This window comes from Lygodium microphyllum, chromosome 18 (assembly GCF_053477565.2).
Source record: "Lygodium microphyllum isolate KBCC chromosome 18, Lygodium_microphyllum_v1.1.10, whole genome shotgun sequence".
Classification (NCBI taxonomy): domain Eukaryota; kingdom Viridiplantae; phylum Streptophyta; class Polypodiopsida; order Schizaeales; family Lygodiaceae; genus Lygodium; species Lygodium microphyllum.
In genome coordinates this window covers 12,162,363-12,234,451 of record NC_141152.1, presented here as the reverse complement: position 1 = coordinate 12,234,451, position 72,089 = coordinate 12,162,363, and the positions used below count along the sequence as shown (strand labels likewise).

The 72,089-nt window shown below is 42.6% G+C and overlaps 1 protein-coding gene across 2 annotated transcripts; it reads left to right on the top strand.

Moving 5' to 3' along the window:
* The first annotated feature begins 14,313 nt into the window (after positions 1-14,313).
* LOC148020592 (pre-mRNA-splicing factor ISY1-like protein) lies at positions 14,314-68,812 on the top strand. Of its 2 annotated transcripts, none has more exons than XM_087698375.1 (2): positions 14,314-15,415; positions 47,494-47,780. In XM_087698375.1, the coding sequence occupies exon 1, from the start codon at positions 14,532-14,534 to the stop codon at positions 15,408-15,410; it is 879 nt and encodes a 292-aa protein (XP_087554501.1). In that variant the 5' UTR covers positions 14,314-14,531; the 3' UTR covers positions 15,411-15,415; positions 47,494-47,780. The 2 variants fall into 2 exon arrangements, with proteins under 2 accessions (XP_087554501.1, XP_087554500.1); XM_087698374.1 differs by lacking the exon at positions 47,494-47,780 and adding an exon at positions 67,937-68,812 and having other exon boundaries at positions 14,324-15,415.
* The last annotated feature ends 3,277 nt before the right edge of the window (positions 68,813-72,089 follow it).

The following is a 72,089-nucleotide window of genomic DNA, read 5'->3' as shown; positions in this document are numbered from 1 at the left end:
ACGAACTATGCCTTCAATGTCTTTATTGAGTCTAAAGTCCTCGACCTTATCACAACATTGAGTCATGGTAAGTATAAGGCTTAGTCCTAAACTCAATCAAAGCACATTGAGTCTAGGTCTTAGTCCTAGACTCAATGCCCTATATTGAGGCTATGAGTCAAGAATCAATACAAGTCTAATTAAGTCTAGGAGTTAATGTTTGAATGTTCAATATTCAGGGTGGGACTTAAATCTAAACACAATGTAGGACATTGAATCTAGGTGTTGTGGGGTTAAAGGCACATGTGCCTATGTTGCCCATGTATTGACTTATAGTACCCACACACGTGTACACTGTAGATGTAAAGATCCACATACTTGTACACTAGAGGTGGTGGGCAACCCATCATTGTCATTCATTTTTTATTCTTTCAATGATTAATGAATAAGGAAAGGTTGGTCACATATTGTGGCTATTGGAGTTCCCACATCCTATGTCTCTCTCTCTCTCTTGATCTCTTAGTGCACCGTTTGCATGGAAGCACGAATTGAGTAGTGATCAAGCAATTCGAGTGAGTTCTCTCAAGTCATGTCACAAAGAAGAAAGTCACAGTCTAATCCCAAGCGACCAATGCATGGATCATTCAACCCTTACAACTTTGTTGGGCAGTTTGAGTAGGTTTGCGAGGCCAATAACCTCCATGATGCTAGTCAATGTGCACAAGATCTTAGGTAATGCTTGGGGGAAAAGGGTTGAACTTGGTTTACTAGCCTACCGAGTGCAACAATTTCGACACTCTGAAAGACCTTTTCATCAAGAATTTTTATGATGAAGTAGGGTACGTAGATAACTTGATTGTCAAATTGATGAATGTTAGCCAAAAATACAAAGAAGAGATCCATGATTATGTCACCCATGTCAAGAGCCTCTATAAGAGAATCTCAGATGATTGAGCATCTGAACAAGAATGTAGTCTCCACAATGTTTATCAATGGAATACAAAATGAGGAGCTCTATAAAGCCCAAGCTAGAGTAACTCAAGTTTGCAAAGGGACATGCTTGCAAGGGTCTTTGAAGAAGTAATACGCATGAATGACTTGCTAAAGGAAAGAAGCTCAAAATCCATTCAACTAACAAGTGCCACTTCTAACTATGGTGAGAGAACCACTATTCGTAGAGTGAACAATCTATCCTTGACACTCAAGGTAAAGGAAAGGGCATTGAATGATCATAGGAAATAGCAAACCTAAAACTAGAACTAGCCAAGATCCAAGAATCCATCTAAAGACCTATGTGGCCTCATATAAAATGCATCCATTGTGGGGGAAACCACTCTCCAACCAAATGCCTTGACCCTAGGCCATGCACTTGCATGAATTGTGGTAGGTATCAACACGAAACAATACATTGTTGCTTACTAAGGAGGCTAGCTTATCAAAATCCCCACCCACTACCATTATGTCCTAGGAATAGGCAATTCAAGTTTGGGGGAGGAGCTCCACTAGCCTTGTCAACATCAAATGAACAGAGACCAACATCCCCTAGGGTTGATATTGATCCGACAAGAATACCTAGAGCACTTGGGCCCATCATAACCCATTTGTTGAGTGATGCACTATTGCACCTTGTGCAAGAACCATTGGATGAGGAAACATATGTGAATACTTATGTCACCTATGATGATGAGGAGAGTAATCCAATCTTGATGGATTAATGACCAGTGTTGGTTATAGCTTTGGGCAGGAGATGAGGTAGAGGTCTAGGAGAAAGCCAAGGCCAAGATCCACACCTATTAGATATGCTATCATCTAGAACATATTTCATCATGATGTCCTAAGAAAGAGCAAGCTAACAAGGATTGAGCTAATTTGAGATGTCTCGAATGTGGTGTCATGCACTTATATGTTGACAGTCCTAGGTGGAAACCTTCCATGAACTTGGAGATTGTGGCATTTGTGCCGCTAGGACTCTTTAGCATCGAAACACTAGATAATGATGCCACCCTAATTCCCTTAAATGTCATGACATGAAATCAAGCAAAGCAGGCTACCATTTCATTACCTGGACCTATCAACTTGAATGCAATGTCCATAGGGAAGAAAAAAGCTGAAGCTAAACTTATGCTCAGAACAACTACTGCCACCACATTCACCAAAGGGAAGCATGTTACAGATGTAGAAGAAGTTGAAACATCCACTCCAAAAACGACAGAGAAAGAAAGTGTACAAGTTGGAGACATCCCAATCCCAATAAACAAGTAAAGATTCTGGATAAGGTTAGGGATTGGGTAAGAGAAGTGCAAGCACACCTAAAGGACACATAACTAGTCATTGATGAGATCAATGAACTCTCAAGTGTGAGTCTACCTAGTTAGGTAGCCTACTCACGACCCCCATTGGTAGCAACCTTATGAGGAGTTCAAACTAGGAAGACCTATGGGTACCTTACTCGCCACACTTACCTCAACCCCAATGTCCCTACCACTAGGGTAGTTGCTTAAGCAAAGACCAAAATTGTGGGAAGCTCAAAAAAAGATGGATTGAAGGATCTAATTAGCCACCCACCCAGAGATAGCCACCTTGTTGAGCCAAGATGCAAACACACATATACCAAGCCTAACTCTAAATCTGATGTCAAGGACACTACAAGTGAATGCCTTTGGGAGGAGAATAAAATGCATGAGTCCTACCCATCATGGCACTTAGGCGATGCAACCTGAAAGGGAATCATCGACATTAGAGTAGGGGGTTAGTGTCCTAAGTCATGCAATCTTGTAGGCTTGAGGCAACCCACCAATAGAAAAATGGCACGATTTAATGTCACATTAGCTAATGGGACAAAAGTCAGACCATTTGGAGTGTTGAAGGATTGGCCACTCAAGATCACAAGGATCTGATTCTTTGTGAACTTCATAGTCATGAAAGGGGTAGACTATGATATCGTACTAGGATGTCCATGGATGTGTAATACTCAAGTGATCAAGGATTGGGGCAATGGGTTGATGTTCTTTGGCAACTACTTAGAAGCAGTTAGAATAGAGATGGACACCTAGAAGAATTCACTCATCAACTTGGACGCTATCTTTGCACTAGTTAGAGGGAATGCGAAGACTATGCCTAATTGTGGACCTCTCACAAAGTTGACAATGAATGAGACTAGATGCATATACTAGTTACAATTGATTTGTGCTTCTCTCAAATTATGAAGATGAGTATAAGCATGCCATAATCAAATCAAGCAAATAGTCTGAGTAGAAAGGAACTAGCAATGCTATAGGGGAGTCTTGATTTGAATGATGTCTAGAAGTATTAAACTAGGAACTCGCATGACCTATCATGTGCCTACAAACAAATTGGAGTTAATCAAAATACTAGAATAAAAAGACTACAAGATAATCTCAATACGAATCTCAAAGTGCTTGAGAACCTTTCAAAAGCCCAACAATTGAATTGGAAGAAGGTACACACCATGAATCTATTGTATAATTAGGCTCTCCTTACGAAGAACAAAAGCTTGATGTTCTCAATGGCTTGGACACATTGCTCTTTAGAGTTGCCATTCCTACAATAAGTGCATAGCAAATAGAGTTAGTGTGAGGTTAGTCAATGTGACTAATGATACTTTTTATCATAGTGTCAGGTTTGCATAGTTGAGAAATATTAGATAGATGGTCTCATAGCATTGCTTGTGATGTTGGTAGGCTACAACATTGTGTGATCAATAGTGATCATCGACAACATGTATTATCTCACATCTATGAGATTCTTAACAAATTTTCTAGCCTACTACAAGATGTACTATATACTACAAGATCCTTGGCTCCCAACCTTGTGAGAGGCCTAAAAGATGATGTTGCCTAGAGAGACAAGAGATGTACTATATACTTGAATAAAGAGGGTTACATTCAAATGCAACCCATAGGGTACTATCCACAAAGTTATTTCAAACCTTTCCCCTTTTGATACCCAACCTATTCTTTCCCTATCTTGCATAGGGACAACTAGAGTCCTGATTAACTATGAAGTGCAATTGGTCAACTACAACAATCATTGATAAGTACCCTAGTAATTTTTGCTTTAGCAGACCGGTGGGTTATAATTTTATAAAAAAGGTTTTTTAAGGTTATTATTGGTTGTCAACTTCCTACCCAATCCAACCTATTCCAAATAGCAAATGATCTTCAATTACTTTCTCACAACTCCAATTCCCTACTCTAACCTATTCTAGTCATGCAAGTTTTGTGTAATCTTAGTGCAAAATTGGGAAATTGGTTTTTCACCTCCTAATCCCAATCTCAAGTATGCAAGCCTCCTATTGTACCACATGGTGGGAATGGGAGCATCTTAAAGCAATTGATTTTGTTTGGGTCCTAACAATGGAACCAACATGTCAAGCTACACACATGCTCATATTCTATTCTTGAAGCCATCTACTCTCTACTCACTATCCCAAGCGAAGAAAGTAAGCAACCAAGAGTTCGCAATAGACTCACATTCTCGCTTTCATGTGTTGTAGTCCAAATGCCTTCAAAGGCTTGATGGTGGCCGCATGATCCAAGTATGGCTCCCTTGATCCACTTTACTACTCCATTGTATTAATCCATTCTTTGAGTGCTTGAACAAAGAGATGAAATGTAGAGAAGAAGAAGAGATATCCCAAATTGTGGAAGAAGAAGGAGAAGAGGAGGACATGATACAATGGAGAAGCTTCACCCTCTAAGTTCCTCGCTCACTCACTTACTTTCACCCTCTCACTCTCCCTCACTCTCAACGTGATACACAAGAAAAGAAAAAGAAGCAAAGAGAAGAGAGCTCTCAAGTTTGCACACACAAAAATCATCTTATCTATTCACTTCTTGGTTTTTATATATAGGCCCTTTAGGGTTCCTTCCATTACATGTCAAAGTTCTTAAATAAGTCCATTCTTAGAGGGAGGGGGAAAGGAAATGAATTGGAGGAAAAAATGAAGGTTAGAAAAAGAATGAGGCCATTGCATGATGTCAAGAGGAAGAAGGGGAACATGACATGGTTTTTAAGACAATCTTCTTTAGAGTAAATGTTTTCAAGCAATGATTTATCTGGATTATTTTGATGAAGCCAATGCATAATTGTTACAATAGATTTGGAGTGGTGAGCTCATTGATCACATACCACATGGGCATGGAGACACATTTGAAGGTACATATGACATGGGAAAGAAGAAAGGGCATGGTGTCTACAATTTTGCAAATGGGAAATTTATGATGGACAATATAGTAGCAATCTTAAGGAAGGTATTGGAGTACAAAAATATCCCAACAATAGCTCATATGATGGATTTTGGAAAGCTAGTAAAAAAGAAGGCTATGGGATTTATACATATGCGAATGGTGATATGTATCAAGGTGATTGGTTTGATAATAAAAGACATGGTGTGGGTACATGTTATTGTTACAATAGATTTGGAGTGGTGAGCTCATTGATCACATACCACATGGGCGTGGAGACACGTTTGAAGGTACATATGGCATGGGAAAGAAGAAAGGGCATGGTGTCTACAAGTTTGCAAATGGGGCAATTTATGATGGACAATATAGTAGCAATCTTAAGGAAGGTCTTGGAGTACAAAAATATCTCGACAATAGCTCATATGATAGATTTTGGAAAATTGGTAAAAAAAGAAGGCTATGGGATTTATACATATGCGAATGGTGATATGTATCAAGGTGATTGGTTTGATAATAAAAGACATGGTGTGGGTACATGTTATTTGAAAGAAAGTATGAGCCATTATGGAACTTGAGCTCTTGGAAATTTTGATAATGGGAAATGGGTACTCAGAGATGGAAACTCTTATGAAGGCCAATTCATATCAAATAGGGGGCCGTTATATGGAAGAGAGAGAGGGAGAATAATCGCTAATTTTCATATCGCTATTTTCTTTCGTCATCAACCTCTTCATGTTGCCCGTCATTTTGATGGCAACCATTTGAGAGAGAGAGATCCCTTCTTAATCACCATTTCTATCATCTTCTCCATCATTCTTATACCCTCATTTGATCGCTATCATCTCTATCTATCCATCATCCAAACATGATTCTAAATCCTTCTATCATGGCAGCCGTTTCATTCATAGTTGAGAGAGGAAGTATCATTCAATAATCTATCCCATTAACCTTTTTACTTAAAGGCTGAATTAAAAAGCATATAAGGCCTAGTTCATGTGCACAAGGGGGGGAAAGCTACTTTGGCAAAAGGGCTAGATCAAGTATGAGTGAAGTGGAAGCAAGGAAAGATTGATGAGTAATATATAGGCAGACTCACATACATTTTTCAGACTACAAATGACACAGCCTTCAAAAGCGCAATTTCGACTCGTATTGTTAAGTAAGCGGCTTATCTCATTTAACAAAAATAAATGGTGTGACATGAATATTTTCTCAATTTAAAATTTTTATAAAATGTCTTTGAACCTCATTTTCAACCTTGATTTTTTTTTGTATTTATGTATGTTTGATTATATTTTTAAAAATAAAAAACAACTAAAAATGACTTTAAAATGGCATAGATGAATTTTGATAAAATTTTTGGCTACATAATTATGAGTCATAATATTTTTTACATGAATTCTATAGTGTTTAAGTTTAATAAAAATTTAATAATATTTGGAGATCGTTTAGCACGTTGAAAAATTCAAAATTTATTATTTTTGAGTAAAAATTTCAATTTTTATTTTGAAAAAGTTATGTTTTACATCAATAAAAATTATGATATTTCCATGGTAAAGGCAAAAGTCAAATTTTTGATCCTTTAGTAAATTTCTTAGGAATTAATTTAAAATAAAATTTAATGTTATTTTTATTGTTAAAGAAAATATACATATAAACATGGTGTTTTTATTTTGACATAATTAAGAGTATACATGGTATGTTAATCTACAACATGGGAAAAAAGAAATGTAAGGGTATTTTATGATAGTTATTGAGTTAGAAAATAACTACAATCCTTAATTGAATTATAAGCAATATAAAAATAACAATTTATTTATATGATGGCCTGAGGGGACTCCATGTTAAACTTTTATAGGTTATTCATTTTGAAAAATGCTTAGATGATTGTTAAGATAAAGAGTGGAGGGACACTAGGATAATTGATAATTAAGGGAAGATATGGGGGTTTAAAATAAATAATGTATGTGTACACATAAGAGTGTATAGAGAACTTGTTTTTATCCTGATCGATGTTAAGTTATGAAGAAGAAAGAAGAATGTTTATTGATTAATAAATATAAAAGAAATTTATTATATAAAGACAGAGAATAGATAATTTAAAAAGAATTAGAATGGAGATGTGTAGATAGATCCATTGGATCTATATTGCCATGAGACCAATTCCCCAAGGGATAAAAATCTTAGGCTTAGTATTTAGTGTCCAATGTAGAGACCTAGCCGTGAAGAGTTAAGAGACGAAGTGCATGATTAAGCAAGCTTACTGAGTTCTAGACATTAGATTAGTTGGACTACTATAAACGAGTGTCGTAAACTATAGAGGAATGCTAGAATAAATCATAAAAATTAGTTACCAACATCACCTATTCAGTGCAACAACTAGCAGGAGTTGGCTTGGCAACCCGGTTAAATGTGGCTCTTTAGCCGGTCATTTTCTTATCTTTTTTAGGATACTTTACAATTTGCATGGGAGCAGCTCTTGGATTGATATTACAATTAATAATACAATTGAATTAATTGCATACTTTGGATAATGCTACTAAAATGACATTCAACAACCTAATGTAATTAATCCTTCGAGAATATTCATGGCACATTATGCCTCCACTTGAATTGTATCCTTCTTTGCCATTTGTGCTTCACTGTTTAGCATTTGCAATTAATATATCAGAACAAGATGGAATCTCAAAAATTGTCCATTGGACTTTGGGACATTCGAGTCTTTTCTTCTTTTGCTCTTTCTTTTGTTGTGCTACTAAGGGTTAACAATCCATAATAGTGCATATTCAACTTTGGATATAAATACTCTTCATCTTTCATCTTTTTCAACCTAGCCTTTTCAAAATGCAACAATAACCTTGTGAATTGTAAAGCGAGTCTATAGTGATCATCTACCTTCTTTTGTTTCTTTTTGTGACCTTTGAAGTGCCTATTTATCAAAAGGGGGACGACATGATAAGTGATAGGTAGTAATGCCTCCCAAAACTTATTGTTATACTACTCAAGATTCTTGCATTATGATGCATCCAACTTATGCTAGGCAATCATGACATCTACTTACACCTTTGCAATGCATTCCCCTTCAAGAAAGTAGTTACTTTTTGGATCTTAGATGACTTGTTGAAGTTCCCATTATCAACATAATATTTTGCTTCGTTGTTTGGTGCAAATCATCATAGGTCGATGGTTGCAAAAATGGTACATTGGTTGCATTTTCCCTCATCATCAACACTATATGGAGCATTTCATAACACCACATTAACACCATGAGTCCTAAATACACCAAGGTTCACAAATGTACGACCAAACATGCTACTTTGTTTCCTAGGCATCACACCTATGTAATGCATGGGATTTTGCATTCCACTTGCCATACTAGGATACATTGGACCTTGCATTCAATGCATTTCTTTGTTGTATACCAAAAGATTTGGGTCATACATCCCCATAGATAGTCCTTAAGTAACCATTGCATGGAAAATAAATCCATACCAAAGTATCCCACACCTCCACATTAGTATTCATACCTTGCTATTCAAAACTCATTGAATTGGCATTACCAAGTTGGCCTTACAATCAAAAACTTGGCCCACTAGCATCATTTGCCATTACCAATGAATCAAGGATCTTTAGCTAAATTGGGCAAATATATCAACTATTCTCATCAACTAAGCTTTAAATTCATCATCATAGTCATCCTCTTCTTGATGGTCACTTGTTTCTTGGTCAAAATCCACATTCTCAACATGCTATCCATGTTGCATGTGCATTCTAAGATCACGTATTGCATTACCCACCATGCTTTGTGATCTTTCAAAATGTGAAACATCATCATGGCTCGAAGCCATTTCACTAGAGTATGATGACATGTTTACTAAATTGCACTTAGCTAATCACAAATTCAACAATGCTCAACAATCTTGGCTTTCAAAATCAGGTGACATGGGCCCACCCACTCAAGGGAGTTGATGTGGCAACAAAACTATGAAACCAATCTTCCTTCTCAAATGGGGTGGTAGATGATCTAATCTAATACAATTCATAGCAATCAATAAATTCACAAATTTGAAACTTAACACTTGATTAATTATCTCAAACAACCAACACTTTCTTCAAATCCTAATACAATCGGCTATCACAAATGACTAACAACAACAAAAATCAATTTGCCACAAACCCTTCGGATCAACTAAATTTTTTTCAATTATAGCATTGCTTTATTACTTAGATCTTCAATTAATAAGTACAATTCCCAAGGTGGCTAGAAACCCTAAAAGTGGGTCATAAGCTAATTGCTTGTTATAGATAGGCTTGGAAGCTTGTCTTATGTAGTGATTAGTCCCTAGATAGGTCGCCTATTGTTCAAGAGCCTCGATATATTGTCATCAATAATGAGGGTCCTCTTGGTGGTTGTGACGTGCTTGCTTGAGACATCCTTGGTGGCATGATTTAGTGGTCCTTTAAGATGAATCCTTTCTAGGTACTGTCTAGGTTCTCTCAAGTCCACTTCGCAATGGAAGGTCTTGGCTATTCCCATGAGAATCAAGTTGATTTTTTTTTTTGGTTTCTACATAAGCTAAAGTTTCCTATTTGGGATTAACTAATGTTAGTCTTTGAGCAACTACTTGTGCTAGATTACTCGAGTTGAAGCTGACTCATATCACACTTGGTTCAAGCAGAGTGAGAAATGAAAGGGAGTATGAAAACACCAACCCCTCTACCTTTAAGGTAAAGCCTCACTCCATTCCCCAAAAAATGGGTCATATGGCTAAAGACTGCTATAAAAAGCAGAATGACATCATGAATGGAAAACTGCAACAAGGAAATTATGCATCTTCTAGTAGACAGGGTGATGACAGAAATGAGCATTTGTTTATGGTGCAGCACATGAACAATTCTGTGACAAATGCAGAAGAAAGCAATGATGTATGGTATGTTGACTCAGGTGCGTCAAACCACATGACAGGTCATGCAGAATGGATGGAGGATGCAAGGAAAATGGAAAAACCAGGATTTGTGGAGACTGGTGATGATACTGCACATCCTATTGTGCAGATTGGAAAAATTCCTTTGTCTATGCAGGATGGGAAAAAGAAATACCTATCCGATGTATTTCATGTTCCGAATATCACCAAGAATCTGGTTTCAGTTGGTCAAATGGTTGAACAGGGCTTGCAGGTCAGATTTAATCCTCATGGATGCTTTGTTGAGGATATGAAAAATAAAGGTCGCTTGATAGCAAAAGGAAAGAAGAAGGGCAGAATGTTTACGTTGGATGCAGACATGTCTGAATTAAGTACATCAATGTTTGCACATGGGACCGGAGTAGTTGCAGATATTGATATCTGGCATAAACGCATTGGTCATGTTAATGTACAGCGACTTAAATCAATGCAGGCCCAAAATATTGTTGCAGGATTGCCTAAATTCAAGGTTGCAGAAATGCATAAGGTATGTGAAGCCTGTCAGTTTGGAAAACAGGCAAGGAAACCATTTCCTAGACATGTTCAAGAGAGTGAGAAGCCATTGGAATTAATCCACTCTGATGTGTGGACTACTAAAGCTGCATCTCTTGACGGCTGATACGAAGTCAAGGGTCCTAGTCGACTCAAGGGTCAATTTTTCATATGCTCTGATGCAACGAATTTGTGAGAAGCTCTCAGCTTACCAAGTCCACCTTACCTTAGGGCAAATTCATCATGGATCATGCCCTCCTGCTTCCCTTGGTTCGGTAGTTTTAGTTATCTACTTACCTAACATAGTTAAGGTGTATACATAAAATCAACTTCCTTAATTAGTCCTTTAAATCATAGTGTTTGTTTACACGATTTAAAATCACAACACACAAACAATGAAAATAGTCCTTTGAAAGACATGTTCTTTATTTAAATAAAATTTATTATATAGGTATTCTCCTTTTGCCTATATGAAAGAACGCTGCAAAGGCCATTATTTATCCAAAATTTTTACCCCCAAACTGGTATCAAGGCCTCAAGAAACCCATCTTGAGTCACACAGGAATTTGGGCGATTCCTAGAAGTCTAAGAGTTTACTAGCCAAAGTCCCCCCTAACACCCTCACTCCTCTTGCCCAAGGACTTCCTACAAAGTGACCTCTCGCCCCGTCAGGGCTGGTCCAAAAACTCTTCAAGGTAGCAATCTATTTTTCCCTTGGGAAAGGATCCACAACTAGCTTTAGGGGAGGTCTAGTGCACTTTTCTTTGTATCATATTGTAGACTTAGTGTATTAGGATTTTTCCATTATTTAAGCAATTTCCAAAATGCATCAAGTTAAGCTTGTATGCATTGCTACAAATACAAGTGAATTCTTTCAAGTGATTTCTTGACAAAAAGAGGCAATTAAGCAAGATCTTAACTTGGAGGCAACCCTTTTCAATTTGATTTTCTTTTGACTCTTAGGTTTTCCCAATTTCCCTTTGACTTGATTTTTTAACTTTCCTTTCTTTTAACCCTCGATTAACTTTCCTCTTTTTAATAAATTTTCTTGATTATCGTAGGTCTTTGAGTACGATCTTTCATTCATAATTCTTGTCAAGGATTGGTCATTAATCCCATCAAGAATTCTAGAGATTATCCTAAATTGAAAAAAGATTTATCAGTTCATTAAATTTTTATAGTGGGATTCTTCTCCGTTAAGAAGTACCCCTAATTGATAATCTTAATCATCTATTTTATCCTTCTTAATTTGCTTAATACAAGCTAAAGTTATTTTTTTAATTTATAAATACTAAGGGAATATTTTTTATATTTAATAATTTCATAATCGTAAAGATAAATATCCTTGATACTATTTTTACTATCCTTTACATTCATAAGATTTTGTAAAAGTTAATAAAACTATTATTAATGCAACTACACTTATGCTAATATTTTACATGATTTATAAATTTAATTTTTTTTTCTCAATGCAACATCTATCTTCCCAATGTTTTTGTGCAAAAAGAAATGATTCCCAATGTAACTTTTTTACATTTCCATGATTTTTAACTTTGATTTATAAATATGAAAATAACTTTATTCTTGATGCAACTATTTGTTTATAAGGATCTTAAGATAATTGTTCAATATGGTATTATACAATTTATCCTAGCCTTTGAATTATACAATTTTGACTTAATAATCATTATGTGTCCTATTTTTACATTTCTAACCATGTATTGAATGAGCATAAATTTACGAAGGGACTTGATCTTGTGCCGTGTGAGGTGGCGTGTCAACCACGTTTGTAACTGTGTTAGTAGCTCCCATGCTCCTCGCTCTAGAACATCTCCTATTGGGGGCCATTGCAGGAACACGTCCACAATATTAGCTCAGACTTGAGCTCCACATGGATTTTGCAATTCCTTGTGGGATTGTGATCTTGCTAGGGAGGAAGGACTTGTGTCGAAAAATGTCGAAATGGTACTCTTCTTGTGATTCGGGGATGTCCTTCTTTGTTCTCACTTCCCCTCTCTCTTTATTCTTTCTTCCCTCTATCCTTCTCTACCTCTTCAACTCCCTTCCTTCTCTCATTCTTCTCCTCACCTCTTCTACTTTCCTCCTCCTCTTCCTTTTCTCTACACCTCTTCTACTCTCCTTCCTTTCTTATCTCTCTCACCCTTCTATTCTTGCTCCTTTCTTCTACCCCTTCTCTTCTCCCTTCTCCCTTTCTCCTTTTCACTTCCCTCTCCCTTCTTCTCTTCTCTCCTCCTTTCACTTCTTCCTCTCTCCTCCTTCCGCTTCTTCTTCTCTCTTCCTTCCTTTTCCTCTTCCCTTCTCCTTTCACTTCTTCTTCTTCTCCCCCCCTTCTCTCTCTATAGTAAACTGGGCGCATAGAAAACAATAGTAGTAGCTTTGCTGATGCCTATCAATATCTTATATAAGCTTTAGGCTAAGGTGACTATTGTGGAGTGATTATGCGGTATCTTTGGTAGTTTGTGTTGTTTGATTGTGCTTGGGGATTATCACGCAATGGTAGGCTCGACAATGCTTGCAGTGTATTTGAGGACAACAATTGTAATGGAGGTTTCGAGGTGTAGTCTATCGGCAGAATGGCTTCGTGATCTTCTCCAATTGTTTTTGTTTTCCCCCTTTTTTCATTAAGGTTACTTAATTCCTCTCACTCCTCTCCCCTAAGCCTTATTCACATGGTTTGGCCCTCAGGCTAGAATGCCCTCCCATAGTAGGTGCATACAACTCTAACAACTTCTCCTTTATCCCTCAGCCTTAGAATGGATATCTCCACACTTAACGAGCCCCCAAACATCTTCTCTACGTTTGAATGGGAAAATTTGCCAAGTGGTAGCATTCCAAAATCAAATTTTAGTATTAAACAATTAAATTTTAGAAATAAATGAGTGAAAATCATTGCATTTCATTTAACCATTAATTAACCTTAGCCCATCCTTGTTTAATGTGCTAAGCCCTTTCGAGCTAAAAGTTATTTCCAACTCTAATTGACCTTAGTCTAGCATTAATAAACTCAAGACCTAGCCCATTAATTAATTAATTAATTAATTTCTATCCCAAATGCCACCATAGGACATTTCTTGGGTCTAATTGATGCTCTAGGGCCAAATTGACACCAAGCATCCACATGCACTTGCCCACACAACTTACAATAACCCAATGCATGCTTATGGTTTTATACTATCATTGTGCTGTCTTAATAGACTTGCATTTCACATGTGCACCTCACATGTGCACAACTCAATAATACCAAAGCTAAGCATTAAAAATACACTCCCTTGTGCATGGTAAATGAGATCCTATGTAGAATTCGTCTCAATGTAGCTTTGTTGTCGAATGCACCCTATTAGTACCATAGTTTCTTCACAACATATTGTTTTCTAAGTCTTTTCTATAGTTTAGTAAATATCTAGTAAGTTTCATTTGTGGGAACTTCCAAATTCTACAATCGTCATTGCTAATTTTGATTATTGTTTCTATCATAGCTTATTGCTTGACGAAACTTCGAAATGCCTTTGCACGCACACACATATAGATGCATAAGCCCTTGAAATCAAGAGCGAGTTGGTGCACTCTCCCAGTGCTATATAAAGAACTGGAATTTGCATAGCCAAGTGCATTGAAGTGGCACGAAGAAAGCCTAAATTTGATAGAAAGTCGAGTAAAGCTCAGAGGAGATGACTGCAGTTCCACGTTTGATGAAGATCATGCCAACTTGCTAAGTCAAGTTCGTTGGTCTCCCGAGCAATTTTTTTGACGATTTACCTGAGAGTGTATATATATATATAGAGAGAGAGAGAGAGAGAGAGAGAGCGCAACACAACAAAGGGTTCGAGACACAGCCCACACAGACCCTCGTTCTTGTAATTCCAACGCCATGGCTCGAAACGAGGAGAAGGCGCAGTCTATGCTCAACCGATTCCTGGCATTCAAGAACGAAGAGAAGAAGAAGCCGAAGGAGAAGCGGCCATACCTGGCCTCGGAGTGCAGAGATCTTGCCGAAGCAGACAAATGGAGGCTGCAAATCCTACGTGAGATTGGCCGCAAGGTCATGGAGATACAGAACCCCGGCCTCGGTGAGCATCGTCTCCGGGACCTCAACGATGAAATCAACAAGCTGATCAGGGAAAAAGGCCACTGGGAAGCTCGGATTTTGGAGCTTGGTGGCCCCAACTATGCAAAAATGGCCCCAAAGATCACTGACAGTGAGGGTAAGGAGATTGTCGACTGTCGAGGCATGGGATACAGGTACTTTGGTGCTGCCAAGCATCTTCCTGGTGTCCGAGAGCTATTCGAGAAGCCCCCGGATTTGAAGAAAAGAAGATCTCGATATGAAATGTACAAGCGCATCGATGCTGATTATTATGGCTATCGGGATGAGGAGGATGGCTTGCTCGAGCCCTTGGAGCGTAAGGCAGAAGCAGAGATGAGAGCCAAGGCTGTGGAAGAATGGCAGAAGATTGAGGATGTGAAGAATGCTGCAAGAAAGATGGTGCGCAGTGGGGAGGTTGCTCGAGTGAAGCCTATCTTGTTTGCTGATGAGGAAGAAGGGTTGGAAGACGAAAATCTGAAGGATGAGTGCAAAGCAAAGAAAAAGACCTGGGAATTTGTTGCACATGTTCCTCTACCAGACGAAAAGGAAATTGAGCGTATGGTGGTTGAGAAGAAGAAACAGGAGCTTTTGAGCAAGTATACCAGTGAGGATCTAATTGAAGAGCAACAAGAAGCCAAGTCTCTCTTGAATATCAACCGATAATGAAGGTATGCTTAATGTAGTTATCTTCAGGGCCAGAACACCTCTATATCTTCGTAATACTGAACAATCAACTTGATCATTATTTGGGACCATCATGATGGCCCATTTGGGTTTTGCTATGGCATGTTTTACAAGGGCTGAATCATAGGATAACAAGCTATTCTGTGCTTTCTAATGAGTGTTAGTCTCAGTGCTCTACTTACCAGCATCTTATATCTTTCTTATTCAAATGTTTAGTCGAGCATGGTGTGCAGAAAGTTGTTTCAAAATATGTATGGTTTTGTCATGAATACCTTAATTGATGCATCAATTTTTGGGGAGTTGCTTAAATGGACTCTCTCGGGGAATTCTTCTCTGTGTGCTCAATTCCTCAAAACTCTCAATCTTAAGGTGAATAGGTATTCTATATATTAAATAATTAGTGAATTACAAAAGTTGGGAAATATCTTTGTGAAAAATTCTTAAGATTTTGGCTAAATCCTTGCCCTTCGACTTGTCCAATATACAAGATATTATAAGAAACCATTTGGCTCTGGATTCTGTAGATTGTTATTGTACTTCTATGCTGTTGCCCTTGAATATTCTTTTTAGTTTTGCCTCCTAAATGCCATGTAGATTGAGAATATGGATGACTTGCTCTTAATGTGTCCGACCCTCTTTGCATATCAAGAATGTAAAGTAATACGCCACCTAAATGTGAAAGTATGTCATGCATGGCTATGGATGCAATGCAACCATCCCAAAACAGGTGATGAACTATCTCTTCTCCTCCACAATGACATTTTCGAATGGAAAGGCCTTGCCCTTTTAATTTCTTAACCAAGAGAAACATCCCCATTATAACTTTTCAAGCAAAGAGCTAGTCCTTCAGTGGAAGTCTTAGAGGCTAGATTTCCTTAAATACCCTCACTATTTGATTCATAGAAAGATTAATTTGCCATGCCTTGTATATCATGTCAACTTCTGATTTTGATTCTTGATTGTCCCCTCCCGAGGTCTTGGAATGAGATAGCTTGCCATTGGGCGTTATCCAATGACAAACTTTACAAGCTCCTTGTTTAGCAAGAGATCTTTCTCTTCTCTCAAGTACTACTGCTAATGGCAGCCTACATGCCCATGTCAAGAAGATAGTCTCCTTGCCCTAAGTTGATGTGCTACTCAAATTACGTGCAATGCAATCTAGAATTTTGTAACAACCCCTTACCATGCTTTGACAAAATTGACTATTTTCATGGCTCATGTGGTGATAGCTTTGGTACTATCTAGGCCCCATGCTCAATACAATTCCTTGTTCTTTCATTAAATAGCTTGACCAACATTTGAGCCCAAGGCGTTTCATGCTTTCAACATTTTTCTAGAAGCTTGGCTCTTCCCTTCATTGCTTCTACTTCGATGTTTAGTAGTTGGAGCCCCTTGGTTTCCCCTACCTTCTTTAGACTATTCATGGCAATTATGGCCAACTATCCATCCTTGTCATATTTTCTCCAAAGAAATCTTTCCACCATAGAATCCCAAAGCTTTTGCATTCCATTTTCCCATGATAATAGAGGTAGATAGAACCTAATTGCAGGAAAGACAAAGAGCCTTAAAATTGAAGTGTGATATGTAATGGCCACACCATAAAGCTTGAGCTGCTAATATTTTCCCATGATTTTCTCTAGGACTTGTTTTACTCTTGTTGATTCACTTGCATCTGCTCCTATTGGAAACCGTAGGTACCCAAAGATAGTACCCTTTTTATGAATAATTTGAGATAGGTCTAAAGAAGGGTTCTAGATTGAATGGAGGTGAATCTAAATATGAAGTGAAAGTGGGAGGGAAGTGTGAAGGTGAATGTGAAGCGCCAAATTCAACTCAAATGAAAAGTGTCAAATCCATATTGATATCCAATTGGGTTTCTTAGGTGGCTTACAGTTGGTCCTTGCATGATTGAAGAAGTGGTATAGATATAATCAAGATGACACAAATATTGGATTGAACAATATCGCAGCTGGGATTGTTTGTGAAGGACTTGAACTTTTGGTTGTTTTGAGTGGATAGTCTTGTTAGAGTGAAGCAGTGCAGAAGTTTATGACCAAGACAGAGAGAGAGAGAGAGAGAGAGAGAGAGAGAGAGAGAGAGAGAGAGCGGGATGCAGAAAATCTGCATTGAAGAATGCTGTATAAGGATGCAGATATGTACATGGGTGCAAAGAGTATGTTTGTGTACGTCTCCACCTCTAAGATCTCAAACTATGTGAATATGAGGGGGGCAATCTCCACAATCAGCAGCTTGGAAACATGAGATCAGAACTGACAAAGTGTATGGAGACTGGGCCAAATAAATAGCCAGCAAAATATGCCATAAATAATGCAGGTCGGCTGCAGCCGATTGTACAACAGCTATTCGATGTGCACTTGACCAACTGCAGAAATTTGGCTGACCTGTTGTGCTGTGCCACATGGCACCTGCACCGCCTGCAGCCTACTGATGTCAGCTGTATGGATTGTCTGCCATGTGGCCTGCTTGGTACAACTGCGGAAAACTGCTCAGACCTAAAATTGCCTATCCAGGGAATGCCAATCTCTAACACCCCCTCTCAGATCCTGGACAGGGCAAAAGGCTAATGGATTTGGAGTGTTGTCGACGGAAAGCTTGAGGAAGTGCCTTTGTAAACAAGTTTGCAAGATTGTCCTCAGCCTTACAGTAGACTAGGCCAATAGTCTTATCCAGAGTCTTCTCCCGAATGAAATGACACTGGATCTCGATGTACTTTGTTCGAGCATGAAACACAGGATTCTTGGCCAAGGCAGTGCAACTCTCATTGTCACACTGAAGAACAGTAGGACGTGTTTGTGGGCAGCCAAGTTTCTCCAAGAGCATGTGAAGCCACATTGTCTCACACGTGGTAGGTGTCAAAAGATGACGTACTAGCGAGATAGTAGGGTTGGCGGGGAGGAACACAGAATGAACTCGGAAAACATGGAGAAGAAAAGAGAAGAGAGAAGAAACTCTGATGAATGGAATGATGAAGTTCCGAATCATGAAGTGAATGTGATACAAGGGAACAAGGGTGCTGTAGCACAAGGAAGATGATGATGATAGCCACGAACCATGAACCACAATGTCCTCCTGAAGGGGTGTGAGGGTAGTGAAGAGGGTGGAGAGAAGAGGTGAGGGACTGAATGAATCAGCCGTGAGGAATGAATGAGAGAGTGGCCTATAAATAGGCACAGTCAGTCTAGGATGGCGCCCCTTTTTGGGGCTGCAAATCCTAAACGCAAACCCTAAATGCAAAACGCAGAAACACAAAAAATGCAAATTGCAGGTGAAGGGTGAAGGGTTTCTCAACACCCCCTCTCGGGCCCAAAAAGGGGAACAAGAGAGGAGTGAGGTGGAGATGCAATGCTACATGCTGAAGAATGCTCATGTAGCAGGTGCCACTTGGACAGTGTTCCTCGTGGGAAAATTGTTCACTTGCCCAAGCGCCCTAGTACAAAGATGATGAAAACATGCAATGCATAGGAGGAACGTAGGACTTTGTATGGTGTCGAGAACCATAACGATATGCCCGTACTTGATCTCGGAAGGTGGTTCCATTCTGACCAAGTGACCAAGGCAAGAAGATGTAGAGGACCCCTAAGATCCAAGATTTCCACTGCAAAGGGAACGTGTAGTAAAGAACAGTAGATAGAGTGAACTGGAAAACCCGAAACTCAACCTCAAGAGAGAAGCCACTAGCTCTGTGCATCCATGCTGGAAGGAATACGAAGGCCTCGTCACTAAGTCGCGGTTGAACCTTTGAGGTCCGGATCTAGGTGGTACCTGAAAATCCTGGGTATCAGTAGAAGAGATGACTAGTCGAAGACAGCCACCCCAGGAAAGTAGAGGATGGGTGAAGAACTTCATGTGGAGTAGATTCCCCCTCTGAGGTGGGAGGTGGAGGGGTCCCCGTTGAAGTTGAAGAAGAAGTAGATGCCCCCTCTGAGGGCAAAGAAATAACATCCCCCTCTAAATCCCCCTATGAAGTAGATAGGGAATCCAAAAACTCATGGATCACGGACTCCGAAATGTCTGATGACGAAGAAAGTGTCGCTGGTCGAGCTGAAGAAGGTATCCTGGGTGCCAAAGAGCTCCCAGAGGTAGCCTCTTGAACTTGAGTAGTCGAGGGTGGGGAAGGGTGGGGCTCAGAATGAGCAAGAGGTGGGCAACAGTCGCTGTCTCTCAGTGGAGCAGACTGGGTAGCCGAAGAAGAGGAAGGAGTCGAGCAACCACTATCTCTCTCAAGAGCGGATTGACGAGGAGATGGTATCAAACAATCACTGTCTCTCGATGGAGCGGACTGCAGAACCGCGGGCCATGGTAGCCACTGTACCCGAAAATAGGTGGGAGAAGATTGCTGCTGGCATTGTGACGATCTCTAGGAGGTCGTAGTGCCAATCGATTCTCCATCTGCTCAAAAGGACTTAGGGCGCATCGGATGTGTCTTATTGCCTTGAGCATAGTACTCTGATAGCCAATGCAGAAGGATCTCTGTGGCCCAGAAAGGAGAGGTGGCACAAGGAGTGCCTGGTGGAAGATGCATAAACTTCGGGGGGTGGGGAGCAAAGGTCGAAGTCGGCAAGCATCGGTGGTGTGTCCGGTGATGCCATAGTAGGACCGAGTAGTGTGGTCATCTATTGGTAAAGAAGCCATGGGTACCAGTGTGCCTTGCTGAAGAAGGAAGAGGTGGAAGTGGAAGAGGTCAGCCACAAACCATGAACCACAATATCCGCCTCAAGGAGTGTGAGGGCACTGTGAAGCACGAACCACAATGTCTGCTGCAAGGGGTATAAGGGTAGTGGAAGGGCTGGAAGTGAGTTGCCAGTGGGAGAAGGATGCTACCAGCAGTAAGAGGTTGCAACCGGTAGAAAAACGGAGCTGAGGAGAGTGAAAGAAGCAGTAGGACTGTGATGACATGGCAAGCTATACGGCAGCAAGTCTACACAGGAATAGGAGTCGCCTGGTTGGAATCAGCTCCAAACTGCTTGAAGAGGGCTGGAAATCAGGCGCCAACTGATGGACACAGCAATGGACAGCTTTGGCTGAGATGTCCTTGCGAATGGGGTGTGGGCAGCAAGCTGAAACACCTGAAATCTGCAAAAACGAGATTTTGATGCAGCGAAAGAAGAAGAGAAGTGGATATTGAACCCGTCACCGGTCTTTGCCTTCACTGGAGTGGAGCATCTTTGCCAGTGTTTGAGCAGAACCAGCTTTGATACCATGTCAAAAGATGACGTACCAGCGAGAGAGTAGGGTTGGCTGGGAGGAAGACGGAGTGAACTCAGCAAACATGGAGAAGAGAAGAGAAGAGAGAAGAAACTCTGATGAATGGAATGATGAAGTTCCGAATCATGGAGTGAATGTGATACAAGGGAACAAGGGTGCTGTAGCACAATGAAGATGATGATGATAGCTACGAACCACGAACTGCAATGTCCTCCTGAAGGGGTGTGAGGGTAGTGGAGAGGCTGGAGAGAAGAGTTGACAGACTAAATGAATCAGCTGTGAGAAATGAATGAGAGAGTGGCTTATAAATAGGCACGGTCAATCTAGGATGGCGCCCCTTTTTGGGACTGCAAACCCTAAACGCAAAACGCAGAAACGCAAAAGCGCAAACTGCAGGTGAAGGGTTTCTCAACAGTAGGGGATGCCACCTAATACTTTGCCTCAGTTGAAGATAGGGCAACCGTGGGTTGCTTCTTGCAGCTCCATAAAATAGCACCTGCATCGAAGGTAAAGGAATAACGTGTCGTGGACCTCCCATGTGTTAGCAGAATATTTGTCAGCTCATGTGTGAGTTTGAGCTTGATCTGGGCTGGGCATTTTTATTAGGTATTTTTCTGGTGTGGCATTTTATGCCAGTGGAGCATTTTATGCACCAGAGCATTTATTGCTCCCCACTTTTCAGCCTATTTATACTCAGTGGCTCCTCCTCAGTCAGTATCATCACCACCTTCACCATCTGCAGACTCTGTGGAGAGAGGAGCCAGTGCCAGTGCCAGTGCCCATGCAGCCAGTGACTCATTGTTGTATGCGACTGTCTCGTGTTCAGATATATGGATTCCATTTCCCGTGCATACATTTGAGTTCTCATCTGTATCGTGTTCTTTTCTTTTCTTTTTTTGTCTTGTGTTTCAGCAGTTTATTTCAGCACATGTTTATACTTCCACCGCTGCTCCACTTCTGACATGGTATCAGTTTTCAGGATTTGTGTTTCTGCTGTGTTTTATTGCTGATTTCAAGACTGTTTTCCCCTTTTCTGCTCAGGCGGCTGCTGCTCCATACAGGCAACCTATTTGACCTGCGTTTTCTGCAGTTTTACCATCGCCTGCTGCCTATGCAGCCTCTGCTGCCTGCGTTTTCTATCAGCAGCTGCTGGCGACAGTTTTCTACCTGTTTTCCTGCAGTTTACAGCCTGCTGCCTATGCAGCCTCTGCTGCCTGCGTTTTCTATCAGCAGCTGCTGGCGACAGTTTTCTACCTGTTTTCCTGCAGTTTACAGCCTGCTTTTTTGCTGATTTAGCATCTCTCATGGCTGGATGACTGTTAATTCAGGCCGTTTTTGCTGTTTTTGGCAGTTTTTGACTGATTTTTTGACTTTCTGCAGCAGATTTTGTCTTCTATTGATCAGATTTTGGGTTATATTGCATGTGAACTCTCATTTTCTGCAGTCTGTGCTTGTGTTTTGGCTGTGTTTCCTCTCTACATTCCATCTCTTCTCTACTTCTCTTCTTATCCTCTCCATATGGCTCCTCCGTGCACTTCCACTGATGATAAGTTACATGGACCTGATTATCTCACATGGAGTGTTGTCATGAAAGCTTGGTTTGTGCAGAAGCGGTTATGGTACATTGTCTGTGGAGCTATTGCTCAACCTCTCCGTCCTTTTCCTCTTCCTGAAGACTTTGATGAGGACAACCATGAGGAAGTGGTGCTCACATGGGACTCGGACGATGCCCATGCTTACTCGGCGTTGCTTCGGTGTATTTCTAAAGCGGTCTTACCGGCGGTTACCTCCTGTAGGACCTCTCCTGAAGTATGGCAGAAGTTGCAGCCGATGTATGAGGCACCTTCCACCATGCGGGCAGTCACACTTTATGGCCAGCTCCAGCAGATGAAGTTTGAGCCGAAAGATACTATTCAGTCTTTTCTTCTTCGTGTTACGCAAGTACAGGACCAGCTTCGGCACATGCAATCTGCTCTTCTCGAGGCGCATCTCGTTGGGACGGTCCTCTACAAGCTCCCCCCGGAGTTTGATGGAGTGGCCAATGCTTTGCGGGCGCAGACATCATCGACTCCTGTCAGTTTTACACATATGACCTCGATGCTTCTTGAGCATGAGACATCCTTGAGATTACGGGGGCGGCTTCCGGCACATTATGGAGGCGAGGCTTATGTAGCTTCAGAGAGGGGTGACGGGAAGAAGTCGAAGGTCCAGTGTACTGTGGCAAGAAGGGACATTTGCGGAAGGACTGCAAGACGTTAGGGGCTTCTAGAAAGGAGGAGCAGAAGACAAAGCGGGATGTTGACTCTACCGATGAGTCCTCTCCTTCATCAGACTCCGACTCCGATCCTCCGCCCAAGGTGAAGTCCAATGCGCGGAAGGGATCCTCTTCTTCGGATCGTGGGAAGGGCTTGGTGGCTCCTTCCTCGGCTGCTTTCTAGTGGTGATGATGAGGTCATCCCTCACGACTCTCTTGTGTCAGAGAGGGAGTGTGAGCGGGTGTTCAGATGGGGCAGCCGCGCCTCATCTATACTTTTATACAGGTGCACAGGTTCCAGAGAGGGACGTCCCTGACGCATCGACTTCAGTCTGGCGGACTCAAATCCTGGAGCTGGGATTGACATCCAGGTTCATGATGAGCTGGTTATCTGACAGAGAGGGGGAGGCTTTCGTCTGGAGCTCACATGAGGGGACACTTTGGCGGTCTGGCCAAAGGTGGGGAATCCATGGTCACCTATGTTCAGGGGCATTTTTGACAGGATGGTCTTGTATGCTACTGCGAGACATTGGTGATGGACACCGAGACATTCTATGATCTTCTCTATTTTCAGGTGTTTGGTACGATTGACATCGACATCGACATCAGGTTCTCTCCGCGGCACCTTGGTGGTGGCTTGATCACCCACTGCTTGGGTATCCATGGTTCTACTTGGTGGTTCTATAGTTTCTGATCCCTTTTCATTGTACTAATGTATTGTATCAGATCACCCATGATCTGAGAGAGGGTGTTAGCAGAGTATTTGTCATCTCATGTGTGAGTCTGAGCTTGATCTGGGCTGGGCATTTTTATTAGGTATTTTAGGTATTTTTCTGGTGTGGCACTATATGCCAGTGGAGCATTTTATGCACCAGTCGGCCAGTATTAATGCTGGCCGACCAGCATTTATGGCTCTCCACTTTTCAGCCTATTTATACTCAGTGGCTCCTCCTCAGTCAGTATCATCATCACCACCTCCACCATCTGCAGACTCTGTGGAGAGAGGAGCCAGTGCCAGTGCCAGTGCCAGTGCCCACGCAGCCAGTGACTGTGACTGTCTCGTGTTTAGATATATGGATTCCATTTCCCGTGCATACATCTGAGTTCTCATCTGTATCGTATTCTTTTCTTTTCTCTTTTTGTCTTGTGTTTCAGCAGTTTATTTCAGCACATGTTTATGCTTCCACCGCTGCTCCACTTCTGACACCATGATCCACATCGCCAGCCCAATGTGAATCACTCCATCCTGTAAGTACCGAGTCTACATCCTCGTACCTATTGGATAATAGATCCCAAGATTAGGGATCCCTTGTAGGAACCTCAAAATCCTCTGAGCAGCCTGCCAATGAACATCTTAGGTTCACTCATGAACTTGGCCATCACACCTACATTAAAAGTTAACATGTGTATGGAGAAGCCAGAAGCCAGATCAAGGAGCCAACCAAGTGCCTATAATAGGTAGCATCCGTTGAAGGAGAATCGGAATGAGTTGTAGCCTTTCAATTCTGGTCCATAGGAGTTGTAAGAGACTTCCCTTTTTCTTTTAATAGAGCATCCCTTTCTGGTCATCTCTCCATCTCACACGTAGTTAAGAGCTCTTGCACATACCGCTATTGGGAAATAAAGATCCCCCTTGGAGTCTGATAGATCTCATGACCTAGAAAGAAACGAAGAAGTCCCATATGTGTTATCTCTAGCTTCTCATGAAGTGCTGGCTTCATCTGCTCAACCATCTTGGCATGGTCACCTGTCACGATCAAGTCGTCCACATAAAGGACAATCAATTCACGACCTCCACATGTGGTGTGAACATAAATTTGGGGGTTGGCCTTAGAGTGTTGATATCCCAATTTCTCACGGAGGAAGAAGTCAACCCAATTTCTCTTGGAGGAATGAGTCAGTCTTCTCATTCCAAGCACGAGGAGCCTACTTAAGGCCATAGAGAGCCTTTCTCAACCTGTACATCTTACCATTTGAAGAACTGAAGCCGGGAGGCTGCTCAACATAGATCTCCTCCTTCAACTCCCCATTCAAGAAGGTAGACTTCACATCCAGCTAATAGACTGGCCATCTCCTATGGCTAGCCAGGGCAATTGAAACCAGCCTTCCTTCCGTTGATGGGTGGTAAATCCCTGATTACAACTTAATTACAGCAACGAACAGTTAATGCAAGTCTGAAAAATACAAATTTACCTATTGATCTTGGACAGTGTACATCCGATTGGCCCCAAAATTGGCGCCCCTTTCGGTATCGCTTTAGCTTTATTGAAGAAAAAGTTGATTTACAATGGGATTCTCCCAATTCCTTTCGGTATTTCAACTCCCCTTGGTGTCCAAATTGACCAGCAAGTCTTCAATCGATTTTGCCCCTTGATTCAGGTACTCAATTGGCCTTCACCCACTTCATAGACGATGTAAATGCCCCAAATTCAATGGCTGGCTAGTCCTCCACCTGAATTCAGCTGAAATTCACCTTCAATCTTGTTGAATCCAAGTCTTGGAGCTTCCAATTTTTGGCACGCTTCCCAAGGCGGTTGCTAAACCCTAATTTCTGCTGTAAATTAGGGTTTATAGCGGAGAAATTTGCAATTTCTCAACCTCCAAGGGTCCAAATGCTAAGATCTTCGGAGCAAGGCTGTGAAATGGCTAGGAGATGAGAGGGAAAGCTGTAGAGAGAGAAAATTCAGAGTTTTGTGGCAAAGAATGACTGAAAATTAGTCAAGTGCAGCTGTTGCCCTACCACAATAGCATGTAGATGCAAAGAATTGAAGAAAATCAGTCATTTACTGCTGCTGCCCTGCCTCAACAGCTTGTAGATGCTGTCTCTTGCTGTTGATTGGTCTTCTTTTGCCCCTGGTTGTCTCAGAAGGTTCTCCAATGGCTGCAAATCAGACCAGTAACCTCCCCTCCCTCTCTCTTGCAAGTTGAATTTATAGAAATGCCTCTCTCCAAACTCTAAAGGCGTTTTTCAGTCTTGCATGGGCGTTTTTCACAAGTGGCAGCCTTTCCAAATGGTTTTTCTAGCATTTTCTATAATTAAATATTAATTTTCAGTCTTTAAATACTAAAAAGTAATCTAATAATTATTTCAGTGCCTTGAAAAATAATCGGATTGGCCAATAATTAAATTGGTTAGGCAACTTCCATTCCCGAATGTCTCTATGCCATCTTTGACCATCAGATTGGCGTAGGTACCATTAAACGCCACTTCTCTAGTGTCACCAATTGACACTTATGATGGATGACCTAGGCCAACAACTGGCACCAGATACCACCAAGTACCTGTGCAGCATAACTTATAGCAACTTTTGCCTTTGACATCCCGTGATTTCTTCGGGTCCCGGGCTTGTAAATTTACTTTAACCCCAGTTGCACCTCACATGTGCATCATTTACTTAATTATGTGATCAAAAATTAATCCACATGTTAAGTGAGGTTTCAAAAATACATGTCCTCATGACAGCAAGAACTGCACGAATAGTAGCCATTCAAGTTGTAGGGGCAAAAGTATCATGGAAATCAATGCCTGGGCATTGTGCAAAATCTTTAGTAACAAGGTGGGCCTTGTAATTGTCCAATGTGCCATCACTGCGGTACTTGGTGTTGAAAACCCATTTGACGTCAATGATCTTCTTATGAGAAGGCTTAGGCACAAGGTGCTAAGTGCCATTCCTCTCAATCGACTCTAGCTCTTCCTCCATTGCGCTTTGCCAATGATCATGCTGTAAAGCCTCTTTTATGGAGGTGGGCTCGCGATCCTGCATGGCATGAGTCATTAAATAGTAATTAGCGTATATAAGCTTGGTGTGGTGTGCTTGGTTCTTTTGAGAACATTGTGGGCCATCCTGTGGTGGCTAACGCTCCTCAAGGATCCTCTCAATCCTTGCATCATGAAGAGTGTCACTAGCCCAACAAGGAGGAGGCTGGATCTTGCTTGGTCACTCACCTTTTGCTGAAGCCTCTAGAAGGTCCACCGATTGCTGGGGCGCAATTGGCGAGTCCAGTGGCTAAGAACTAAGCTTCTCATTCGAAGAAGAGTTCTCAAGAGGCACGGTTGCAGGCGCCCAACTATCATCGAGATCTCCAAGAACAGGATGTTCCTCACCCCTCTCTAAGGTTGGAAGTTCCACGAATTGAACATCATGGCTCATATAGACATCCCGCTTAATGGGATCTTACAATGGGTAACCTTGAGATTGCGAGCTATAGCCCACAAACACGTGTCTTTTGGAAGCCACTTCCAATTTGTCACGTTGTGTTTTCGAGATGTGAACATAGGCGTCACACCCAAAAACCTTGAAATAAGAAACATCTAGCTTAGACCCAAAGTGTGCCTCATAAGGGGTCATACCAACAACGGAAATAGGAGATCGACTGGGAATGTGAACTGCAGTAGCCATAGCCTAAGCCCATAGACATTGAGGTGTCTGTCGATGCTCCATCATGGTACGAGCTATCTCGATCACACTGCGATTCTTCCGCTTCAATATGTCATTCTTCTGAGGGGTGTTTGTATTGGAAAACTCCTAGTGGATACCACGATCTGCACAAAAACGAGCAAGCTCATTAGAAACAAATTCTCCACCCTTATCTGATCGTAAGGTCTTCAGTTTTGAGCTCGATCGGTTCAAAGAGCAGCCAATCCGTAAAGCAGGCCTCCGACTTCAGCTTTAAGAAATAAGCCCATGTAATCCTGCTGTAGTCATTCACAATTAGCATTAAATACAAGCTCCCTCTAAGGGACTCTGTCCTCATCGGTCCACAAAGATCAGGAGAAACAAGCTCCAAGGGTGCAAAAGACCGTCTCGCCAAGTATGCCAAGGCTAAGTTACTAAGGTCTATGTGTTGGTCTCCGCCTTAGTTGCTGCCTTAGTCGTGAGCCTTGGAGTGGCGGCTGTGCGACGTATAGTGCTCGCCCATATACTTGTAAATTTTTATCTTTCCGCTACAAAAATGGAGCTCCCTCTGTGACATTATCGATGATGTCATCAAAGCCGTTAAAAGAAAACGTTCTCTCTTTATCATTGATGATGTCATCGAAAATGCTAAAAAGCAAGTGTCCTCTCTTTATTCCCTCCCATTAGTATAAAAACAGGGATAGAGCGTCACGCCATAAAACAACCGCCCATGCAGAAGTCTCTTTGCTGTTGATGTGATGAAGCTCTGTTGCAATCAGCCAAGCCTCTCTCTAGCCCCACACCTACGCGGAAGCGTTGCTTGTATCCATCAAGATTCTTTCATGGCTCCCAAGAGACGTCGAGATGTTAAGCGAGGTCTCACCATAATGTCTGGCAAACCTCGAACAAGCTGTTCCTTAGACGCCTTTCAAAGGTAATCATAGTTAAGGTGGCCAAATTGAGCATGCCAAAGCTTGGACATAGTTTGAGAGGTAAGAAAAAGAGAAGTCAAGGTAGAAGAAGACCGCAATTTATAAATTCCATTCTCCTCATAACTTGAAGTAATGACCTGTCTCGATCCATGATCAAGAATCCGAAAAAAATCCACATCAAACTTGACCAAGAGGCTGAGGGCACAAATCTTGTGCACCGAAAGTAGATGGTATCCCAAGGTCGGCACATAAAGCTTCTTGGATGCATGGGAACCTTCAACCACCCCGCCCATCAGAAATAAGATGCATGTGACCTTGTCCCTGAATAGGGATAGAAGAACTATCACCAATAAGAATCTGGCCTTGCAAAGGCCTCAAATGATCAGTACTTGCTGAAGAAGGAGTCATGTGCTGTGAGGGCACCACTATCAACAATCCACTCCCGAGTGTATAGAGCAGTCAACATAGCTTCAGAGGCCTTCAGGGTCGATGCCTCGACCATCTCCAAGTGGAGGAAAGCAGCTGATGAGGGAGTAGCCACCGCTTCAAAATCCTTTGAAGATTTCTCCTTCTCCTCCTTTTTCTTCTTCTCCTTGTCGGGGCAATACTTCTTCCAGTGACCTACCTTGCAATAGATGTGACAAGTGGACTCCTTTTCCTTGTCCTTTTTGGTTTTGTTCTCCTCCTTCTTTTGGTCCTTGCCCTTCTTCTGAGAGGACCATTGCCTCCGATATAGAGGCATTGGTCCCTTTTAATTGCTCCTCTTGGTCCAAGACCATAGGAAAACCAACTCCTCACACCGAAGAGTCTCATACCACCCTGACACAATCAACCCGAAATAAAAACCACTGAAACAAGGCGGTAATTGTGAAAGAAGAGTTATTGCCAATTCTTCAAAAGTGATCACTTTCCTTGCACTTTGTACTTGCATCTAAAGCTGCCTTAGATTGCTAATATGCTCCCATATAGAAGATGACTTGTTGACATTCATGGTCTATATTTGTACTTCCAAAAAAACTCGTTTGATGGCGGTCATGCAATTATACATCGGATCAAGCTCCAGCCATATCTCCCGGGCCACCGTCAAATACTCTATATGGGAGATTACAGCTGTAGTGCAAGAGAGAAATAAAAACAAGTGGATGTGAGCATTTAGTTTGTCCCAATGTTCGTGAGCCTTTGCCAACTCCAACTTATCACTTGAAGAGAGTTTGGACTCGTATCGTGAAGAAGGACGATGAATAGCCTCCTAACAAGCTCTACCAAATCATAGGACTCCAAAATGGCAAGCATCATAGCCCATTAGATGTGCTAGTTCTCGCCATCGAGCTTTTGATCTAATGGAAGAGTTGGTAACATTTGCACCTTTTGGTCCATGATCTCTTGAAACTCTATCTTGGCCTCAAAAGACATCTTCACCTACAATGCTTGCACAAAACACAAAAAGCAGCCCCCTTTGACTGTGTGAATGCAGCCTGCTAGGGCTCTTTGTCGCTCGTCCCACTCCTTCATCTGCCGGAGGCGATGAAAAGGTAAAATCTGTACTTGAAGGCCCAAAATGCAGCCTTCTTCCTTCTCAAACGGCAAAAATCAGTAGGCAGCTTTAGCAAATCTGCTCCTTTCTTGCACGCCCATGCTCACCTCAGCCTTGTTTTGATGTGCAGCCCTTCTACTCACCCTTGAACACTAAAAATGCAGCCTTGTGTGGTTTTGAAATCTCCTCTTTAAGTAGGTCCACCCTTGGTCAATCCTTCAATGCTTGGATACCATGTCAGAGTGAAGCAATGCGGAAGCATATGACCAAAACAAAGGGCGAATAGAGAGAGAAGATAGAGAGAAAGAGACAGTGGGATGCAAAAAATCTGCAGTGAAGAATGTTGTATAAGGATGCAGATATGTATATGGGTGCAGAGAGTATATCTGCGTATGTCTCCACCTCGAAGATCTCACACTTTGTGAACCCCAAGGGTAGTCTCCATGATTGATAGCTTGGAAACTTGAGATCGAATTGACAAAGGGTGTGGAGATTGGGCCAAATAATTAGCCAGTAAAATATGCCATAGATAATGCAGGTCGGCTGCAGAGTGCACAACAATTGTCTGACCTGCATCACCGACTGTAGAAAACTGTCTGACTTGTCGTGCTATGCCACGTGGCACACGTGTCGCCTGCCGCCTCTATGGATATTAGCTGTACAAACTATTTGCCACGTGGCCTGCCTAGTACGATTGTGAAAAACTACTTAGACTTGGAACTACCTGTTCAAGGAATGCCAATCTCTAACAAGTCTTTCCTCAACTAAAAGGTGATCAGTCTCATCAAAAGAGTCATGTGAGCAGAGTGTTCCAACTGACATGTACCTTGTGAAGGAATATGAGACAAATAAGATTAGGGCCTTGATGAATGATCCTTAGATGAAAGCTTAGTAGATGAAGCGTTGTCCCACACCAAAATGCCTCAACAAAGTCTCCATTGTAGAAATAGCTTGAGAAAACGTTAAAGGATTTGAAGATGGAGAAGTTGGAGCCATCGTCAGTTAGCATGTAACGTATAATGTAATCAAGAACAAACCAAGCAGTCCATGATTGCCTCAGGTAACTCTTTAGAAGAGCATTGGCTTTGATAACATGGGGAGATATACTAGGGTTTGCAAAAGAAAACACCATGACTGAAGCATGGAGGACTCCAACATAAATGCAAAACGTAAAATGCAAAATGATAAAATGTAAAAATGCAAAGAAGGAAGAAAGAGAAGTTTGAAGTTTGAAGTGAAAGAATGAATGTTGCAAATGAATGAAAGAGTGTGCAATGGGAGAGCTATCCAATAGTTGCTGGCTTGTGGGAGCCAACTGAGGTAGGTGTTGATGTGTGTAGTCTATTGAAGACGAATCTCGAGTGCTCTAATTGCCAATTGGAGCAAAGACTAATGAAAAGTGTTGAAAATGCAGAACGACCTGCTGTAGATGATGATAGCATTTGTCATGAGGACATGTATTTTTGAAACCTCACTTAACATGTGGATTAATTTTAAATCACATGATTAAGTAAATGTTGCAGATGTGAGGTGCTTAGAGTAAATTTATGAGCTTGGGACCTGAGAAAATCACGGGATGTCAAAGGCAAAAGTTGCTATAAGTTATGTTGCATAGGTACTTGGAGGTATTTGGTGTCAATTGTTGGCCTAGGTCATTCATTTGGCCATAAGTGTCAATTGGTGACACTAGAGATGTGACGTTTAATGGTACCTTACGCCGATCTAATGGTCAAAGATGGCACACAAAGACTTGAGAGTGGAAGATGCCTAGCCAATTTAATTATTGGTCAATTAGATTAATTTTTTGGATATCCAAATATTTATTAGATTATTTTTTAGTAATTAAAGACTGAAAATTAATATTTAATGATGGATAATGTTGGAAAAACCATTTGGGAAGACTGCCACTTGGCAAATTTGCCCATATAGGCTGGTAAAAGGCTGAAAAAGAAGAGGCAAAACGAGATCATTCTTGCTGTAGCAAATGTGGGAGAGCTGTAAGCAACCATGGCCAGCTTATTTTTTCAGCCATTGCAGCCAGCCACTGTGAGTTTTGAGGAGGTGATTGCAGATTCGGACCCTTCACAACTGGGTGATCGAATCCAGGTACAAGGTGACAGTTGATTTGGATCTCTCAGCTGTAGGCGACAGCATTTAATACTGTTGTGGCAGGACAGCAGCTGCATGTGACTGATTTTTAGTCATTCTTCGCGACAAAACTCTGAATTTTCTCTCTCTACAGCTTTCTCTCTCTTCTCCTAGTTGTTTCACAGTCTTGCTTTGAAGATCTCAGCATTTGGACCCTTGGAGGCTGAGAAATTGCAAATTTCTTTGTTGTAAACCCTAATTTATAGTAGAAATTAGGGTTTAGCAGCAACCTCGGGAAGCATGCTAGAAATTGGCAGCTCCAGGCTTGGATTTTTCAAGGATGAAGGTGAATTTCAGCTAAATTTAGGTGGAGGACTAGCCAACCATTGAATTTGGGGCATTTCTATCGTCTATGAAGTGGGTGAAGGCCAATTAAGTGCCCGAATCAAGGGGCAAAAGAGATTGAAAACTTGTTAGTCACTTTGGACAGCAAGGGGAGTTTGGATTGCGAAGGGGATCAAGAGAATCCCATTGTAAATCAACTTCTTCTTCAATAAAGCTAAAGAAATACCAAAAGGGGCGCCAATTGGGTGTGCATTGTCCAAGATCTGTAGAAAAATTTGTATTTTCGGATTTGCATTAATTGTTTGCTGCTGTAATTAAGTTGTATCAAGGATTTACCACCCTTACATGGAAGGAAGGCTGGTTTCAGCATTAGCAAGCTAGGGCAAAATGCAGCTTGTAGGATTCGCCAAGTTGAAGGGTGATAGTTGGAGATGACCACGGTAGTAGGCTTGAATGAGGTGCACTTGATGAACGGAAGTTGGGAAGAATTGGAGTACCTTGTAAAACAAGGGATGAGGAGAGTGGGTGGGTAGTCTCTATTTATATATGTGGATCCTCCCAAAGTTTGGTTGTTTGCTTATGGGATATAGAAACTTTGGTAAAATTTGAGGTTTGGGGCTGTTTTAATGACTTAATAAAATATTTAATGTGTAATACATTTGTTTCGACTCAATACGCTTTTCCCTTACTTGTAAGGCTTTATTTGTCAACTAGGTCTTAATGGTGAGAACCAGGTATATAGCTTCTTGCCAACATTTCTCACAATTCTTTGTTGCTCAATTATGTCGCTCAGTTTGGAATTTCCTATGGTCCAGTTTGGATGGGTATAGGGACTCTGATGCTAAGGTGGTCTGGTAGACTATCATTTGACATTATTCAAAAGGGGATTTGGGGATCATTGGTCTAGACTACTAGAGCCAAGCCTTGTTGAGTAAGATAGTGGTCCAAGGGCTCACTCTTGTCAGAAGTGGATGTAGCAATGAAAGCATGAAAGAATGCTTGAATACAAGATCGAAGAGAAAGAAAAAGAAAACACAAAAAAACACTACAAAGAAGAGAACTCAGAAATGTATGAAATGGAATCCATATAGGCATTAGCACCGGCTCCCTCTCTCCACAGAACTTGTAGGTGATGATATGATTGAATGAGAAGGGAGCTTGATATATAAATGACAAAATAATGCCAAAATAAGAGCATGTCAACCAACATTTAATGCTGATCGGCTAGCATAAAATACCCCAAATAAGCATCATAAATGCCCCAATAAAATGTCTAAAATTACCTAGCTATCCCCGGCATGAGTTGTTTGGACTGCTAACACCCTCTCTCAGATCATGGGTGATCTGGTACAATACAATGATACAATGATAAAAGGCTAATCATAGTCCATACAACAAAGAATCACCAAACTAAAAACATGTGTGAAGAAAACTGCTAGGGTTTGCACTGAGGACACACAGAGTGTATGACCACAACAGAAACACAGAGAGATAGACACAGACACAAAGGGCAAAACTCAAACCCTAAACGCAAAACTCAAAACTCAAAAACACAAACAGAAGAAGGGAGAGAGAGAACACAATTGTGAAGTGAATGAATGTTGTAAATGAATGTAAGAGTGTACAGTGTGCTCAAGGGTAGAGCAATGTTGAAGAGGGACGTCCACTAGAGACGGATCTTGAGTGCTGAAACCACTAGTCGGAGTGTGGAGAGAGGAAACTGCAAAATGATGGTACGAGAGGTTGTTGGAGAACCAAATGCAAGCTGTAAAAGATGCAGAGGGCGGCCCCAGAAAGCTGCAAACGCAATAGACAGAGTGTCATCTGATGGAGGAGAACATCAACCAGCAATCGCCTGGCAGTGGAGGTCCAAAACGCAGGGTACTGGAGGTCGCTTGATGGAGGAGGAGGGCTGCCAACTGTCACCAACAGCTAGAAGTTAAAAACACAAAGAGCAAATGAGGGTGGTGGTGCTGGCAATGAGGAACATGGCCAAACGCAGCAGGAGGGATGGTGCCGGATAGTGGGCGACAGCTGGAAGAAGCGCCTGGGCACTGCAAGGCTGGATGGAGAGGTGGCAGCAGTTGTTGGGATAAAGGCCTGGTTTAACCTTCGTGTATAGTACACACACATTATTTAGTTGTACATGTGAATGCACCCTTACGTGCCCCAACTATAAATACATTTTATTCTTTGTGTACCAACACATTGTTGGTACACTCATATCGAATTGTACTTTCACTCTGCTCTTACTCTCTCCAGCCGTCACACTCTCACGCTCACTCCTCAAACTTTTGTCACTCTCAGCTGAGCTCCAACAACTGGTATGAGAGCCAAGGTTCTGCAGGTTTCTTGAGACCAACGTGCAGCTGACTGACAACTGACAGGAGATGTGCAGCTTACAGTTGCAGGCGAACAGCCCAGGCAACAAACAGGCAGCCTGTGGGGCAGGTTCAGCGGGGAACATCGACAGGCCACAGGCAGACTGGCTGACAACCAGTGGGACAGACGGACTGCTCGCGACCAGGACCAGTCGTTGGGGTCCAGCAGCTGACGGGTCCAGCGGGGCACTGCATCGTCAGTCGTCGGGGTCCAGCAGTTGACGGGTCCAGCGGGGCACTGAGGCAGCGCACAGCTCGCGATCACGATGAGTCGTTGGGGTCTAGCAGCTGACGGGTCTAGGGGGGTACTGATGCAGCGCACAGCTGACAGGCTGTGCGTGACGAGGCAGCAAGTGCACGTAGGGGGGACCAGGCAGCAGTCTCACGTGGCAATGGGCAGTTATGGCCGGGTCATCAGCAGACAGGCTACGTGACCCGCCTGATGGGTCAATGGATCCCCCATTTCAGGTTTTTCTTTAAAATAAAAAATTTTCCTTTAAATCTTTTCAATTATCACTTACGCTTGGTGGGAGTTCACACGCTAGAGGCACAGGTCACAGATTTGTGCAAATCCAGCCCGAAAATTTGGGGCTTCTTCCAGATTTGACATTGTTTATGCCTGTTAGTGATTTTCAAGTCAGAAATTGCAGACATTGCGTGTGGTGACCTCAATTAATTTGGGGATTTTGCCAAATTAGTTAGAATTTTGCTCCTTTGAGCAAAATCTCTTGACATTGGATCCCAAAAATTTGGGGCTTTTCATGTATTGGCAAAATTCAGATCAGCTGGGTTAGATTGGCTGACATTTATGCAATTTTGGACTTGCAATTTTGGGGATTTGCCTTGAATTTGTAAATTTTTGCATTTTTGCCCGTGTGGTGGCTGGTTCATGTACAAAGAACAAATATTTATTCCTAGTTGAGAAAGAACAACAATGTATTTTACTGGTTCAGCTTGTGCTTCTGCAGTTTAGTGCATTTACTCTTGTGTTCATGATAAAATGGTTGCAACTTGTTCCAGTTCAGACATTAAGAGTTTGATGGAAATCAAATGGTTTGATGGTCATGGCTTTGACCTTTGGAAAGACTGTATGTAGGGCATTTTGTTCCTGAAGGATTGTGAGGATGCTTTGCAGAAAGATAAACTCGCACTAATGTTTGATGCAGATTGGGCCAGAGTAAATAAAAAAGTTGTGGCTTACATAAAGATGGGTGTCATTGATGACATTCTGACAGACATTAAGGGTTTAGATACAGGTTATGCAATATGGGAGAAGCTGAAAACTGGCTATGAGATCACCACACCTGTTAATCAGGTGCATTTCATGCGCAAGTTGGTGAATATGCAACTGGATGAGTCAAAGCTTGCAGCTAAGCACTTTAGTGCATTTACAAGGATTCTAAATCAGCTCAAAGATGCAAATTTGGACTTTGATGATAAGTTGAGGGCGATCTTTTTGATCATGACATTGCCTGACTCTTGGGAGACCTTGGTGGTTTCACTCAGCAATAACCCCAATCTCTCATATGATGGGGTGAGGGGTTCTATCTTGAATGAAGAAATTAGACGTATGTCTAGTGGAGAAGGCAACAACTCAGCTTATAATATAAGAGGCAGGGCTGAAAAGAAAAATGCAAATGCAAGACAGAGAAACAAGAGCAAGAGCAAAGGAAAGGAAAAGGAAAAGAGTGAAAAAGGATTCCATGCTGATTGCAAAAGGAACCAAGAAGGGCACTTTGTATTGTTTGCACTGTAAAGCCTTGAATGGCAAGTTTCTTGCAGCTGCTGAAATTTGCAGCCTCTTGGAGTTATGGCATAAGAGATTAGGCCATATGAGCCAAAAAGACTTGATGTCCTTACCTCTTTGAAGAGGGTTGATGGAAAAGGTTCTAAACTTGACTTTTATAGTGAGTGTCAGTTTGGAAAGCAAATAAAAAATTCCTTTTACTTTGGTGTTTCTTGTAAGTCCAATGTCTTGGACTTAGTGTATTTTGATATATGTAGTATGCCCGTGAAATTGTTGGGTGGTGCTGCATATTTTATCTCCTTTATTGATGATTGTTCCAAGAAGATTTGGGTATACCTGTTGAAAAAGAAAAGTGAAGTGTTTGCTGTTTTTGAAACTTTTCATGCGTTTGTGACCACTCAGATAGGTAGAAAGCTGAAATGCTTGAGAATTGATAATGGGGGTGAGTTCACATCAACTGAATTCAAGTCCTTTTGTGACTTGCATTGTATTAAGAGGGAGCTTATAGCCCCTTACAACTTTTCTTCAAATGGGGTGGCTGAAAGATATAATAGGACTTTTATGTGAAAGAGCGTGGTGCATGTTGTCCATTGCTAATCTCCCTCATGAATTTTGGGGAGATGCTCTCAAAACTGCGGCTCACATTTGCAATCGCTCTCCAAACAGGTCCTTACATAATGGCATCCTTGAGGAGGTTTGGTTTGGCAAATCGGCCTCATATGGCCATTTACGCATATTTGGCTGTGATGCTTTTGTGCACGTTAGGGATGAGCTGAGGAACAAACTTGACCCAAAATCCACCAAAGGCATTTTCATGGGCTATGGTGATGAGGGTGAATTTGGCTACAGAGTGTGGTTACCTCAGTCCAAGAAAATTATTCGCAGCCGTAATGTCATGTTTAATGAGGCAAAATTACTGAAAGGTACTTTAGCCTCTAATGAAGATATGAAAAATGTGAAATTTCAGAGTTTGCAGCCACCTATTACTTCAGAAAATGAGCCTAATGGTGCGGTACCACAGGCTGAAATTGATGATTAGCTGATTACTTTTGAGCCAAATGATGATGGACAACAAAGAAGAGCACGAGGAGGGCATGGACATCAAGATAGACTTGTTGATTATGAAAATGTAGGTACTGGAAATGAAAATGAAGGTGCTGTATATCGTGAACAGCATGCTGAAAATGGCTTACAGCAGCCAATAAATGCTGAAAATAATATATCTCCAGATGTAAACCCAATTCTTGAAAATGTTGATCATTGGGTACGCATGTGTACACGTGTAATAAGGCAATTACATAGGTTTTACCCCTCCTTGCATTATGTGATGCTTACAGATGAGGGTGAGCCTCTTACATACGAAGAGACCAAGTCATGTGAGTTCAACAGTAAGTGGGAGCCAGCTATGCAGGAAGAGATTAAATCTCTATATACAAATGATACTTGGGATCTTGTGTCATTGCCCAAGGGAAGGAAGCCACTTCCAAACAAATGGGTGTACAAAGTCTATCTCATGAGTTTACATGTAGCCATGCAGATCATTGCTTGTACATGAAAAATGATATAGATGGCAGCCCTATCATACTTGTTTTGTATTGTATGTGGATGATATGTTGCTAGTTGGGAAAAGAAAGACTAGCTTGGATGCTCTCAAAAATCAGCTAAAGTCAGCCTTCTCCATGAAAGATTTGGGGAATGCAGAGCATATTTTGGGCATGAGGATTCATAAAGATAGAATGCAGAAATTGCTGTTTTTATCTCAAGAAAAGTACATTGAAAAGGTACTGGACAGATTTAACATGGTTGAAGCTAAGCCTTTTGGGGTACCCTTGCCTTCTTATCTTAAGCTTAGCAAAGCCAACATCCCAAAAGATGATGTAAGAGCAAATGCTATGAAGGGAGTCCCTTATGCATCAGCTTGTGGCTCTCTTATGTATGCGAGGGTTGCTATTCATCTAGACATTGCTCATGCAGTTGGAGTTGTTAGTAGGTTTATGTCAAATCCTGACAAAATACATTGGGAGGCTGTCAAGTGTATTTTTAGATACCTCAAGGGTACACAAAGAAAGTGTATTTGCTATAGGCAGGGTGCACTTAGTTTGCAAGGTTATTGTGATGCAAACAGGGCAAGTGACTTGGACACTTGTAGGTCCACTAGGCGGGTATGTCTTTACAGTTGCTGGTGGGGCTGTTTCTCGGTTTTCCAGGTTGTAGAACATTGTTGCACTAAGTACCATTGAAGCTGAATACATATCAGCTATTGAAGCTTCTAAGGAAGCTATATAGTTGAGTAGACTTGCAGAGGATCTCAACATGTTTATGGGTACTGCAGTTTTGGGATATAATAGCTAGAGTGCTGTGTATCTGGCTAAAAATGCCATGAATCATTCATGCACAAAGTATATAGATGTGCGATATCACTTTATCAGACAGATTTTGGAAGATGGTCAAATCACATTGGCCAAGATCAAAACACAGGACAACCCTGCAGATGTTCTCACTAAAAGTCTAAGCAAAGCTCAGCATGAGCATTGCATCCAACTAGTGGGAGTTGGTTAGCTAGAGGTTCACATCGGACCTTTAAGTGGGAGGTTGTTGGGATAAAGGCCCGGTTTAAAACCCCCGTGTTAGCTGTACATGTGAATGCACCCTTACGTGTCCTAACTATAAATACATTTTATTCTTTGTGTACGAATACATTGTTGGTACACTCATATCGAATCATACTTTCACTTTGCTCTTATCTCTCTAGCTGTCAGACTCTCACGCTCACTCCTTGAACTTCTGTCACTCTCAGCTGAGCTCCAACAACAGTTGCGAAGACTGGACAGCCATGTGGAGGTAGACTGATGGCTGAAATCTGCACTGGAAAGAGTGAAACTTGCACAGACAGAATGAGGCTGAATGGGGGCAGCTTGTCTATTTATAGATGTAGAAGGGTGCCCAAAAATTAGGGTTTTTGGGAGACCATTGAAACTCTCTTGGACTGCTCCCCTTTTTAGGGTTTTTCATTAATTAGGTGTGTTTTGGGGCTGTTTAAGAATGCTAATTAGTTGAAAAGCGTGTTTTAGCTCAACATCCTTCTTAGGCCCAAAACTGAGCCGAAAGGTTAGGCCATCCACTGTGATGTTTGTTGACCCTAAGGCGTCTCACTCGAAATCAGCCAGGGCATCGGACAAAGGGTGCACGTCTGCTGCCCAGTGGCCTACCAAGACTACAGAGGCGATGAGTATCATACCAAGGAAATGGAAGTAGTCACCCGAGAGAGGACAGGGCATTAGACAAAGAGTGCACGTCGGTTGCCAAGCTGCCTACCAAGCGCTACAAAGGCGGACGGAACCACATTGAACCTTTAAAAAATAAAATAAAATAAGTGAGTTAAATTTTATGAAATGTGGCCAATTGAGTAATAGTGACCCAGAAGACGGGAGTAGGGAGGATACACCTAGCACATAAAAAAACAAAACAAGCTAACCCATCCACTCAGGAGTGTCGATGATGAGGGAAAATAGGTGATGAGGTATCCATGTGATGAAGGAGGATGGTGGTGTGGTAATAACCACCGCCGGTGGAAATAACTTAGGATCCGCTCAAGTGGTGCTTTGGACAATGAGATGCAAAGTATACTACATGGTGAAGAATGCTCATGCAATAGGTGCCACTTGGATAGTGTCCCTCATGGGAAAATTGTTCACTTGCCCAAGCACCCTAGTACAAAGATGATGAAATCATGCAATGCAAAGGGTAAGGTACAATAGGGGGAAGAAGCCGATATCGAAGACAAAGTGCTGAAGCCTGTAGAATACCAAGAAGAGTAGGAACCCCCTCTCAACCTGGATGTAGATGTTGAAGAAGGAAGAGGAGCCTGATGTCCGTCTTAGTATGGTGTCGAGAACCATAAGGAATGAAAGAAGGTGAAGTGGATGAAGCACCTTGCTAGAAGAGCAAGGTAGAAGTCATCGCCATGATAGCATTGAGAGGTGCTGCATGATCCGCCTTGGGAGGGAAAACCGCCATGCTGGAAGAGGAGCAAGCACTCTTAGGTTGATGAAACCATGAAAGGAACGGTACGCATCGCCACGTCTCTAGCTCAGGTAGGACCAAAGCAATTTGCAAGTTAGCCCTACACTGAAAGGCAAAACCGTGCAAAAGAGATGAGAATTTACAAATCCAGAGGTTAGTGGTGAGATGCTCCAAAGCAAAAATAATAGAAAGAAAATCTAACTCAAAATAAATGCAATGAATGTATATGTGTGTGAGTAAATGCAGCGGAAGACAAAATAATGGAAAAACTAAGAACAATGAATCCTATGGGCCCGATTCTAAGAGTGCGAAAAATGAATACTAGACTGACCTAGGGTATCCGAAAGGATCTAGAGACATGCTAGTCTAAGAAGGTGGTCACCATCGTGTACGTCCAGTAGCAGGGCTCTGCCAAGGGAATGCTTGACGAGGTGGAGAGGAGGGTGAGATGGATGCGTGAAGTGCAACGGGATCGGAACCTGTAGACCAATCAACCAATCCCTTAGGGGTAGTGAAAGAGATGGGCTGTTGAGGTTATACTCGAGCTACATGTCCAGCAGCAACAATGGGTGCTGAAGGAGTAGATGAAGCAAGAGCGGAAGGTGTAGCCCCGTTGGACTGTGCAGTCGCAGCGGTCTATTGAGGCTTTTTAGGTGGAAGACCTTGGACCTTGGAGTGACACTCCTCGTCCACATGGCCTACTCTTTGGCAGTGTGTAAAACCGGTTTTTTTTAGGGAGTTGCTGCTAGATAGGTCTAGGTTCTTTGGTTCCATTTGAGGAAGAGGAGTTACCCTTTGATTGACTTGCCTTTACATCTTGCGAGTTCTTGCCACTGGTGGTTTTCCCTCTCGAAGAAGAGGCAACCAACCCCCTCTGCTCTAAATAAGGCTATGATGAGGATTTCTTGTGGACTTGATCATGTAGCCTCGCGTAATGCAAAAACTAGCACTTCAACTCGTAGAAGGTTGGCAATCTAGGTTGGGAGATGATGTGTTGAATGAAATTGAAGTATTTCTAGAGCAACTTATTCAAGAAGAATGTAACGTGATTGTCATCTGACTTTGGAGAGCTAGTAGTGGCGAACTCGGCAAGTAACCGCCTATATTGAGCTAGCTTGACTTTTAGATCATCCCCTTCCTTAATAGAGAACTCTTGAAGCTCAAAGTCGAGATTGATGTGCTGAGTACAATCACGAGCCGCTTTGCAGTCGAGAAGGTGACTTCAATGCTCTGATGCGAGCGGGAAGTGCTGCAACTGAGAGTGAAACTCAGGAAGCAATCCCTGCATCAGCTCAACATTGGTTGTGGCATTGCGGGCTCTCCATTGACAGATGTAATCTGGGTGAGCTAGTTGAGGATCCGGCATAGGCTCTAGACCAATGACGAGGTCCCAAAGACCCTGAGACTCAAGCTCTTGTTGCATGAAATTAGACCAAGTGGTGAAATTTGACCTGTTAAAACGGGTCTCATTGGTGAAGGCATTCTTGGCCGTTGCAACAGGAGTGGTAGTGCTCGGAGATAGATAGTGTGAAAAAGTGTAGTGGGGGTAGGATGGGGGAGTGGAGTACACTTGGGAATGGGCCCCAGAGTGCGCACCAGGCATGCATGTAGTGTGCAAGGTGGATTCATAGGTAGGGATGGGTTGACTTGGCATGGGCATGGTAGCCTTATGAGGAACCCAAGGAGGTGGGATGAGGACACGGGGAGTAGAAGACGTGAATCTCTACGTAGGTGTAACCCAAGGAGAGTGTGAAGACGCACCATAAGCTGAGGATGGAAACCCTTGTGTTTAAGTGGTCATGGGAGATGTGAAGTTGGGGATAGTGAGGGGGATGTCCATCACAATCGACCCAGGAGTTATGGGTGTGCTCATTTATTGAAAGGTGAGAGGCATTGTGTTAAAGGGTGGCATTCTCCCTAACGAAGTACCATGGTGCAGAGAGGTAGAGAATGGGATGGAGAAGGAAAAGATGCTAGGAGCGGAGATGGTAGATCCAACCCCTAGGGTGTGTGATGCAGATGTGGAGTGTAATCCAAGGTTTTGGAAAGATGATGAGAGGTGATCAAGGTATGATATAGAAGAGGGTGGGATGGGAGGGAAGTGAGAAGTGTGTGTGATATACTCAAATGAAACAGAAGCTGTAGATGTACCTAAATTCCGTCTACTTCGTGAGCCCCCTCTATTAAAGTTCACATATGCAAAGCCATCCGAATCTTGTACTTGAAAAGAAGAAACTTGCGAGGGTTTTGATTCATGCAACACAAAAGAATTTTACAAACTTGACATTGGACCTGACCGAGATAATGAAGATGGATTGCCAGACGTTCCGAATGCCGTATGTCCTCCATGATCGGAGGGGTGGCCAACCTCGCCAACTGGTCGGGATGTGGTAGCAAAACTGGTAGGAGGGGTGTAAACTATCACTGTACTTGTTGCGATAGCACTCCTCAAAGTCCTCCTCTGTCATGTTAGTGAAATCTAGAATGGGAGTAGAAGAAGAAGGTGAAGGTGAAAGTGGAGTGTCGTTCTCCTCATCGAGTCCATAATGTCGTCTCAGGGCCTCTAATGATGGAGAAGCATGATAAGACATCATAGGAACTGGAGAAGAAGGTGTTTGGGACATTGTGATTCGGTTACGAGTCGTATGGTGTGCCTTGCACAAAGACTAGCTCTCGAAATATCCGCAGGATACTCTTTACAAGAGCACCGGATTTGATACCATGTGAAGAAAACTGCTAGGGTTTGCACTGAGGACACACAGAGTGTACGACCACGACAGAAACACAAAGAGACAGACACAAATATAGAGGGCAAAACTTAAACCCTAAATGTAAAACTCAAAAACTCAAACCCTATACGCAAAACCCAGAACTCAAACACAAATAGAAGAAGGGAGAGAGAGAACACAACTTCGAAGTGAATGAATGCTGTAAATGAATGTAAGAGTGTACAGTGTGCTCAAGGGCAGAGCAATGTTGGAGAGTGACGTCCACCGGAGATGGATCCCGAGTGTTGAAATCACCAGTCGGAGTGTGAAGAGAGAGGAAATTGCAAAACGATGGTACCGGAGGCTGTTGTTGTAGAAGATGCAGAGGGTAGAGGGCGGCCCTAGAAAGTTGCAAACGCAACAGACAAAGTGTGGCTTGATGGAGGAGAGTATTAACCAGCAGTCGCCTTTGGCAGTGGAGGACCAAAATGTAGGGAAGGTTGCTTGATGGCGGAGGAGGGCTGCCTACTGTCGCCAATAGCCAGAAGCTGCAAGCGTAGAGAGTAGATGAGGGTGGAGGTGATGGCAATGAGGAACATGGCCAAACGTAGCAGGAGGGATGGCGCCAGACAGTGGGTGACAGTTGGAAGAAGGCGCCAGGGCACTGCAAGGCTGGATGGAGAGGTGACAGTAGTCGCGAAGATTGGACGGCCACGTGGAGGTAGACTAATGGCTTAAATCTGCATTGGAGAGAGTGAAACCTACACAGACGGAACAAGGCTGAATGGGGGCAGCCTGTCTATTTATAGATGTAGAAGGGTGCCCAAGAACTAGGGTTTTTGGGAGACCATTGAAACTCTCTCAGATCGCTCCCCCTTTTTAGGGTTTTTCATTATTTAGGTGTGTTTTGGGGCTGTTTAGGAATGCTAATCAGCTGGAAAGCATGTTTTAGCTCAACAACATGGATACCCAAAGAGTGGGTGATCAAGCAACCACCAATGTGCCTCAGAGAGAACTTGATACTGATGTTGATCCTACCAGCTCTTGAAAAATAGAGAGGAGTCATAATAGAACTTTGTGTTTGTCAACAATGTCTTGTAGTAGGATAGAAGACCATCTTGTTAAAAATGCCTTTGAACATAACTTGTATAGATGAGGCTCAATGGCCCCACCACAGTTGTGAAGGATGACTACGTCACTTGTACTAGAAAGCAGCAGGAGGCGTTGCCAAGCCCTTTCTACGAGTTGAAGATGATCCTTTTGGTGCCTTGGTTGGAGGATCCGAGTCAGAGTCTGAGGAAGAGGATGACTCCGCGGAGGAGTTTGAATCTTACTTCTTCTTTGTCTCCTTCTTCTTCCTTGAAGCCATTAACTCTTTGCAATCCTTGTGCAAATGTCCCTTCTTACCATAGTGATAACGTTGGGCCTTCGACTTCTTTCTGTCACCCTTGTCTGAAGCTGTAAAGGCCTCACTCGAACCACCAAACTCTGATGTAAGCTCCCTTGTAAATGCAAAGATGTCTCATGCTCAAGTAGCATTGAGGATGTCTGTAGAAAATTGACAAGTGTCGATGATGTCTAAACTTGCAAAGTAGTGTACCCAAAAACGGCGTTTCTGCAGGTCTGGAATGGACCGGCCGTTTCGGACCAAGACGGAAACGGGAGCACGCCGTTTCAGGATCCTGTGGTCCGGCCCTGTTTCACGTGGTTATGCAGCGCCGAAACTCATTCTCCTTCCTGACTTGGTGTCACTCGCGCAGCTCTCATCTCGGCTCTCCTCCTCGGACCTGCAGCAGTCAACTCCCGCCTCCTCTTCCTCTTCCTCTTCCTCTTTCTCTAAGCTCTTCTTCCTCTCCTTCTCCTTCAGACTTCTCCTTCTTCTTGTTCTTGTTCTTGTTCTTGTTCTTGTTCTTTCTTCTTCTCCTTCTCCTTCTTCTTCTTCTTCTTCTCCTTTTTCTTTTCCTTCTTCTTCTTATTCTTTCTTCTTCTCTTTCTCTTTCTTCTTCTCCTCCTCCTTTAATCCATTATCTAGGTCGTGACTCCTAAAGACTAATCATATCATGACGCTGGACCCATATTGGAGGCATATCACTCAAATCAAGGGATACGAGGGTTTTGGTGGATCAAAGAAGTGGTGGTGTAACTATTGTGGATTGGAGAAATCGGGGAGTGTAATGCGTGTGAAAGACCACTTGGCTTGCGTTTCCAACAAAGACATCGGGCCTTGCGCAAATGTGCCGGCAGAAGTAACAGTAAGTCTCTATCTTTGGCGCCGAAAGCGTATGGGTATTGAGCTAGAAAATGATGAATCAACACCACATAGGCCTAGTGGCGCCAGCCAAATTGGAGGTACGACTGGCCCATAAAAAAGAAGTGCATCCATATCCATATCGGGTCTAAGTGCAAAGAGGACCTTGTTGCCATCTCCTACTGATGGTGGGCAAAAGGGCTCCTTACATGGTGCAAGTGTCCATGCAAAACTTCAGAGGCAAGCAATTGTAGAGGCAACTAGGAAACTCACATGCTTATTTATTCGGTGTGCTATCTCTTTTAATGTGGCTACTACACATCAATGGAAGAAGACAATCAGGGCAGTAAGCTGGATAGGGTGTAAGTGGGAAGGTCCATCCGCAGATGCATTACATACACGGGAGCTTCGAAAGGAGAAAGCATCCATAGAGGATCAATTGGAGTCCTTGAAGAAGACATGGGTGAAATAGAGATGCACAATATTATACGATGGATGGTCAGATATGCGCCGAAGGAATGTTTACAATGTTTTGGTATCTTCATGTAAATGCAGCATATTCATTAAGGCTATTGATGCCTCTGCCTCAAGTCTTACCATCACAGGAGCTTTCATTTGGGAGCACATGCGACACATCATGGACATAGGAGTCCAAAATGTGGTGTAGGTGGTGACAGATAATGGAAGCAATTGTGTGTCTATGGGACGTATGCTTGAGGAGGAGTTTCCTAGCATAGTATGGACTCCATATGCATCCCATTGCCTTGACTTGCTTATTGAAGATATTGGGCAAATATCTTGGGTGGATGACATTTTCAAGACGGCAACAAGCATGGTAAGATTTGTGAAGAAGAGGCCATTTATCATAAGCACGTTTCAAGCCAATAACACACGTGAGCTATTGAAGCCCTCCACCACTAGATTTGCTTATATGTTTATTGTATTGGAGAGGTTGATACGAGTCTGTTTAAATTTGATACGGACCATTGCATGCCAGGAATGTTTGACATGGAGTGGGAGAGAGTCTCTGAAGGCTCTTGCTTTTAGGTACAATATTTTAAATGAGAGTTGGTGGGTTGAGGCAGAGGTATTTGTGAAAAGTCTCACTCCTATTTACGCTGTATTGCTCATCACTGATATGGAGGGGAGTACTTTGGGACTTCTATATGAGTATATGGATAAAATTGGCGAGGCCTTGCTTCACAACAGCTTTTTGCTCCAAGATAAGTAAGTTTTTGTTTAACTTTTACACATACAATTATTTGATATTAACGAATCCTTGATGATTGATCATTATTCTAACTTCTAAGTTTTTAACATATTTTATCTATAGGGTTGATGAGATTCGTGTAGTGTGGAATGTACGATGAAATTGCTTTTATAAACTAATCCATGCTGTCGCACATATCTTGCATCCCCTTTGGTGTAGCGAGTAGTACACTAGCGAGGAGTTAGATGAGGGTTTCATGGAGTACATGAGGCGCCTCACAGGGGATGATATAGATATGATGAGAAGAGTAGAGGATGATTTGTTACCATTCCGCAATCATTCTCTTCATTTTGGCCGACCTACAACTAGGCTTCAAGAGACACAACTTCAGCCTGTCTCTTGGTGGGAGAAATACGGTAATTGTGCTCTTAATTTGGTATGTGATTGGTGACCTTTATATTTTGAATCTTGATTATCTAATGCATTATGCAATCTAGGTAACAAGTTCTGTAATCTATTGCCCACTCAAATGTTGATTTTGCGGCATGCATATTAGCAGTTGCCAATTACTTAACCTCAATTTCTTAAATTTGAATAGAAACGCATTGCCATTCGGATCCTCTCGAAAGATTGTAGTTCAAGGCCTGCTGAGAGGAACTGGAGCACATGGGCTCTGTGTCACACCAAAAAGAGAAACAAGCTCACAACTGCCTAGTTGGAGCGTTTAATGTTTTGCCATTGCAATCTCCAGCTTCTTGAGAGGACCGCTCTGTCCCTTGAGCCTTCATAGGTAAATTGGTAATGATTAGTATTATGTATAATTAACTTTTTAACCTTGAGTCCTTGATATTTGATATTGCTAATTTGCTTAGAAGTTGGATTGTAAATTGTGATATGTATGAAGTTTGAACATTGAACATATTGAATCTACTCTCATATGATATATTTTTGTCTCGTTCACCTTTACAGGTGAATGTTGACGAGATTGATATAGAGAAGATGTGTGACATTCCACAGATACCACAGGAGGAGCGGAATATTTACTCCATGCTCGATGAGGAGCTATCGGCACCGATACATGAGACTCGTGCACAAAGGAGGGTTAGAGTGGCCACACGTAGTTGTGCGTCACAGGTAGAGTCAGAGCCAAAGTTAGAGGATGAGGTTGAGACTGCTTTATCAACTTCTTGATCAGGGACCTCGAAGAGATGGTGCACAGATCCTCAGGGTCCGGATGACTCCTGATATACAAGAGTCAGTTTAGTAGTGCATTGTCTAGACTAGAGTTGTCGGTTGTTCATTGATGTTGATACTTATAGCCTCACTGGACTTTTGAATTTTGACAGATAATAGATTATTCTCTTGACATAGCTACTATCATTGTATCTTGATCCCACTTATCATGCGTCTTGATTCTTGTTCCATTGTTCTTAATGTCAGTCTTCACTGCTCTTTAAATTTTAGATCATAGACTATTCATGAGTCATAAATTCTAATTCATTTTATTGCCTTATATTTTGAAAATTGAGTCTTAATTGTGTTAAGCTGTCTTAAGTTTCAACCATCGAGTCCTCAGTCTTGACTCCTTAATCTTCAGTCATGACTCGTGACTCGTAAAATGTGTAATGAATCATGATTTTAATCATATGACATGAAGACTCAAAGTTTTGTATGAAAATTGAATACATGTTATTGTAGGCATTGATAAATTTACATACCCACATATTACTGTATTTTTTTTAGTGTACAATCCGAAACGCCATTTTTCTGTTTCCAAAATTTGGCCGAAACTCGGAAACTCCGGTTTTTCCCGTTTCCATTTCCCCCGTTTCTGAAACTCCCCCGTACTATGTTGCAAGGCATTGGCCACTCCATCAAACTGCAGAGGGAGCCCACAAGATGAGCCGCTCGAAGGGTGGACTACATGTGTCGAAGCTGGTCTTGTAATTGTGTGATAGGAGGTAAGAAAGATTGAATAGTGTCCTTCGGCTTGAGCTTGATATGCTGGAGCTGTCCATAAAGGGTACTGGCATGCATAGGTGAAGGAGCCTCATACAACATCCAATGCTTTGCCCAAATCGTGGGAGAAGTCGTGCAAGCGATGGCTACCGGAAGAAGTTCTTTGGAGATTCAGCAAAGAAGGGTAGAATTGTAAAGAAAAATACCCTAACATAGAAACATAAACAGAAACCGTACGACAAAGCACAGATCGATAAAAAGAACACAATTAGGGTTAGGGTTAGAGTAACTCAGAGACAATGAACACAGTGAATAAATGAAATGATATGACTACTAATAATACGATGCTCATGCAGTAAACACACTATGCAGTGAATGAATAGTGAACCTCGAACTCCTGTATCTCTAGGATCAGGGCAGGGGTAATGAGCTGGAGAGTGTGTCGTACTTCGAACGGATCCCAAATCGCAGCAAGGCAGCCTCCAGATGTCGAACACTAGCAAACGCAGCAATGAGAAGCTGGATCTGATGCAGGCAACAGTGAGGAGAGAGAAAGGCTAAAAACGGAGCCTGCATGAGAGAGAAAGACTAAAAATGCAGGCAGGACAGCTTGCAAGAGAGAGGAAGACTAAACACGGAGCCTGTAGGAGAGAGAAAGACTGAAAACGCAGGCAGGACAGCCTGCAGGAGAGAGAAAGATTGAAAATGCAGACAGGACAGCTTGCAGGAGAGAGAGACTGCAGGGGCTGCAGATAGGAGAGAGAAAACTGTCAGGGCAGCAGCTGGAGCCTGCAAATGCAGCAGTTTGCTGGCGTGGCAGGCTGTACGACAGCAGTGCAGATGAACAGTAGTCAGTCGCTAGGCAGAAACAGCAGCAATCAGTGTGTGGAGGGCTGGAAACAGGCGCCAGACTGTAGGGAACAATAATGGACAGCAAGGGCTGAGATATTCTCCGTGACCGGGGTGTGGGTAGCAAGCTGGTAACACTTGAAACCTGCAAAAACGAGATTGTGAAAGAGTGAAGGGCTGGCTACCAATTTATGGAAAATTAGGGTTGTAGATTCTCTCCCACTTAACTTTCTCAATCCGCTCCCCGTTTTAGGGTTTTGGCTAAAATAAGCCTAAAATAAGCATGTTTTGGGGCTGTTTAAGTGGCTAAGTGCATTTCTTAGCACAACACCCCATCTCAGGCCCAAAAGAAGGCGAGAAAAGTAGGCCAACCTAAATTTTGATCTACCCCAAGGCGTCCCATCCCAAAGTAGCCAGGACATCGGACAAAAGGTGTATGTCGGCTGCCCAGTGGCCTACCAAGACTATAGAGGCGATGGATATCTTACCAAGGGAGCCCAAGTGATCACCCCAGAGAGGTCAGGGCATCAGACCAAGGGTGCTCGTCGGCTGCCCAAGGGCCTACCAAGGCCTACAAAGGCGGATGGAATCAACAATGGACTTGTTTGTTTTGTTTTTTTTTTTGAAAGTGTTTTAAAAATACATAAGTAATATAGGGACAACGGCTGATTAATTGACAGATAAGAAAATATAAAGAGAGTTTTAAACCCAAGTTATTCACAAAACTAGCAAGTCAATCCCTCGCACTGACGAGGATAAGTGCCTAAGGATGATAAAAGTGAGTGTATGTGCCAATCATGTGTTGAATATGTGAGAGGCAAAAAAAACGGTGGGCTTAGTAAGACAAGCAAAGCAAGCAAGCAAGCAAGGGTAGGGAAACTGCCTTTAGGAGAACTGCCGTGTGTTATGCTACGAATATGGTGGATCCTAGAGTTGACCACTCCAAAAGACAGAAAAGGGATAAATGCGCACAGATGCATGTTGACATGAACAGAATGCCAATGCATAGGGTAATGCAAAAGGAGATGCAAGATGTCATGCTCATGTAATATGCTATGCAATGGTGCCATTGGGACAGTGTCCTCATAGGGGAAGTGTTCACTTGTCCAAGTGCCCTTTTACAATCAGGTCATCCTGATACTGCGGATGAAGTTACAAATACCCATAATACAATACAAAAGAATAAGTGAATGTAATGTCTAAAAAACTGTAAGCATCATCACTGTCACGATCAAGAGTAGGAGCTGCCCCCTCTCGAACTGGAAGGGAAAGCAAGAGGGAAGCACCCTCTCCCCGTCAAGCTGAAGACGTAGGGGAGGGTGTACCCAAGCCGATCCTGGGTAGCAGGTACTGAAGAACCAGCCGGTTGACCGCTTTGGTCAAGATATTTGCAAAATTATTTGATGAAGGCACAAACTCTAGGCGAATAGTGCCTAGCTCAATCTGCTCTCTGGAAAAGTGGAAGTGGACTCCCACATGCCTTGTTCGTGGTGTGATGATTGGATTGCCCGTAAGGGCAATGGCACTCTAGTTGTTGCAGTAGACAACTGTGGGAGTTTACTGGTGGCGCTTCATTTTCGAGTCACATGGAAAATGAAGCGCCACCAGTAAACTCCTCAGTTAGATGGCCTCGGTGGTGCCATCGAGGAGAGCCCGGTACTCAGCCTCTGCCGTGGAAGCCGCCACCGTCTCTTGCTTACGGCTGGACCAAGAAATGGGAGCCGTGCTAAAAGGTAAAGAGGTAGTCGCCATGGGAATGTCGGGTGTCAGGATCTCTTGTCCAATCAGAATCAATGTACCCCCTGCAAACATAAACCAGAACCATATGTCAAGCCATAAGAAAAAGTACACTGCAAATAACGCAACACATGAAGACATGCAATCCAATGTGACATCCTAGGTGCTGTGAAATACTGACTGAGTATGCTAACTGAGTAAAGCTAAATCTGGCCTAGTGTGAATTAACCAAAGAAGTTTTCCTACAACATAATGATAGGTGTATGTATCGAAGGTTGTCCTAGGGTATTCTTCGACAAGTGGACAGTAGGATCAAGAGGCATGGCCATTGGCCGTGTCTGATTCGAAGTGGTAAGCTTACCTATCTTGTCATTAGGTGTGTATGTGTACGCACGACACCCGAAGACTCTGAAATGGGAAATAACAGGCCGAGAGCCAAAAAGTGCCTCATACGGGGTTTTCTGAGGAAGAGTCACAGTCGGGCACCGGTCGAGGATGTACACCAAAGTATTAACAGCCTCGATCCAAAGGCGCTCAGGAAGCTTTACTGTGAATAGCATAGAGCATGCCATTTCCATGACTGTGCGGTTCCTACGCTCTACGACTCCATTCTGAGAGGGGGAGTTGGTAGAGGTGAGCTGGCGAGAAATGCCGTGCTTCTGTAGAAACTCGGAAAACTCGTGGGAGATAAATTCGCCACCGCTATCACTTCTCATACACCCAACACGACGACAAGTTTGGTTATGAACCAGCAGCATCCAAGTAGAAAAATATGTGAAAAGCATTTGACTTATGCTTGAGAAAGTACACCCACATGTATTAAGAATGATCATCCACTATAAAAAAGAAGTATAACGCGCCGTTCAAAGCAGTAGTGGATGTCGGCCCACAAAGATCAACGTGAATCAATCTAAGAGGCTCCTTAGCTCTATGTGTAGATTGCTGAGGAAATGGGGTATGGTACTGCTTCCCGAGCTGATATGCTTTATAGACATCTCGAGCTACCTTTAGGCGTGGAAGGCCCTGAACCAGCTCACGGCGTCACAACTCATAAAGTGAGTCATAACCAAGATGCCCTAAGCGAAAATGCCAAAGATGCTCATTGTGTGTAGGCTCTCGAGATGTGGCTAAGGCTTGGAAGCTATGGAACACGGAGCCTTCGGCGGGTGGCTCAGTCAGAAAGTGTGTCATGTGGTATAGGCCATTAGGCTGTGCCTCATTGCGAGCAATCACTAAACTAGTTAGAGAGTCAAGGACCTCGACTGTGGTCGCTGTAAAGAAAACTACTCACCCCAACCGGCAAAGCTGCTGAATAGATAACAAGTTCACCCCAAGCTGAGGGACATGATATACAGTGTTCAGCGAAGCCAGATCCAGACCCTTGTCAGTGGCAAAACTGATGCAACCTTGAGCCTAAATCTTGACCGAGGAGTTGTTTCCTACACGGACGCGCCCAGCTACAAGGGCTCGAGTACGGAAAATGTCCTCTATAGGAGTCATGCGATGTGTAGCTTCATTGTCTACAATCCAAATTGGAGCTGAAGTGCTCGGCTGTGACGTGTGGGTCTCTGCAGTAACCTCGTCAGGAGGCAACTCACAGATGTGGACAAGACTTGCATTTGATGTCTCTATGGAGATGATATGGGCCTCTGCAGACCAGTCAGACAAGCCCTCTGGAGTTGAGAACGTTGTCGACTGAGATGACTGTGCGGTGGTAGTGTGAGTCTGACCTTTAAACTGCCCCTTGCCATCACCCTGCCTCCCCTGTTGGGGTTTGCCCGACTGAGGGGCGGGGGTCTCAGACTTAGGTTTTGGTGCTATGTCTCATGCCTTTGATCGACACTCGTCGTCAAAATGGCTAGGCCTTTGACAATGTTGACAATACCTATTCTTTTTAGGTACATTCTGCCACCCAGGTTTGAGTTGTGACTGGGAGTTTCCTTGAGAATCCCTAGATTGATTTAGCTTTTGAGTTTGATTTTGATTTTGAGTGGAGGTTTGGTTTGGTTTGCCCTTCCCTTGTTGCCCTTTCTGAGAATGAGCAAGAAGAGCTCCCTTTGAAGAGGAATTCATATGAAACTGATCGAACAACTATGCGTAACGCAACAGTTGATACCCAAATTCATAGAATGTAGGCATGGTAGGCTTTGAAACTATTCCTTCCACAAAATTGAAGTATTTCTTGGGGAGTTTATTTAGGAACAATGTGACCTGATCGTCAGAGGACTTGGGAGTCCCCGTAGTGGAGAATTCAGCGAGGAGACGGCGATACTCAGCCAACTCGACTTTCAAGTCATCCCGATCAGTGATTTTGAAAAGTTGAAGCTGATGGTTAAGATTAATACGACGGGTCCTATCTCGAGCTGCATAGCGGTTAGTTAAGTATGCCAATCACTCTGATGCTATGACAAAATGCTAAACCTGAGAATGAAACTCTGGCAATAAGCCGTGTATCAGCTCGATAATAGCGGAGGCATTCCTAGCCTTCCATGAGCGGACGACCTTGTATGGAACAAATGCGGGATCGGGTTGGGGTTCCAACCCTTGCACTAGATCCCATAAGTTCTGTGAATCAAGGACATGTCTCATCAAATTCGACCAAGCAGTAAAGTTTGACCCGTTAAAACAAGTCTTGTCATTAAATACATTCTTGGCTGAAGATGAGCTAGAACCATGAGGTGTCGTGTGGGTGGAGTAAGATGATGGTAGGAAAGATGGTGGAGGTGAGAGTGTCTGATAAGAGTAAGAAGGAGGGGGAAGAGATGGGTAGGCAAAAGTAGGCTGTGAGTGTCCAATGAGTGCCGATTGATGCGAAGGCACTAGAACATGAATGTTTCCATAAGGTGCCGGTGTAGGTGGAGGCACTGGGACATAGTAGCCTTGTCCAAAGTAAGGCTGGGACACAACATTATGACCAGAAGGTCCACTAGGCAATGCCATGTAGGCAAACTGTGGAGGCAACTGATCCACACTCGGGAGAGACTTAGTGGGATACCTAGGCTGCAATGATTCCGAAAGCGTGTATGAGGTAGGTGAAATACCACCCGGTTGAGGGTTCGAGTGTAGTACTTTGCTTTTGATGCATTTGGCAATGCAATCGAGGACGATTGGAAGGATTTCAAGGGGGAGGGCTATCATGAGGACATGTATTTTTGAAACCTCACTTAACATGTGGATTAATTTTTTAATTACATGATTAAGTAAATGTTGCACATGTGAGGTGCATTTGGGGTTAGAGTAAATTTATGAGTCCGAGATCCGAGAAAATCATGGGATGTCAAAGGCAAAAGTTGCTATAAGTTATGTTGCACAGGTACTTGGTGGTATCTGGTGTCAATTGTTGGCCTAGGTCATTCATTTGGCCGTAAGTGTCAATTGGAGACACTAGAGAAGTTGCGTTTAATGGTACCTAGCGCTAATCCGATGTCAAAGATGGCGCAGGGACACTCGGGAATGGAAGTTACCTAGCCAATTGAATTATTGGCTAGTTAGATTATTTTTCAGGGCACTGAAATAATTATTAGATTAGTTTTTATTATTTAGAGACTGAAAATTAATATTTAATTATGGATAATGCTGGAAAAACCATTTAGGAAGGTTGCCACTTGTAAAAAATGCCCATGCAAGTCTGAAAAACATATTTAGAGACTAGAGAGAGGCATTTTTAGTGGATTCAGCCTGCAAGAGAGAGGGAGGAGATGCTGCTGGTTTGATTTTGCAGCCATTGGAGGACCTTCTGAGGCAGCCCAGCCAGGGGTAGGAGAAGACCAATCAACAGCAGGTGAGAAGATCTACAAGCTGTTGAGACAGGGTAGTAGCAGTAAATGACTGATTTTCTTCAGTTCTTGGTGAAGAAAGTGTTGAGATAAAGGCCCGATTTAAAACCCTCGTGTATAGTACACGCACATTGTACATGTGAACGTACCATTTACATGCCCTAAGTATAAATACATTTTATTCTTTGTGTACGAATACATTGTCGGTACACTCTTATCGAATCATACTTTCACTTTGCTCACTCTCTTCAGTGGTCACACTTACGCTCACTTGTGCTCGATTTTCATCTCTCAACTGTGCTCTTCTTCCAACAATTGGTATTAGAGCCAAGACTCTGCATGCTTCTCGAGATCCAGGCAACAACTGTTGGGCTTACAGTAGCACAATTGTGCTCTTCTTCCAACAACTGGTATTAGAGCCAAGACTCTCCACGCTTCCCGAGATCCAGGCAACGGCTGCTAGGCTTGTAGTAGCAAGTGTGTGACAGCAGGCATGTAGCAGCCGGCAGCAGGCGTGTAGCAACAGGCGTGTGACAGCAGGCATGCAGCAGCCGGCAGCAAGTGTGTAGCAGTAGGAGCAGGCGACGGCAGCACAGTAGGCTCACTCTCTCTTCAGCCGTCACTTTCATGCTCACTCTTGCTTGATTTTCATCTCTCTCAACTCTACTCTTTTTCCAACAACTGGTATTAGAGCCAAGACTCTGCACGCTTCTCGAGATCCAGACAATGGCTGCTGGGCTTGCAGTAGCAGGCGTGTGGCAGCAGGCATGTACCAGTAGGAGCAGGCGACGGCAGCACAATAGGCATGACGAACCTATGTCCACATGGTGCGAACCGGCAATGGGAACCAACGAAAGGTGGTGTAAAGGCGGGCAGTTGATGCGACGGGTCCAACCGGCAGGCGTGACGGGGGACAGGCAGGTGACGCCGGCAGAAAAGCGTTAGACGTGATGGGACAGAGTCAATGGACAGCCCCCCCCCTTGCGCCCCTTTTAAAGCTAAAAGCTTTATTTTCTTTCAAATCTCTTTTGAATTTCTTCCCTTTGACAGGGGTTCACAGGTTGGAACATGGGGCACAAATTTGTGCAAATTCGAGCCCCGAAATTTGGGGCTTTTCCCAGATTTGACCTCATTTATGCATGCCAGTGATTTTCAAGTCAGAAATTTGTAGACATTGCATTTAAATTGTGATTTTGCCAAAATTTTTGGAAATTCACTCTTTTGAGTAAAATTTCTTAATATTGGATCCCAGAAATTTGGGGCTTTTCATGTATTGGCAAAGTTTTGCTCAACTGGGTCAGATTGACTGACATTTATGCAATTTTGGACTTGAAATTTTGGGGATTTGTGCAAAATTTGATAAATTTCTGCATTTTTGCCTGTGTGGTGGCTGGTTCATGTACAAACAGCAGCGATTTATTTCTGGTTGAGAAAGAGCAGCAGTGTATTTTGCTGGTTCAGCTTGTGCTTTTGCAGATTAGTGTATTTACTCGTGTTCGTGATAAAATGGCTGCAACTTTTTTCAGTTTAGACATCAAGTCTTTCAGTTTAGACATCAAGACTTTGATGGAAATCAAACGGTTTGATGGTCATGGCTTTGACCTTTGGAAAGACCGTATGCATGGCATTTTGTTCTTGAAGGATTGTGAGGATGCTTTGCAAGAAGATAAACCCGCACTAATGTTTGATGCAAATTGGGCCAGAGTAAATAAAAAGGCTGTGGCTTACATAAAGATGGGTGTCAGTGATGACATTTTGACAGACCTTAAGGGTTTAGATATAGGTTATGCAATATGGGAGAAGCTGAAAACTACTTATGAGATCACCACACCTGTTAATCAGGTGCATTTAATGCGCAAGTTGGTGAATATGGGACTGGATGAGTCAAAGCTTGCAGCTGAGCACTTGAGTGCATTTACAGCTGATTCTAAATCAGCACAAAGATGCAAATTTGGACTTTGATGATAAGTTGAGGGCGATCTTTTTGATCATGATACTGCTTGACTCTTGGGAGACCTTGGTGGTTTCACTCAGTAATAACCCCAATCTTTTATACGATGGGGTGAAAAGAAAAATGCAAACGCAGGACACAAAAATAGGAGCAAGAGCAAAGGAAAGAATAAGAGTGACATTACTTGCTATCACTGTGGTTGGAAGGGCCACAAGAAACCTGATTGCAGGTATTACAAGAAGGAACAAGAGAGAAAGAAGAATGTAGGAGATAGAAAGAAGAACGAAGATAAGACAGATGCGTCTGAGGCAACCAAAGGCAAGGAAAAGGCCAATGTGGCCTCTAGTGTGGTCATAGAGAAGCTTTTAGATACAAAGGCTAATGCATTATGTGCAGTTGATTATGATGCCCTTGTATGCCACATGTAGGATATGCAGATTACCAAGGCTGATGTGATTGATGCACTCTTGTCAGTTGATGATGGTGTCACTCAGACTTGGATTGTAGACTCTGGTGCCTCTTTCCATGTAACTCCTTGCTTGGAGTGTTTTGCTATGTTCAATGCAGGCAATTATGGAAAGGTGTATCTTGGAAATAACCATGCTTGCAGCATTGATGGGATTGGCATTGTACACTTGTCTTTAGACAATGGTCAAGGGCTTGTGTTGAAAGATGTCAGATATGTGCCTGGCATTAAAAAGAGTTTACTATTTGTTGGTTAGCTTGACTTGCATGGCTACAGCACATTGTTTGGTGATGGTTTGTGGAAAGTAAAAAAGGGTTCCATGCTGATTGCAAAAGGAACCAAGAAGGCCACTTTGTATTGTTTGCACTATAAAGCCTTGAATGGCAAGTTTCTTGTAGTTGCTGAAATTTGCAGCCACTAGGAGTTATGGCATAAGAGATTAGGCCATATGAGCCAAAAAGGACTTGATGTCCTTACCTCTCTGAAGAGGGTTGATGGAAAAGGTTCTAAACTTGACTTTTGTAATGAGTGTCAGTTTGGAAAGCAAATAAAAAATTCATTTTACTCTGGTGTCTCTTGTAAGTTCAATGTTTTGGACTTGGTGCATTCTGATGTATATAGTATGCCCGTGAAATTGTTGGGTGGTGTTGCATGTTTTGTCTCCTTTATTGATGACTGTTCCAAGAAGATTTGGGTGTACTTGCTGAAAAAGAAAACTGAAGTGTTTGCTGTTTTTAAAACTTTTCATGCATCTGTGACCACTCAGAGAGGTAGAAAGCTGAAATGCTTGAGAACTGATAATGGGAGCGAGTTCACATCAATTGAATTCAAGTCCTTTTGTGACTTGCATGGTATTAAGAGGAAGCTTAAAGTCCCTTACAACCCTTCTTCAAATGGGGTGGCTAAAAGATATAATAGGACTTTATGTGAAAGAGTGCGTTGCATGTTGTCCATTGCTAATCTCCCTCATGCATTTTGGGGAGAGGCACTCAAAACCGCGGTTCACATTTGCAACCGCTCTCCAAATAGGCCCTTAAATAATGGTATCCCTGAGGAGGTTTGGTCTGGCAAATCGACCTCATATGACCATTTATGCATATTTGGCTGTGATGCTTTTGTGCATGTTAGGGATGAGCTGAGGAACAAACTTGACCCAAAATCCACCGAAGGCATTTTCATGGGATATGGTGATGAGGGTGAATTTGGCTACAGAGTGTGGTTACCTCAGTCCAAGAAACTTATTCGCAGCCGTAATGTTGGGTTTAATGAGGCAAAATTGCTTAAAGGTACTTTAGCCTCTAATGAAGATATGAAAAAGGTGAAGTTTCAGAGTTTGCAACCACCTATTACTTTAGAAAATGAGCCTCATTGTGCTGTACCACAGGCTGAAACTGATGATCAGCTGGTTATTTTTGAGCCAGATGATGATGGACAGCAAATAGGAGCACAAGGAGGTCATGGACAGCAAGATAGGCTTGCTGATTATGAAAATGCAGGTTCTGGAAATGAAAATGAAGGTGCTGGAAATGAAAATGAAGGTGCCGTACAGCATGAACAACATGCTGAAAATGGCTTACAACAGCCAATAAATGCTGAAAATAATATACCTTCAGATGTAGACCCAATTCTTGAAAATGTTGATCATTGGGTACGCAGGTCTACATGTGTAAGAAGGCAACCACATAGGTTTTACCCCTCCTTGCATTATGTGATGCTTACAGATGAGGGTGAGCCTCTTACATACAAAGAGGCCAAGTCATGTGAGTTCTGCAGTAAGTGGGAGCTAGCTATGCAAGAAGAGATTAAATCTCTATATGCCAATGATACTTGGGATCTTGTGTCCTTGCCCAAGGAAAGGACGCCACTTCCAAATAAATGGGTATACAAAGTAAAGACAGTTGATGGGAAACCCAAGTACAAGGCAAGATGAACACTCTACATGTGCTTTTTGCTCTTATTAATGTTTTAGATTTAGAGCTATATCAAATGGATGTAATAACAGCTTTCTTGCATGGTGACATTGATGAGGAAATCTACATGAAACAGCCTGAGGGCTTTGTAGTTTTTGGAAAAGAGCAAATGGTGTGTAAACTAAAACGCAGCCTGTACGGGCTGAAGCAAGCACCACAGCAGTGGTACAAAAAGTTTGACAGCTTTATGCTATCTCCTGAGTTTACACGCAGCCATGCAGATCATTGCTTGTACATGAAAAAAGATACAGATGGCAGCCCCATCATACTTGTTTTGTATGTGGATGATATGTTACTAGCTGGAAAAAGGAAGAGTAGCTTGGATGCTCTAAAAAATCAGCTGAAATCAGCCTTCTCCATAAAAGATTTAGGGAATGCAGAGCATATTTTGGGCATGAGGATTCGTAGAGATAGAATGCAGAAATTGCTATTTTTATCTCAAGAAAAGTACATTGGAAAGGTACTGGATAGATTTAACATGACTGAAGCTATGCCTTTTGGTGTATCCTTATCTCCTTATCTTGAGCTTAGCCCAAAAGATGACATGGAAGCAAATGCTATGAAGGGAGTCTCTTATGTATTAGCTTGTGGCTCTCTTATGTATGTTATGGTTGCCACTCGTCCAGACATTGCTCATACAGTGGGAGTTGTTAGAGGAGTACCTAGTGGTCTGTTCATCTACCTGTGGAGAAGTCATAGCATCAAAGTGTCAACATGTAAAAGGGAGGGTGGTTGGGAGAGGAAGAGAAGGGTATCTTTGTCTCTTGGGGATGTAGAGGGATTGAAGGGGAAAATCAGTAGATGGTGTCAAATCCACAACCTGTCTTTGTCTTCTCTGATGAATAGGGTCTTTAGCTATGTGAGCTCTTGCGCTTTGATATCATGTCAAAAATAGCAGGTATGCTTTGATACCATGTTAAAATAGGCGACAATGTAGAGAGATAGTAGGGTTTGTAGGGAGTAACATAGAATGTGTATGGCAAACGTTGAGAGCGAAGAGAAACTTAGAAACACATGAAAAACACGGCGATGATGCATTGAATCATGCTATGAGAAGAAAAGCTGATATAGTGGAGCCGAAGCTCAAAAGATAACTGCATTGTCCTATTTGAATTACATAGCGACAACTGTGGGAAATCTGCATAGTGAAGGGAGCAAAATGTAGTCCTCCGGGCAGTGGGCTATCAAAGTAATCACTCAAAGGTGAAGGACAATTGTCGAGGGAGTGAACTGCAATCCTCTGATGCTGAGGAGTGACCTGGGTAGCAAAATGCAAATCCCAGCATATCGGACCTGTCAAACACAGGGAGAGCAGCCTAGATGTTAATGCCAGGTGGATAATGATGATGCTAGATGATGGAAGATGAGCTGGGCGGCAAAAACGCAGGTCCTAGCAGCCTTTGTGATAGACGAGTGATGTGAGGTGATGAAGGAGAAGCTAGGCTGCAAAAACGCAGGTCTTAGTATCCCGTGTGATAGATGAGTGACGCCTAGTGATGGAGGAGAAGCCAAGCTGCAAAAATGCAAGTCCCAGCAGCCCCTATGATAGACAAGTGATGAAATCATTGACGCTTGGTAATGTAGATTGTTGCTAGAGGCTAGGATGTTGACACCAAGCTAGAGATGATGACGTTAGATAAGGAGAAGACCACCAAACTGAAAAACGCAGGTGAAGGTGGAGCTTGAAGGAGAAGGGTGCTGACGCTAAGTAGATAATGGTGATGCCAGGTGAAAGATGCTCTAAATGCAAGGTTTGATACTAGAACAGGGCACCTAAAGTAGAAGAGGAAGGGTGAAGGCAGCCATCAGCCATGAATGACAATGTTCTCTTGAAGGGGTATGAGGGCAATGGAAGGGGCGGGCGAGAGAAGGGAAGTGCTAGTGGTGACTGAAGAAGGTGGTGAAGAGTGACTGAAGAAGGTGGTGAAGAATGACTGAAGAGTAGTGGGGTGGTAATGAATGAAGTGACTGCCTATTTGTATGCATAAGTTATCTAGGGTAGCGCACCATTTTGTGGGTGCCCATTGAAAAAGTGGCCAAAATGTGGACACCAGCTCTTTTTTGGGGCTGCTATTGCGAAACCCTAAATGAAGTGTATGAACTGAAGAAGTAGTTTCTCAATACACCATGCATTCTTTGTTCGAGGCCTGGTTGCTTTGGGGTGGGACGCCTTGGGTAAACCTGGATTGGCCTTGGTTTTTCCTAACCTTGTTTTGGGCTTGAGAAGGGGTGTTGAGCTAAGAAATGCAGTCCATGCTAATTAGCCTCTTAAACAATCCCTAAACGTGCTTGCTTAATGAACAATGCAACATTGGTACACGGTTCAAGAGAGTTTCTGTGAAACCCTAATTTGGGAGGATCCATTTACATCTACAAATAGATATTCTGCCCCTATTCAGTCTTCATCCCTTCTATGCTGCCACTACTTTGTGTGCTGCTCTTGTCCTTGGTGATTGCCCTTAGTAGTTGCTGCATGTTGCTTGGCACTTCTTCCATTGCTGCATTCGGCCCCGTATAGCCATCACTGGCCCTAGTCGATACCTTTTCTGCTGCATTTGGTAGTTTTAGCCATTGTTGGCATCCTCGTGCATCTCCATTGTTGTTGCCAAGCATCCTAGTGCTTCTAGTGATTTGCGCTTTGGTCTTCTATACCCTCCGATACCTTCAACTAGCATCCTCATGTATCTCCATGTTCTTCTCTCCTTTCTCCATCCTCTCGACTGTTGTTCACACCCTATGAGGAGGACATTATGGTGCGTGGCTTCTACATCCATCTCTATTGTGGCATTCTACTATGGCGTTCTATTGCTACGTTTTACCGCGGTGTTCTACTGCTACATTCTATTGCGGCATTTTATTGCGGCATTCTACTGTTGTGCTGTACTATATTGTTTTACTGTGGCGCTCTATTGTTGTGTTTGATTGCTCCATCACCATGCAACCTTCCTTATCACCAAGCGCGATCATCCCAAGACATGTTTTGCTATCTAGGCACTTCTCGGCATCAACTCCTCCTTGAGCAAGCACCTACTATTCTATCTAGGCTATGTTTTGTAGTTTTTGGTTCATCTAGGGTCAGATTCCTCTATTTGGCAAGGCATTCTATGATTCCTCATCCTTGTGAATTTCCAATCAGGCTTGTGTTTGCAGCATTCATTCATTGGGCTTCAGTCTTTGAGATACACGTACATACTTGTGCATTAAGGACTCACCCTCAGCACTACACTCGACCACACAATCCATAGAACATTGCGCCCGTGAACACACCGTTCAGCCACATTAGGTCCACTACATGCAACCGTATGCACTAGTGTGCGTGTGAGTACACTATCTCTTAAACCATTCTCATATGCACAAAGACACACATTCCTTAGACATGTGCATTGCACTTTGACTTTCACTTTAACCTAGCACACTTTCACCAATTGCAACCACAGACTCATTCACTCTTCCTTACACAATTGATAGTAGGGACACCACACAAAGTGCATCTCGTTTTTTTAGCCACCACTTCTGAGCACTAGCACACATTGCATAATCTACTAACCTTGCATGACACATGCACTTGCACATTGCACATCACAACTGCGCATAATCTAAAAATGTGTTTATTAATCATGAACCGTGTTTTTGTTTTTTCATTAGGAAAAAGAAAACACAAAAACCCTAACCAACACAAGAACTCACAATAGGGATCTCTCGCTACCCACAACCACAAACAGAAGAAACTTGCCTTACGGAGTTTGAACATGGAAAATCACCTTGAATACTATCAACCAAAGACCAAATCCTAAAGCACACTAGGATCAGCCGATAAGGGAGGTACATACGCATACGGAGTGGACAAGAGCTTCAAACTCCTACCACTAGTAGAGACACTAGTCCTCTCGATCTTGAGAATATGCCGCTTAGGGATCTCATTAGTAAAGTAATTCACGTAGTCAACCTAGAGACCATGGGAACCTCAACCATCATCATGGATAGATTTGAGAGTCCAGGAGGAAGCTACGATCACTTTCAAGCCACAATCGACAGCTTCCAGCAGGCTACAAGCTTTGATATTAAGAACATGCCTCAACAACAAGTTGATGTTCTATGATGAGCTTATGAGATTTTGTGGTTGAGTTTCTCCACTGCTGTTGGCAAATGTATCATGTCCATGTGGTGGCCTGTAAATGTTAAGGAGATTAAACATTGTTTTGGGTGTGGTCACACATTACATGAAAGTATGCCAATGTTCTTGTGATAAGCTTCATCGAGATTCACCCTCTCTCTCTTAAGGGTGAATGTTAAATTGGAATGAGGGAGCAAATGCCCTTGGTCCTTGGATACTTTGACAACAAAATACACATTTTTGCAGTTTTTGAAGGTGGAAAAGGCCATAGTTGCCTCCGTACGTGGTATGAAATGGTCCGTACGGTACGATTTAGTACGAAAAAACTGGCCTATTTTGGCCACCTGGCCTGCGCGTGCTCTTTCCGCGTATTTTTCTGTGCCCCGCATCCTGCGTTTGCTGTGCTTTTCCTGCAGGCTGCAGTGTGTACTTTGCACTTTTTGGGGGGGTGGGAAGCCTTGGATACCTCACCCCACCCCCCTTTTTCGAATTCCAGCCATCATCCATGCAAAACTTAATGCTCCTCTTTGGATTCCTTGCAGGCTCCAGCTTGCAGCCCTCTCTTTAGAGTCTAGACTTTGGATTCCTTTTCTCTTTAGACTTTGATTGTTTGAACTTTGAACTTTGACCCTTCTCTCATCTACAAAAGGTGCTCCTCTCCTCCATGCTTCCACACCAATTCAGCAAGCACTTACAAGTTACGATTCTCATCTTTCTCTTTCCCGCACCCTATTGAAGCATTTGCCATTCTCAAAGAGTCAAATCTCATATCCCGTCCCCTCTATCCCGTACCCTATCAAAGCATTTGCCATTCTTATCTCCCATTCCCTCTCTCTCACTCTTGCTCTTTCAACTTTATCCCACAACTTTATTTCAATCCTCGGGCCTCTCGAGTCTCCCTTTCAACTTTCAAGACTCAAGTTTCAACTTTCAAGAGTCGAGAGTCGAGACTCAAGCATCTCTCTCTCTCTCTCTCTCGGGCCTCTTTATTCCTCATCGGCACCATGACTCATGAGAAGCACGAGGCCTTCAATTTGCATGCGATCCATGTGGAGAGGGACACAAAGAAGTCCAACTCCTACCATTAGACATGCAAGTATTGCGGGAAGCGCTATACAAGTGGTGCAACTCGGCTTCTCCAACATCTTTCCAAGACGGGGGGGGCAAGTTGCTCCATGCAAGGAGATCCCTTCAAACATTGTGGAGGAGATTCTTGCCAAGATGAGAGGGGGATCCACAAGAGGAGGAAGTGGCTTATCGGCACCAACTCGTATGCCTAGTAATGAGGAAGCATCCAATGTGGGCGTATCTTTAACCGATGCGGGAGAGGCCTCTACCATTGGTGGTGGGGGCTCCACATCCGCATCCGGCTCCGGTAAAAACAAAGAGTGGAGGCTCATGCGGTGCGGGAGAGACAATCGTCTCTCTCTCAAGTACCCGATCATGTGCGTGGATCGGTTGCCTTTCTTAGAGAAAGGCAACGACTTGCGGACATTGAAATTGCACGCACGGTGATTGAGTGCAATCTTGCATTCAATGTCCTAAAGCAAGAGCAATGGAAGAAGATGGTAAAAGCCATTGCTAATGTGGGTCCATGTGAAGGATGGACCGGTGTCACATACAACGACATGAGGACGAGAAAGATTGATGAAGAGAAAGAGAGGATTGATAGAGCCCTTGATCCTATTCGGGCCGCATGGATAAAATATGGTTACCCCATTCTCACCGACGGATGGAGTGATCGTAAGAAATGGGGCATCATCAGCATACTCATCTTATGTCCACTCGGCACTTACTTTTTGCGGGCCGTAGATACTGGCAAGAGGGGGAGAAAAACGACGGGTGCATTCATCTACCGCTACATTCGATAAGCTATCATTGAGGTATACATTGCAATTTGCGTTTTAAATTTGTTTCACTTTCTTTCATAATGATAAATCATAATATCATCATTCATGATTCATAATTGAAATTTGATTTATACATAACTTGTAATTTGTAAATTATGGTTGTAGGTGGGCCCCTCAAATGTAGTGCAAGTTGTTACCGACAATGCATCGAATTGTCAGCGCATGGGCCGTTTGCTTGAGGCCGAGTTCCCTACCATTGTGTGGACTCCATGTGTAAGTCATTGTTTGGACTTGCTCATGGAGGACATTGGGAAGCTTAAGTGGGTGAAGAGGGTGGTTCGTAAAGCTACATCAATTGTCACATTCTTCACGGTAAAGGTAAAGGTGCTTGCAATGTATCGTGAGCATAGCACACTTGAGTTAAAGAAGCCTTCTTCAACTCGCTTTGCTTACATGTGGTTATTGCTAGAGCGCCTTTATGAGGTGCGGTCCGCCTTGCGCCAGACAGTGGTGTCTACTCTATGGAATGAGTGGGATGAGCATGAGATAGAGGAGGCCAAAGCCATGCAGCACTTGTGCCTTAATGAGCAGTTTTGGCAAAAAGTCCGTGCTGTTGTCATTGTCGTGACTCCCTTTTATAGGGTGTTATGTATGAGTGATTGCGAGGGGTCCACCATGAGCCTTCTCATTTACTTCTTTAGAGCGGCATTGGTAGAGGCACGTGCTTGTACAGTGATCATAGAGACACAGCGTACACATGTTTTAGAGATAGCAGAGAGGAGATGGGCGTGGATGCATAAGCCCATCCATGGTTTTGCTGCATTGGTATATCCAGCCTACAAGTCACCGGCGGTCATGGATGATAGAGAGTTCTCTTCAGACCACCTTGCTTATTTGACTCGTGTGGTCCCTGTTGATGACCACAATGCAGTGCTAGAGGAGCTAGGATGCTATGCAGATTAGAGAGGGTATGTGGCTTTTGCTTCTCCCACTTGTTGGAGGAGAGAGTCACTTGTGAAGCCTTTATTTTGGTGGCAAAACTTTGGATACGCACTGGAGACCCTTCAGCCCTTAGCCATGAGGGTCCTTGCCCAGGATTGCTCTTCGGGTGCATGTGAGAGAAACTGGAGTGCCTATTCTCTCATTCACACAAATATTCGCAATCTGCTTAGCATACGACAGTTAGAGCGGCTAGTCTATTGCCGCACTAACTTACGCATGATGAGGGCTATGATGAGCATGGATAGTCTGAAGCAGGTAAAGTTTAAACACTTAACCATAACATTTAAAATTTGTTGTTTTAACTTTTAAAATTTGAATCTTGAAGTTTAAACTTTATACTTTACAATTTAGACTTTAGCATTTAGTATTTACAATGAATCATGATCACTCTTACGTGCATCACTGCATTGATGATTGTGTAGGTGAATGTTGATACATTCAAGTTGACGGGTGACACTCTTCCGAGTGTACATAAGGAGGTGGACAAGGAGGAGGAGATGATTTTTGCAGAGCTCTATAGAGAGCTTATAGCAACAGATACTTGTGACACTTGTAGTCAGCGTGCTCATGGGCGAGGAGTTCGAGAAGGTGGTAGCAGGGGCATGGCCATTCGATGCCCTCCATCATCGAGGAGGGGTGGTTCGAGTGGCTTGCAGACATATGTAAGGCAGGGCTCTAGTAGCTCACATCCTGTGCCTCATGATAACATCCCCACCCCTTGCCTACACAGCCGCCAGCCCTAGGGAGCCATCATTTGATGATGATGGTAACCTCATCAGTGAGGATGAGTATGAGTCTGTCTCATCATCGGATGCCGAGGAGTCATCTTCAGACTCTCTTGATGAGCACTCGAATAGTTCTGATGATGATGATAGTGATGCCTCATGATTCATCATAGATTCATCATGCATATGACATGTCACATAGGTCTCTCTCTTTTTTTGTATCAGATATACTAGACTGTAGTTGTATCGCATGTTTTGCGTAGCCCATGCGATCGCGATGGTCACCCTCATGTATTCATCTTATTCTGTAATGAAATGTCTATTTCCACTTTAAACATGTATTTTACGATCTATCATTTAATGATTTATGGTTTTTGTTAATTAAAAAATCATGTTAATTTTTTCCGTACTAATATCGTACCATACCTTATAAAATCATAAGGTACCAATTAGTACCGTATTGTATCGTACCGTACCGTACCTTTCGTACCTGACAACTATGGAAAAGGCTGAAGGAAACTGATCCAAGCTGTTAAAGGTGTGCCATGGATGACCTACAGCTTTCAATCTATGAAGTTAGCAGTGAGTCGCTGAGGTTGAAGGATGTTGCTATTTAATGGAATAGACTTGCCAAAAGTTAAACCTGAGGCAATGTTTTTTACATGCTAAGGGAGTCTCTGGAAAGTGAAGGCTCCAGAGAATGATGGTTGCTTTTGGTAATAGAGCTTTGTGTTGTTCACGTTTGCAGTTGCCATAGCTGCAATTGAGCTCACATGCTACTGTTCAGACAACCCTCTTTGGTGGTCTTTAGCATATCTGATTATAGGACAGAATTACTGATCTGCATTTTGCACTTTGTATCACATAAATAATATGCACGATACGCGCACATGCGCTCTCAATTTCTGGGTGGTTAGTCTTTGTCTGTATTGCAAGATTATTCTGAAGATTCTTTATTGAGTCGTACATGTAACAGAATCTATGATCTCTGATTGATATGGTTGTCATTGCAGGCTATTTGAGGCTGTGAATCATGAGCAAATGGTAATCGAAGTGTTTGTAACAGGGCAACAGTTTTTGAAGGAATCTGAGGAGTGTTTTTGCCCTGAACTTTGAGTACTGCCAAGAGGAACAGCTTGATGTAAGAGAGATTAGCTTTGAGTTCCTTCAGAGATAATGCCCCCTTCAGGGAGCCTACAATACCATTTGCACCAATATCTTGTACATGGCTCTCCTGAGCTTGCACGTCTAATTGAGCACAACAGATCACGATGGCAGATTCTTCATACAGATACCCCCCAAAATTTGATGTCCTTGGCGTCCAAAGGATGCTGTTGTAGTCAACAATATGTATATTACTACTTGGTTTCTTTCTTTCTGATTATGTGGGCCTTGCTGCAAAGATAACTTTACCTCTATGCCATGGTATCTTGCTGTCACTTTGAAAGCATTGAGTACATGTTTTGTGCTGTGGTGACCACTATTTTGGTACACATGCTAGTTGATAAACCTTTGGATGAACTGACATGCCTTGAAGTCCAACAGTCCAATATGCGATTAGCTGGCATTGGTACGTTTTTATTGGGTAGTGTGTAGCCTTAGCACTAGCAGGGGCCAATAAGAGAACGGGGCCAGTTGTAAAACAATGCCTTAGCACTAGCAGGGACCAATGACAAAACAGATGCACCGCAATTACAAATGCGTGTTGGTCAAGTGTTGTGTAATATACTGTGTAAACCTTGGTGTATGGATGCCAGTTCAACTCCTTATTTTATTGCTGGAGCTTGTGGTTTAAACCCTGCCTTTGACTCTCTACAATAAAGGCAGCATTTTATAGATAAATTTACAAAATTTGGCATGTTGACCCACTGAATGTTCATTGTATAGGAAAAATATTGTTTTAGAAATGGGCTTTCTCCTCATGATCCTGTGTAGAGGGAGAAAGCACCAATAGCTAATGCACATTGTAAGACCAAACCATTGTTTCTTAATTGTTCAACTGTTGGCCCCTTTACTTGATTGCTTAGATGTTTTTGGTTGTGTGTGGATTGTGATTTTCTGCAATTGATCTCAGGTTGAATGAGCGAGCCCTTTAAGTGGTGATGAGTGCAACGAGTCTTTGATTTGATGAATGCCCTTTGTAGGTGGTTGTAGTTGATTGTGTTTTTGGGGCCTGCATCTAGGGTGAAAGGGCCAATAAAGTAAACCCCTACCCCCCAGATGCAAAACACACACCACCCCATTTTTGGTCACTTTTGCACAGAAGGTGCATCAGTTTTTGCACATTCATAGAGTCAGCTTTTACATTAGCACATGCTTATATGTCAAATGAGTAAAGTAGTTGAGCCATGTAATATTTCTTAATATTTTGGATTCTGTAAAATCTATAAGCATTGCATTCTTGAGTGTTGCACCCTTAGCAACTCGTTTGTTACTTTTTTTTGAACCTTTTGTTTATCATTATGTCTACTTCATAGAAAGGTCAAAATGTCCCCATTTCTTCTTTGATCTGGTATCATGTATACAACTTGACTATCAACAAATATTCTGTAACTCACCCAAATAAAGATAATCCAATGGGGGATTGTCAAATGCCAGTTTATTAGTCTCTTCACCCAAGGTTAGGTTTTGTGTTTGTTTCAAACCTTTGCAATGTATCATTCTGTTTTTTAATACTATATGCTATGTTGACAACAACAATTGGCATTTAGCTTGTACTCATATATTCATGGGACATATTAAATATTTGGTGCTATTGTTAGTGGAGCCTAATTTGGAAGTCACCTATTATCTCATAAGATTCCAAAGCAGTAGAACACTTTTTCCGTATCTTTGACCATAGAAGTTTTGTCCTTGCATTGGACTTAGCTTTTTCATTCCCAAGCATAGGTAGCCAACTACCACCCCCACTTGGAGGCTTTGATTATCTTCAACCATAAAGCTATTTGGAGCAAGACTGTAGAGATACCTCATCCATATCAAGGCACCTCTCTCCATAGTAGACATCATCGACATTGACTCACGTAGAGGGCAGTATTGGAGTTTTCCTGTAATGGGTGCATTTTTGGTTGGATTTGATTCAAGCTGATCTAGCTACCTATGGAGTGCACTCGACAAGAGTTTTCCTGTAATGGGTGCATTTTTGGTTGGATTTGATTCAAGCTGATCTAGCTACCTATGGAGTGCACAATGTCGAGTGCTATCTTAGGGCTTTTGTAGCCCATATAGTCCCTTGACTTCACCCAAGAAGGCTCCTAGAAATTTCACTCCTACTATATACTACAATTAGTTCACTCATAGCTTGCCACAGCCAATCTTTACAAAAGCTTATTTTCTCTCACTTGTTGATGCTTTCCGGTGCATAAGAACTTCTTCAAAATCATTTTTCAACTTTTTTCACTCTCTTAACTTTTCCCAAGCCTCATCATGGATTTAAAGACCAACAAGTTTGAAGAAATAGCCTTCCGTACCTGGCCAACAACGATGAAGGCCTACTTCATGAAGAAGAAGCTATGGTATCTTATATCCTCTGCCCAAAATCAACTCTCAGTTGGTAAACATTCCATTGATCTTTATGGTTTTAAAAATGTAAGATGGAGAATTTGTTGCTAATGTAGTCAACAACATGAAGAGCTTGAAGACCCAACTTTCTAATGTTGTAGAGCTGGTCAAAGACATAGATGTTGTGGCACTAACACTAAAGAGTATGCCATCCAACTTTGATCAAAGGGTTAAAATTTTGAATGAGAAAGGGCCAGTTCCAAGCCTAAGGTGTGATACACTCTCTCTCCTGGAAGAGAGAAGAGCATGGGACTAACACCCTATGAAGAAGAGCTAGCCTATGTAGTTAAAATGAGAAAGCTGGACCCATACAAGCATTGCAAGAAGATCACTTACAAGTTAAGAGTTCTGCTTCTTGAAGTATCCTTGCAAGAATTGTGGAAGACTAGGCCATGGAGCAAAGTATTGCAGATTCTCAAAGGAGCATACTACAACAAATTTGGTGGAGAACAAAGTAGAAGACAAACAAGAAACTGTGGTATATGCTCAAACCTTTCTTGACTATGCATTTTGATTCCCATCATTGTAACGGCCAGGTTTTTTGTTATTACTATCTCCTCATTATTTTTTATAACAGTGGGCTTGTTATTTAAGTTCCAGATGCTTCTTTCCATTGCAATCCTGGACCTCTGGATGTTTTGTAGTAATCTGAGTCTTCGTGAGTACCAGATGCCTTTATTCTCTCCATGTTATTTGGTCAGGGGTTGTTGGAAATAGGTCCTTCCAATAGGCTGACAAGAACCAGCTATTACCTAGGGGAGAATAATATATGCTGTCATTTATGATGTCAGTATGCAACTTGTAAAGGCCTATAAAAGAGCCTATGGATCCTCACTTTATATCTGAGCTACATCAGAGCATGAGAACTAGCTAGTGCATCAGTTCTGCTACTTTTAGCTTGACAAGAGCTCATCCATTGTATCTTCTCCAATCATTAACATGTTTTTCATATAGCACATCTCTTTAGTTCAATTTAGTTGCACGTCTTGTCAAGTATGACTAAGTTCCATTTCTTTCCTCCATAACTATAACTAGTTCTAGTGTGATTAAGTGCAATTAGAATCCATGCTTGCAACAATGGGTCAGGAGTGGCTGTCAACATACATTTGGGAGGAGAAAAGATCCACATCATCTTCGTTTATGCATCTAAAGTTTCGGCTCTCTGTGCACAGCAATGGCACCTTCTTTGGCAGGAACTGAGGGCAGGCATGTTCAAACTTGCTGGCGAATGAAACATGATGATGCGGAATGGAGATTGATTGCATGCCCATGGGTGCATGCTAATGGAGGAGAGGTCCGAGTGGGAGGAACTGGCAGAGTTGCATGTGCAGGACCTGACATTGATTGGCAATGATAGAGCAGATGTAGTCAATACATGGCATAATAAGCACACTGGTGACACATGGAGGGCAGTTTGATTGGATCACATTTACACCAATCACAATGCCATGGTGGATCAATGGGACATGATTGATCAGGGGGCTACATGATGTGTGTTTAGCTGAGCAGCTTTCACTGATGTGTACCCTGTGGTTAGTGATGGTGGACAGAGCTTTCAAATAATGGGCGGCCACCATTTCAGTTCAATACTTGTTTCCTAGAGAG

Coding starts and splice junctions, on each gene's coding strand:
- LOC148020592 (XM_087698374.1), top strand. CDS start 14,532: ATGGCTCGAAACGAGGAGAAGGCGCAGTCTATGCTCAACCGATTCCTG.